Source organism: Natator depressus, chromosome 7, assembly GCF_965152275.1.
Source record: "Natator depressus isolate rNatDep1 chromosome 7, rNatDep2.hap1, whole genome shotgun sequence".
In the NCBI taxonomy this organism is placed as follows: Eukaryota; Metazoa; Chordata; order Testudines; family Cheloniidae; genus Natator; species Natator depressus.
The window spans coordinates 54,801,607-54,873,695 of NC_134240.1; the positions used below are offsets into that span (position 1 = coordinate 54,801,607).

Sequence of the window (72,089 nt, forward strand, 5' to 3'; positions counted from 1 at the left end):
TTTATTGTCCCGTGAGCTCAGCCGCCTGTCCCCCTCCCCTCGTCCCTCCCTCTCCCAGCCCCTCCTGCCTCTCCCCTCCCTCTCTCCTGCTCCCCGGCTCCCCCTCCTTGCTGGAGCCTCCACGCTGCAGCCTTAAAGCAGGATAAATGGATATGGATATCGTACAATAAAACCTTCAGAATGGAGAGTCTTGTGCAAGTGAACGGCAGCCAAGCCTGAGAGACTGAAAATTGGATAAAGGGATTAAAACAGTAGCACATTAACAGGAGATTTAGAGTGTAATAAACTCATTTCATAATAATATGTGCGTTGGGGCTGGTAATAAATCATCGCGGGATCCCTGCCTTTCGCGGTGCTGGAACGAGGCAGTGACCCGAATGCGGGGTAGGATTTCAGCGAGATGTGGATTAATTTCACAGGGTTCTTGGCCAGGAATAGAGCGGCTGCGCCATTGCTGTACAGCTGCTGCCGCTGCCGCCTTTCGCAAAGCACAAAGGCAAACAAATGAAACCAAACAGGAGGATCTGCAGGAACTGTGGGGCCTGGGGCGCCGGTTGTGGGTCAAGCAACGCCCACACCCCACAGAGCCAAGGGGATGGTGTGATGGGGATGTATGATCTTCATTGCGCTCCCAGAAAATGTCGTCCCCCCAGTTGCCCCCAGAAATGCCAAGGAAAGGGGGCCAGAGCAGCAGGAAGCAGCTGGTTGGACACAAATGTTAAACAGGTGACAAGATCTGCAGGATCATGTCCGTGCGGTAACCTTGCTAGACACACTAAGGGAAAAGACTGAAGAACTCAGTAGCCAAAAATGGAGATGATTCATCAGCCCATGGGATGTCATATTCCAGGAGCATAAGAACAGCCCTAGGAGATGACGTGGGAGAGCTGGAAACTGTTACAGGCTGAAATCCCACTAACCTCAGATGTGGAGAGCTTGTGAGAAGTTACAAAGGAGCTGAAGCCTCAGGCTCAGCAGAAATGCTGAGTTGGGACATCTCCAAAAGTAAGAAAACAGATGGCTCAAAGCCAGACGGAGATTAGATGAGGCAAGCACCTTAGAGCAGGAGATAATGAAGGTGTAGAGAAAAGAGGATGGAGACAGGACATCCAGAAAGAAGAGATTACAAAAGGATGAGAGGGTGAAGGGAAGACAACACAGACCTCTGAAGACCAGAAGGTGGAACGCTCCCAAATAAAAAGAAATTTTAAAAATTGGCCTTAGTATCAAGTAGAGACAATGTGGCCTAGTGAATAGGGCACCAGATTTGGTGGCCCTGGGTTTTGTTCCTAGCTCTTCCACTAACCTCTTGTGTGACACTTCACAAGTTACTTCAATCCTCAACAAAGAATAAACATCTCTTTGTCTATGTAATCTATTTAGACTGTAAGTTGTTTGGCAGCAGGACTGTTTCCCAAGGACTGGAGTCAAGACAAAGGTATGCCAAGCCAACTGGACAAAGATAGAAATGGGATGGAGAATGAGAAAACTCTGGGTAAAGAGAAGACATGACTGGGTCAGACCTGAAGGAAGAGAATCTGAAGGTGAACAAGGACTTGATTCATCAGGAAGAAAGAGAGAGTGAGCTAAGGGTGAGGATTAGGGAGTTAGATGGAAGATTGTGAAGAAAGGCAAGGCTCCAGAAATGAGGAGATGGGAAAAGAGTGATCAGCAGAAAGAAATAAACCAGAAGGATGAAGAGGAAGAGCAGAGATGGGAGGGCTGGAAGGAAAGAAGAAAACAGAGGGCTGGAGACATAGATTGAAATCATCAATGTCTTCTTCAGCATGAAACCCACAGGATTAGCCCCACAGCAGCTATTAAACCACTGGCATCAGACCTACCTCTGGGGACTTTGCTGAAAATATTAGCCCCTTCTCCAGGCAGCCCAAATCTAATGGAAGCAAAAACACTACAGTTCACAGCTCAGCCATCTGCCTGTCTGAACAGGCTGAGGACGTTCAAACCAAACAGGGCATGTAACTGCCATTGGGATGGCAGTCCAACTGTCAGAGGCAGCTTTCTGCGTCTGATGCAGAGAATTATGTCCATATGCAGGGCTGGTTTACACACACATGATGGCCTCTCAGAGTCTGTGTGGCAGGCAAGAATCCCTCTTTCGTTCCCAAGAATGACACCTGTGCGGCATCAGACAAACTTCGACGCAGTACAGTGCAGTGCAAAGCACGCTGACTTGCCCGGTGTGAACCGCGGGCCAAAGGCAGAGGCGACGTAAGTGTGCAACAGTCTGTTGATTTTCGAGGAGGTGCTGTGCCTCAGATCCATGCATTCACATTCATTCCCAAAGGATGGGATTTTCCAGTGCACTCAGCATTGGCCTAACCCTGCACCCCTTGAATCTCATGGGAGTTTTACCACTAACATCAACAGGAGCAGACGCAGGCTAATGCCCAGTGCTTTGGAAAGTCCTGAGTATAATAATCTAATCATCATTGCACCCAGGCCCCAGTGATTTGATCCAAAACATTTCATGTATGCAAAAGGAACAAATTAGAAGCAGAACAGTCCACCCATACAAAGACACAGGAGAAAATTAATCCCTGGTGTAACCCCATTGAAGCCAGTGGATTTGTACCAGAGTTAAATTTGGCCCAGGATGGTTGGAGAACAGCCTATCTAGGAAACAACAGCAGTAAAGTTAAACAAAGGAAAAGGTGTATTGTTTCAAGGCTGTCAGCTTGCCCCCCTGTGGAGGGTGGGAGCTGAAAATCCCTCTGTTGTCCCCTAGCCAATACTCTCTTACCACCATATTTAGTGGGTGAGGAGGTCACCATCTCAGGAGACCTCCAGAAGAGAAACGGGGGGAGGGGGGAACTAAGAGAGGATAAAAACAGGTGGAAGACAGAGAGGGAGCGTTGAGAGAGAAGGCACTGAAGGTTAAAAAGAGAGGGAGTAAACCAAATCAGCACACAAAAGGGTGAGATTTTCAAAGCTCCCTAAGAGATTTGGGCACTCAATTCCCATAGAAATGGATGTCCATATCCCCAAGGTAGCTTTGAAAACCTCAGCCAGAATGTCTCAGAGGAGGAGTTGAGAACAGGAAAAGCATTGCCTCTCTCTGGAATAGAGACAGGTCCCAACTGGAACAAATTACCTAAACTATCAAGCTTTCTCCAAGGACACCAGCTGGCTAGAAAACAACAATGCTGATTCACAAAAGAAATTTGTCAGGAAGAACAGATAAGCAAGAGACTCACCCCAGAATAGCCAGGTGGTTAAAGCACTCAATGAAGCTGTGGGAGAGCCAGGTTCAAGTCTCCTCTCCTAAAGTGGCTGGCCAGGGACTCGAGTGCCTTGGCCGCTAGGAAGGGAGGATGTCTCCTTCTTTCTGGTTGTGACCAGCAATTCCATCTTGGACCTGAGAAACTTTCTCAACTAAATGTTCATCAAAACCAACATGTTTCCACAAAACATCCACTTTGACAAAATGGCATTTTTGGATAGAAAAAAAGAGAGTTGTGTTGAAAATTTTCCAGCCAGCTGTGTTGGCCTGGCTACCAGTCCCATGGTGTTCTTGCTGCTCTAGGAGGCAGGAGGCTGGATCCCCCATCAGACTCAACTGATTTTACTTACTGATTTCAAAAGAGGTTCACATGACACCGAAAGATGATACATCTCATCATTCCTAACTCCAGAGGTTCCTGTAGGGCATGGCCCTCTCCTAAGCCTACAGTGTGGAACTGTGGCGATCTAACACAATCTAACCTGTTGCATTTAAGAATTAGAGCTGGTTGACAAATACTGATGATTTTTCATGGGAAATTTTTTCCAATCACAAGAAAATGTCCAATGAAATTTTTAAAGTTTTTCCATGAAAAACTGAAATTGAAAACTAAAAAAAAAAAAAAAAAGTTTCCAGAACAAACAACATCTAACAGATTTTGGCTTTCAGTAAACATTTTCAGTTTTTGAAAAAATGTTCTTGGTCAAAAAAATAGCTTTTTGGTAAAAAGGTCTAGTTTTCGACTACCATTTTTGTTCAAAATGGTCAGAAAAAAAAGATTACGCAAAATTGTTTGGATTTTCATTTCCAATTTTTCAATTAAAAACTGGAAAATTTGGCTGAAAACACTATTAAGAATCCAGAGGCAAGTTAGGAAAAACAATAATCTCTTACTATTTCTAGTGTTCAATGCAGCTAAACTCAATTTAAATTGCATGAGCAGGCTGGAGGGGCAGGATTCCAGAAACTCCTCCATTCACCAAAGCAACTCCACAGGACACCTGGAAGAGGAGGATGCTACTTGCTGAAGATAGACTCCAAAGGCCTTTCACGTGTGTGACATAGGCAGAGCCTCAACTGCTAAGCAAGTTAAACTGCATTATAGGGTCATGGTGGTGACGGCTGTAGCTAGGTAGAGTAAGAGAGCCGCTGTTCCTGTAACCTGGCTTTCAGTCATTACCACAGCTCTCAGCACCCTAGCGAAGAGTAAATTCACTCAGTGACTCATGCCAGCTGTAGCACTACAAAATAATATTCAGAAAGCACTAATAGATTGGGAAGAATTGTATTTGCACGATTTGAACTCTACCTGCCACATCAGCTGTCAATCACTGCCATGAAGGGCCTGCGTGTCTAATCCAAATTGGATCAAAGTGCGCACCTGTCAGCTTCTACATCAATATACCACCAATATGCTGGCAAGCCACCACACAGGAGTGGGCAGCAGCAGTCCAGACAGCTTGTGTAACCTGAGAGAAAATACCGGGCCAGATTTTCTGGTTTGTTCCCGTTACTTTGTGCCACTTTGGTGCAGTAAAGGGGACAGAAAACTGCTAAATCTCCCCAGCATGGGAGAGATCCCAGCTGCAATAGCCAGCTCCTACACCATGCCTGCCTGTGGCCCTGTGTATCTATCTGTCTTGGTTTTTGTACAGTCACCCGTCACCATGATATCTGAGTGCCTTCCATTCGAAGTAAGCACCAACTACTAGAAGCAAGCCTGTGAGGTGGTAGGGGGCGTGGCCAAAACACAGTGTGAGAGCAGCCGTGGCTAGACTGCTAGTGTGTTCTAGCAATCCCTGGCTAAGAAACAATGCCTTGGAGGCCATAGATAGCCTAGATTAGAGCAGCCCAGAGGCTGTACTAATCTATATGGGGACCTCAGAATCAGGGAGCCACAACTGGTTCCTTTGATGCATCCTCTCTGAGCTGTGGCCTAGGTTTTGTTCCTAACTTTAACACTAGCCTGCTGTATGACCTTAGGAAGGTCATTTCATGTCTTTGTGCCCCACCCTTTGTTTTGTCTAAGTCTGCTTAGATTGTCAACTCTTTGGGGCAGGGACTGTCTCTCGCTGTGGGCTTGTACAACACTTTGCATAATGGGGCGCTGATCTCAACTGGGCCCGGAGGTGCTCCCACAGTACTCCTCATAGTACCCATTTCACAGAGAAAGAAACCAAGGCAAAGAGAGGCTGAGCGACCTGTGCAAGACCACACAGCTCATCAGTGGCTGAGCAGGAGTTCCGGGATCCTCATTCCAAATTCATTGCACTAGATTATGCTGCCATCTCAATTAAGACCTTCAAAGTGCTTTGGGATCCTGAGGTTGAAAGGCTCTATAGAAGGGAAAAGAGCAGTGTGTGTTCTTACAGACATTTTATTTTAGTAAGACAAAGATCCACTATTGGTCGTTGGCTGACTGTTTCCTTTCTGGTTAAGATAATAACAAGTTTGTTGATTTTGTGTAAGAGCAATGTTAAAAGCATCCATTGCTTTGAGCTGTGTGCACCTGTTCCTCTTGTGATGTCACACCCCCAGGGCTCTGTGGGTGGAGTTATGCACAGGAGAGGGACCTGCCCACTTGAATGAACAGCATGGTCCTTGTGAAATCCATTCATTTATTGGAATAGTGCCCTCCCTGTTGCTCTGGGGTGACTGCACCTTGAACATTATGCTAATTTCTGGACGCCTCCCTGCCAGAATGATATGGAGCCCAAATCATCACATAAAATCTTTTCTCCCCTCCCCAAATTAATAAGAAATGTGTTCCCTCCCCCACCGCATTTTTAGTTTTACAAATCCAATTACCTGTTTCTCAGTGGGCCAAAATCATCCATTCTGTCTTTCCTCTATTGAGGCTGGAACAAGCTGTATGCACCCCTACAAATAGGGCTTACATAGCATGTGTGTGTAACACTGACAGACCCCAGTTGTCAGCAGGAGGGATCAAACCTGGGATCTCTACAGCTTAGTGCATGAGCCTTTACCGCACGAGCTAAAAGCCAACTGGCTGTTAACTAAGGCTGTAGAGCAGACTCATTTTACCTCTCTCTCTAAGTGATCTCAGTGCCACCAGATGGAACAGAACACTACACCCAGGAGGTATGTGGGTTACATGTGCACAAGGGCGAATTATATTCTCTTGTCTAGATCCTCAGGTAGTGTAAACTGCTGTCAGTGCATTAGCATCAACAAAGCTGCAATGATTTGTACAAGCTCAGGATCTGGACCTTCGAGTCCAACAGCCCTCCATGTTTTTAATGCCTGGACATCGATATCTCCCACTAATATTTCATTCACCCGAACAATCTGTCCAGCCTCTTTTTGTCAAAGCAACAAAACATAATAGACATCATTGAGTCTAATTTCCCTGAAATGTCTCATGCATGTAGATCTTGCCATGAACTAGGGAATACACTTTGTTTGAACTTTGCAGCCTTCATATTCCGTGTATTAGTCATTCTCAATATGTTTCTGTTGCATTAATGGAAAAATATGGGAGCCCTCCGGTGGTAAAAATAATACCTTTAATTTCCCATAGATGATAACCAGAGACTGTAACCTAGCAGATAAAGTGCCTACTTCAGCTTTTGAAGGTACAGCCACGAGTTTAAGATTGTACTTTCATTAAATGCTCTTCACTTTATTTTATTGATGTCAGTTTAGATTAATTAGCTCTCATTTTTCTAAGGTAATAATAATAATAATAATAATAAAAGACAGTGGGCCAAAGTCAGAGGTGATGGAAGGGGGTGTGGGGTACAGACAGGCAAAAGGTGTGAGTGGAACAGAGCACGAACTGCTGGCAGCTGGGGCTCGCCTAAACTAGGGACATATTCATTGATGAAGGTATAGCATTTCACTGGTGCAAAAGTAAATTACTAGGCTAAATTGCAATAGTGCAAGCGCCAACTCACACCACTTCAGTGTGTCTACACTGAGGGTTTGCACTGCTTTTGCTTCACCAGTGAAAAAATACCCCCAAAAACAAAAAAATGCACACCAAACAAGACAACCTCTGATACAGATAGGGTTGGAAAAGGTTGACATGGGCTGGCTAAAGCTGTGATATCATCTGGGTGAGAAAAGGGCTGGTCATTTCATTTAAATCAGAGGTGCCCTAATGCTCCAGAGGCAGCGGTGTCAGATCACAAGGCTGCTCCTACTAAATCCACCAGGGAACTTAACGGTGATCACCATGCTCAGTGCCAGGATCGCTCGATATCTCCTGGCAGCAGCACCCAGAGCTCAGTTCCTGCTGATCTGCAAGTATGTCACTGAGGCAATTCACAACACAGGGCCTATGACACACCATTGAGCCATTTTGATTCCATCCAGCGGGGGGCAGAATCTCAAGCTGGGCAGCATCAAAACAAGCTGGTCAGTGACCACCTTCGAACATTTTCGCCTTAAAAATGCAGTTTTACCCTGAAAAGCGATGGAAGAAGCTGTACTGGGTTCTGTCTGTTCTCTCAGTGACTCTAGATCAAATGCAGCCCATCTGCAAGTAAAAACATGGGTCTTTCTAACTGCTAGCCCTGTAAACTCAGCCTGAGATCTGACAGTCGAGCTGGGTTCTTTCCTGCCTGTGCACCTTTAATAGAGTAAAGGATCTATAGCCCAAATTAGGCCACTCACTGACACTCTGGCTCCCCCTTTGGCTTGCACAGGTGTAACAGATCAGTCAGGTAACTGGAACTCAGTTAATAATTCTCCTGATGATGCATGAGCCAGAGCGAAATGCAGGTCATGCCCTCCTGGCTGTTTTGGCTCTGTAGGAGGGAAGAGTAGCTATGACTCAGAAGGGAGTGGGAATTCACATCTTCTCTGTGGCCCCTTTAAGCAGCCATGCAGCCCCCACTGCCTTAGGAGCACTCTCATCATAGGGCACCTCCCGAACAGGGCCAGAGCCAGGGGAGCAGGTTCACAACCTGCCCTGGAGAACTCCCCCCCACCCCATCCCTGCACATGTGGCACCAAGGGCAGGAGGAGGCATGGCCAGGCTGCTCCTAGCTTTTTTGCATTGGTGCAAACTCTTAGAGAAGCACAAGGCTCCCCCTCCCCAATCCTGAGCCGGGCTCAGCATCACACTGTCGCAAGTCAGAGCTTATAACAGCCCCCGCCTCCTTACAAGGCAGAACTGTGCTTTGACTATCTTGCCTGTTCTTACATGCGTGGGACACTTTGACGCTCGCACTCAAAGATGCCAGCCCCTAAACAGCTCCAGGTGCAGACCTAGTGCTGAGGGGGAAGAGAACTCACCGCCACAGCACCCCCTTACACCAGGATATGGCCTCATAGGGCTTGTTCTCCGCGAGGGCCCCGTCTGGCTGCCAGTCCAGATCTCAGCCCCTTTAGGTCCTTCCCTGCCCTGCTGTAAACTCCCAGGTCACGTTTCCTGGAGTGCCTCTCACTTCCTGAAGTCCTCTGCTCTTCAGCCCTACTCCCAGGTCCTGCAAGGTGCTTCTTTGACTGAGCACGGTCTCTGGTGCTTTCTCCCTCTCCGAACCCATGGGAGTCAGCGAGGCACCTTGGGGCCTAGGTAAGGGCAAGGCATAGTCTGTGTCTCCAATTCAGATTTAGTGAAAATGTTATGGAGCCACATTCTCTCCTTGGTTACAGCTGCTGTAACCCCATTAGTGCATCACTAGCCCCTGTGCTACCAACCGAGTTGGCTAGATCCAACCCCAGTTTCCACCAGCTGAGGATCTGTCCCTATATTTTTAGAGGCTTTTCCATGGTGCTAGAACACATGGAGAACTACTGGATAGAGGTGCAACATGGCTGCATCAGTCTGACAGTTCCCATACTAGAATGTTTGCTGGGGCGCCTTAACTGGAGTGTTATTTGTTTTTTTAAAAAAGTGTTGTGGGAAGAGAAAAGATAGTGCAAGGCCTTCTGGGAAGAGTCATGTGCAAATCAGCTGACACAGGAGCAGAGAGGCGAGGGGAAGGAGCACCGGGATTAGCTGTTATCATTTCACTGCATTACCAAAAGGCAGCCACTCCCAGCCACAGAGAGCAAAACACTCCTCTCAGCTCTGCCCCGGGGATTCTGGACTCCCTCCCAAGCATGCACGGATCTCTCATCAGGTAAGCGGAAAGCACAAGGCAGGATCCACTGTGCAGATCTAAGAGCACAATGTTGTCCCAGTGGCAGGGGCCCTGCGCTGCGTCTGTTCTCCCTGCTTATTAAATAGGCTCAGCTCACCCTGACTATCTTCAGAGCCAGTTGCTTGATGCAAACACCGGAATGTTTTGCATCAAGGTTTTTCTATTGCTCACTGTGCCGGGAAAGAAATTTCCCAGAACCCCAGGGCCATTCTGAGCTGTGTGTCAAGCAAGGGAGGGAGTAGACTGGGAAAGTCTGTACAGATTTTTGGGTTCACATTCCATCGTGCAAGCTCTATGTCCAATGCCTGGCTAATTCATTTTGGGTCCCAGTCTGGCTGATGCTGGGGCTAAAGTGGTTTCACAGGGGAACAAGAGGGAGCTCACACCGGTCCACATTAAAATCCCTGAGTCAGAATGAGGGGGGAAGGAAATACAGTCCTGGTACTCAACCAAGTCCCACCCAGAATCCCCAATTCCACCCATAATCCCAGAAGACCTGGATGTTTCTGCTGAAAGAATCAGCAACTAAATAGTTTAGGTTGAGATTTAAATTGTCCTCTTTCAATTTCATAGTTAACAGGCCATGGAGAGGAATAGGGACAGGTCACTCCTGTGTTATACCCTCCTGGTCTGGATTTTGACACATTTTCCTTCTGCTTTCTGCTATTCTGGGACAATAAAGTAGGAGGAAAGCTGGTTTAACCACCCGCCAGGGAATGCCCTCAGGTGCAGAGGGCTTTGAGCTAGTGAATGACTCCATGCCACTGCTTCTCTTAGCCCATAGTGTAGGGGCAGGATGGAAGTGATGCCAGGGGAGAAGGGAACCTGTCCCGCGCACCATTGTACTCAGGCTAGTCTCAGGGCCATTGCTGCCCATCATCAGTCTGAGCATCCCCTAGGGTCATAGTATGGTCCATTGTAGACAGGACACAGCTGGGAAATTTGGATCCAGATCCAGGTTTGGATTCTGAAACTCCCAAAGTTCAGGGGTGTTTGGATCTGATGTTTCAGATCTGGCCTGTCTCCTCCCCCATGGAAACAGTTCCATGCTGTTTAACAATGTCACAGCTGCACGGTTGGGGAGCACAACCCACCTCAGAATGGGAGGGCCGAGTGGGGTCAGAGGCCTGGGGCCACTCTGGGCATGTTTTTACAAATATTTGCGCTTTCACAACACGCTTTTGAGGCTCCCAGACCATTTCCTTCATCCTTCAAACCATCATTGGCCAAGGGATGCATAACAAAAAGCGTGTATAGAGCCTCAGCGGGCGTAAATTGCCCTCGTCTTGCTCCATTGGAGCTCTGCCCTTTTACACCAGTTGGGGATCTAGAGTGTCAGAGATTGGGTCTTTCTTGGATCATCATAGAAATAATATATTTATAACCGTGCTGTAGCCCAAAGCCAAACGCAGCCCTCAGCTCAGCATTGCCCAGTTCTGTTCTCCATCTACATCCCAACAGATCTATAGTCACCTGTCAACACTGGGCCCAGGGAAATGTCCATTGACACTGGGTGAGCGCGGTGGGCGGGGGGATGTGCATTGCCAATGAACTAGGGCAAGGGAAGAGGCCCATTGACATTGTGTGCACATGGAGGGAGACTTCTGCTGATGCCAGTCTTGATGCCTGGTGAGCATGAAGATCAGAGATACCCCAACACTCGGCAAGAATGGGACACCATGCCCAGAAATATCCTTTTGCCAGGGGAATGAACAACCCCAGATCCCTTCCCGCACCTTCCTAAGAGCTAACCAAGAACCTCAAAGGAAGGCAAGCCTTTCAGGGCCATCTCTTCAGCCTTGAAAGCCAAGGAGATGCAGAAAACAGAGCTCTTCTTTTCCTGAGGCCTCACACATGCTCCTCCATCCACTCCCCACATCAAAGGCATGTTTGCTTAGATTAGTGTGTCTTCAGCCCTTTCGTTCTGCAGGCCACCTCTCTCTCAGCTCATCTTCCTTCCCTACCTGCCAGGTCCCCATGCCTCCCAGGACCTTCTCTGTCCATTCGGGAGGTCTCCACGGACAACACTCTAAGCTAATTGGAGGGAATTCCCCAGCAATTGCCAATTCTCTTCCAAAAGTCCATCATTAGAGCCCCACCCGAGTGGTGGGAGGAGATGTGAATGTGGTTGGGTTTCTCCAGGGATTGAGCTCTATCTTTCTCTAAGGCCCAGCAAGGAGGGTTTCCTACACTTCCCCGGCGCCTGCACCAGCGGGTAGCATGGCAGCCTACACTTGCAATGAAGCAGTATTCCAGCCCGAGATTTATTTTGTTCGCCCATCTCCAAACCCTGTTTCTAAAACAGCATTAACAGCACAGCAGCCGCCGCCGCAGCAGTTCCGTACAAGTCACATCAATCCCATTCCCAGGGGGGCAAACCAATTTCTCTTGTTTTTCCGCCCGTCTCTCTGGCTGAACCTCCAGCAGCCTTCAATCCCATTAATCCAAGCACTGCCGGCGATGACGAAGACTGATTTCACCGGCAAACGATCAATTTGTATCTCTCTCCCTTTTTTTTTTGGTGCGGATGTACAAAATATCATGAAAAAGGTGTTAGTGGTGATAGTTCCACAGCGGTGAAATAATAGAGTAATAAGGCAATCCACTTTTGACCTTGCAGGACAGCTAATTCATCTACCCATCTATCTTAATTATTCCCTGGGTTACAAAAGAGAAACTGTACAATTCATTCATTCCATGGTGACAATTCCATTTTCCACCCCCAGTAAAGCACCATCCTTTCTCAGCATTGATTCTACCATAGGACACATCCCCCAGCCAGTCCACCCACACCAACATACTCATTCGCTTGGGGCCCTATCCAAAGGCAATGGAGATGCTCCCGTTGACCCCATGGGCTTGCTGCAGCAGGTCCTTCCACATTTTCCCAAGCAAACAAGAGAAAACACCTTTATAAGTTGCATCAAAACCTAACCAACAGCAGCTCTGATCCGCATCTCAAACCCACCCCCTGCCCTCCAAAGCTGGATCCTCTCAATCCAACAGCCCTCATCATACTTGACTCCCAGGCAGGGAAGAGAGGGGGGCAGAAAGCACCACTGGGCTTGGAACAGAGAAGAGATGCTTAGGAGCCAGGGGAAGAGTGGGCAGATAGAACCGAAGGTAGAAAGAGGAGGGACACAGAGATCCTTGAGTGTAAAGTGAGACCACATGATGCTCCAGGTACAGAAAGGACATGGCTCAGAGTCCGGAGATGGCACATGAAGCCCTGCGCACAAGAAAGCAGAGAGAGCCTAATTTCAGAGGGAGAGGCCGGGACATACTGAAGAGACACAGCTCAGGCACAGAAAGGGCACACTGAACCAAGATACTGCAAAGGCATTTAGTGCTTGGGCTATTGCTCAAACAGTGTCTGCTTGGCCAGGTCCCCAACCTCCATTCCCCCCTTTCTTTTGGCCCAGTTCTAGGTCCTGCCCTCTCTCTCTCTCTCTGCTGTATTTTAATGTGCCCATCACCTTGATATCTGGGCACCAAATATAACATTTGCAGCTTCAAGGCCATCCTGGCAGGGCTGTGTTCTCTGCTGCCGCCTCCATCGGCTGCCCTTCTTCAGGCTATGAAAAGGAGGAGAGGACTCACTGGCAGAAATGTCACTGCCGCTGTTGAGAACAGGCTGATGTAAACAGATGTGTCTTGCATGGCTCTTGGAAAGAGGCAATGCCCTGTGGCAGAGAAGCCCACAGCTGGGTGACCGTCCTCATAACTGCCTCATTCCCAGCACTGGTGGGGAGCTTCCTCGCAGTGACATCGTGCCAGCTGTTCACAGTATGGGGGCAGAGCAAAGGGAGAGGTGGCACTTAATCTAACTGGGTCCTACCTCATGGAGGGCCTTGAAGGTGAGGATGAAGGCCTTGGATTGGATCTGGTACTGAATGGAAAGCTGTAGTCTCATCCCACATGTCCTGCCTAGGAGATGGGCACCTGCTTTCTGGACTAGCTGCAGCTCCTGTATGGCTCCAGACAGAAGGCATTGCAGGAGCAAAGGTGTGGATCACCGTGCCCCAGTCTGGGTCCAAGAGGAAGGGGCGCCATTTTCATACCAATTGAAGATGGAAATAAGTGGCCACCTGGGCATTCAGGTGTAGAGCTGGGAGTGACTCCCTGGATGTTGCCAGACCCGCTCAGTGCTTCCCCATGCCCTCTTCAGCACCTTCATCCTGCTGGGGCTGAGCCTGAACCAGTGTTTGCTCATCCTGGTGCTGGTATGTGCCCCTCCCAGGGGGCACTGAGTGACTGCTTTGCTGCTGATGGGGAGGAAACCTACAGAGATTTGTGCTGCCAATATATGGCTGGCATCTGAGGCCCCAGCATCTCACAGTGCCCTTGTGAAGAGAAGGGAAAGAACCGAACCCTGTGGGACTCCACAGAAGAGAGCTCTGGGAGGGAGGGACCTGCCTTAGAGGCGTGAATAGAACCACCCAGTATGGACTCCATCAACTGCTGGTAGGTTCTGCCAACGGGCTAAGAATGCCTGTGTACGAAGACAGCTCTGTAGCCTTGCTGGGAGGAGTCCTGGCTACTGGTGGACCCTTGGCAGCCTTGCACACTCCCACTGTTTCAACTACCACTTTTCTGTGGATGATTCTCAAAGTAACATCTCAGCTCCCCAGCCTCTCCCAGCCTCATGGCTCCAGACTCCACTCTGACATCTTCTGACTTAGCTTCCCCCTAGTCCTCTGCCTGTCTCCCTTCTACCACTCCACTCTCCTGCCCCCGAGACCTGCATCTCTGACTCTTCCCTCCAATTCTCTCGCCTTACCTAATCTCTCGCATTAACGCCTATCACTCCTTCCTCTTTAATATCACTGAAACCTGCCCCTTCCCTGCCCTCAGGTCCTCTCTCACCTGGGTCGTTTTTCTTGGTGTCCCTGCCTCTTACCAGCCCCCTCTGGTTTGTGTAGAATGCCCCTGGGAAAGTCACCTTCCACCCTGACCACATTGCCTCTCCCCTCCATTGGCTTCCTGTCTCTGCCTACATCAAGCTCCTCATCCTCACCTACAGTATGGGACACCACCTAATCCCACACCCACCTAGATCTCTGCTTTTACGTCCCCCATACCCACTCCCATCCCTCCTCAATAACCTCTCTTCCTTCATCTCCTTCTCCCACTCCAGCTTCGTGCCTTGCCTCATGCTGCCCCTTATACCTGCAACAGCCCCTCTTCTGGTCTCCCAAGTTCCCTCTCTCCCTTCCCCTTAACTCACTTCTTCCAGGAGTCTTTCTTCCTTCATTCTCCTTGCCAATAATCCCTATACGCTCCCTGTGCACTGGAATCCCATTTCTGCTCCAAAACTCTTTCGGGCAGGGAACATGTCTTCTTACTCAATGTTTGTACAGTGCCTGGTGAACATACAATGCTGTAAGGGATTAGTAGTAGTAGCAATAACCACAAATGATCATCATATTGGCAAATACAGAGAAGGCAATTAATGCGCTTACTGCCAGCGACAGAGTGGGTACATAGAGGATGAAGGATACACAGAGCCTACGGTAGAGAGTTGGGACCTAGAGTCTGGGACACAGAATGAGTCAACACCATTGATCTGAATGACTCACAAATGTACATGAGATGATCTGGGGCCAGGGTGCCCAGATTACAGTGAGTAGTAAGCGGACATAAGCCAAGAGTCTCTGGTGAATACTGGAGTACTTGCTGGAACAGTGGGGCATATAGAGCTCAGTGGATAGGAATCGTGCATGGAAATGAGACACAATAGAAAAATGCATGTTAAAGCTTTGCAAGTTTTGATGGATTCAGGGGGCTGGGATTCTCTTCCCAGCTCTACCGGGCCTGTTTCGGATCTAAAATACACCACTGTTATGCAGGAGTAACTCCCTCTAGCATGGGTTCGAGATCACAGCTAGGCCCAACTTGCCAACCTCTGTAAGTCCTGAGTAACCCCCTGGATTTCAACAGTGTTACTTGGATTTCATACCGGTGGAGCTGAATGCAGAAAATGGCCAAACTCTTTCCTCCTGTGTCTACGTTTCTCTATGGGGTACTGCAATCTGGACTTTGGATTTCCAGGTGCTCTTTTCCATCATGTTAGCCTGCTTTCTGGCATTGGAGATGAAGTGCAGCTAGACAGGTTAAGGCTTGCAAATAGGCTTATCATTTACCACTTGTGTGTAGACAGCATTCCAAGCAATGTCTTTGCTCCATTTCTGCCTCTTGCTCAGTTGAAAGTTAACTTTAGGGTTCCACCCTTGGGCCGTCTCCTCTCACTGATTCTCAATAGCCTTCGAAGCAGCTCCAAACATGTTCTCTCCCAGCAACCCCATCCCCAATCTCCCTTTCGTTCTCTGCACAACTACCAACCCGGACAACAGAAGGGACGGAGAGGGGGATGCAGGAGGAAGAGAGAAATTAAAGGAGGGAGGAGAGAAGGAGGCAAGGGGAATGGGCAGAAGAAAGTACTAGAGAGAATGAAAGTTTAAGAGAGAAGGAAAGAAAGAATGAGAAGGAGGAAGTGAAGGAGAGAAAGAGATGGCGGGAGAGAGCAATAATAAGGTCATTTGTTACAGGAGCTACTTCTAGTCTGTGTGTATGTAACACAATTTGAGCTAATTGTATAGTCCTCACTTTGGGGACACTTCTGTCTGTCTCTGAAGCTTTTTCTAATTTCCCCCCTTAATGTACGATTTCAGAATCTTTCATTCTAATGATTTTAATGCAATCAGCAAAACTATGCATGTAATTGGCTTTGGCACGGCGCTCGGGTGGAGTGGCACTCGGGGAGCGCTCCCTGAACCCAGGACTCCGGCAGGAGAATGCAAAACAGGCCCGTTTTCAATCACCGCGGCAGAAGGCAGCCGGCAACGTCTGCGAAAGGCTGCCGAAAAAAAACATTTGTCGGAAGACAATGACAAAAAAGGGGGTCTCAGCTCGGTGCTATTCAGAGACAATTTGTAAGCACGGCTGTTGAAGTCGATCCAAAGGCTCCTGAACAGCTGGAGCTCTGCAGTGATTGATAAGTGCGCCCAGGAGAACTTCATTTCTGCCTGAATGAAGACAAAAGCCCCACGATGCTGGGCGGATGGGTAATGTCAGTATCATTAAGTAGTGAGAGTGGATATGCCAGACCTTCAGATGGGGACACAGTCAGGGCTACGACGAGAGGTCAGGGCACCCTCCCTCCCCACCCCCCAGTCTCAGCACAAACACACCCTTTGCTAATTGTAATCACGGTGTAATAAAAGGCTCCCCGTCCTCTGAGTCCCACACAACGGGTTTGTCTCCGTGATTACTGGTGAGGCACTTCTTCCTGACTCAGCCAATGGTGATGCAGAGCAAGCTGCCGGGAGCATGACCAATGACTCCTGCAGAGAGATTTGTGCCACCAAGCCTCCAACAACCTATGGCAAAGGGGTGCCTGCCCACGTTTCCACACCAGGAGAAGCCCAACCACACTCTGGAGGGCAGTCATGTTTCATCTATGACTGGATGGATCCCCCATGGCCGCCCCACTCCCACTGCCCCTTAGCACCCAGGCTCCCCCAGCCCTACCCTGACACCCATAGATTTGAAGCCAAGCTAGTAGGGGGGCAGTCAGTCAGAGTGAGACGGGGGCAGGTCCCAAGTGATCAGAAGCTGACCAAGATGGTGCCCAATGGGACCATGTATATATGCTTTCCACAGACCCTCATGAACCCTAGGACCAGTCCTGCTTGAGCCATGCACCATTGCTCACAGTGTCTCTTCTTGAAGCATTGCCAAACCTCTTGCGCAATATTTGGCATTTTCCTAAAGCCCAACTCCTGGAGCCATGTGATTAGGTGAGGATCTCAGACTGCATTTTACCAGTCAGTCCCCTGTCAGCCCTTGTTACAGAGATAAGCCTGAAAATGTGTCCCAAGCATATTCGACAGGTTCAAAAACCAGAATGTAAAATCAAAAGTACCCAACATTTAAAAAAAAACTCTTGATTTAAAAAAACAACAACAAGGAGTCCAGTGGCACCTTAAAGACTAACAGATTTCTTTGGGCATAAGCTTTCGTGGGTAAAAAACGCATGTCTTCAGATGCATGGAGTGAAAATTACAGATACAGGCATAAATATATATTGGCACATGAATATTGGCACATATATATTTATGCCTTTATCTGTAATTTTCACTCCATGCATCTGAAAAAGTGGGTTTTTTACCCACGAAAGCTTATGCCCGAATAAATCTGTTAGTCTTTAAAGTGCCACTGGACTCCTCATTGTTTTTGTGGATACAGACTAACATGGCTACCCCCTGATACTTAATTTTTAAATATCTCATGATTTGGGGGCTAAGCCCCAAAATTCATGATTTTTGAAAGCTTGAGGTTGGAATACTGCTCACTCTATCAAGTCGAATTCATGGATGCTGTCCTGACCTTCAAATTGCTCAGTGATCTGGGCCTAGGGCACTTAAAAGCTCTCTGAAGCTCCACGGTGAGGATGGTATTTGACAACTCCACCCATCAGGGATGATGGAACTGCCCACCACAAGCGTACAGTCTGTGCAGGAGACAGAGCTGTTGAGGAGTCAGTCCCAGAGCGTGGAACGAACTCTCCCAGTATCTAAGAACAGCCTCAAATGTTGCCAACTGCCCACTCCAAGTGCCAGGCCAATGTCCTACACCTGCCTTCTCTAACACACACAAAGCACAGCAGGCAGAAAATAGAGATATTTTTAAAATCCCATCATTTTCCCCATAGAGAGAAAGAAAGGGGACAAATATTAGTCAAATCACTTAATGCATTGCTGGAAGGTGCTCAAGGCGAGATCCTCAAAGGTATTCAGGTACCTAACTCTCTTGGATTCAAGGGGCCAACAAATTTACTCTAATTGTGAGTTTGGCTATAAAAAGTAAGTTCATAAAATGTCACAATATCCTGTAATCACAAATGTTAATGGGAAGAGGAGCAAGGAAATGAGACAGAAAAACTAAATTAGTCGAACCAAACAGCCTTCTAATATAACTAAAGGACTGTGTCAAAGGCATGGTAAACAATACAGTGTGGGCCCACAAATTAACAAACCAAAGCTGGTGCCTCAAATAGTAGGCCGAATTGGTGGACAAAATAATAACAGAGTGGGCTAGTCCACCCATCACTCCTTTCTGGGGCCTTAAAGAAAGAGACTATGGGTGGGGGGGGGGCAGAAAGAAGAACAGATGGAGGCTAATGATGCAAGCTTCACAATCATGGCTCCCACCCTCATGTTCCCCTAGAATAGCGCCGAAATATATCTGGGCCTCAGATATTAGGTGATGATGGGGGGGATAAAACCCCCAAAAGAATGTAGCAGAGGGTGTCTCTGCTAAGATAGCCCATTCAGCCCATCTCCAGTGGTTTCCCTATAGGCGTACTGGTCCAAATTCTCCTCCTGGTTATTTTGGCTCTGATGGTACTGCACAGGGATAACTGAGGGAAGAAACAATGTCCACCCTTGGGGTTCATCATCTTTGCTTCCCTTTACCCCATGTTAGGCTGGCAGTGCAGGAACTAAGAAAGAAGAGAAGCAGCATGACCTGCAGGACAGGGCTATGGCCTAGGAGTTCTGTGAACTGGGCTTATCCCTAACTCCGCCACTGCTCTGCTGTGTGACCTTGAGCAAGTCACGTCCCCTCTCTGCTCCTCCACCTTCCCTCCCACCCTTCTCCTGACTTCTCTGTTAGATGGTAAGCTCTTTGGGGCAGGCCGGATGCCTACCACAGTGGGGCCTTGTAGAAGAGTGGACTCCCCGCGGGGGTATCCCTAGGGGCTGGACATGAGGTAGCAGCTCTTTCTGCTCTAGTGCCCCCTGCTGAGGCCACCCCAGTCCCAGGCAGTCCACCTCAGCCCCCTGGCTGGTTTAGTCCCACCCCTTCAGGGGTAACAGAAAGTCCAACAAAAAAAGTCTAGTGTCCTTACAAAAGGTCTTTGGCCCTGACTCTATGCCGTGTGGCCCTCACACCCCACTCTGGGGCCTCCTGCTGCCCTCCCCAGTGGCTGGTGGGGGGACCCAGGCACTCCCACTGCACCAAGGTCCAGGCCAGGGGCCCTATAACCAGCAGCCAAGGTCTGTTCCATCAGACTCCTTGCTGCTGCCTTCCTGGACTTCTTCCTACTGTAGCCTTCTCCCAGGCCTTCTCCCCACAGGTTGTCCCTTCTTTCAGGACAGGACTTGCAGGGCTCTCCCCTGGAATCCCCAGCAAAATCCCAAACCAACAGTACAAACTTAAACCAACCTCTGCCCTCCTCCTCACCCTGCAGGAGCCTTCCTGGGCTCTCTGCTACCAAGGCACCAACTGCAGAGTTCCTCCATCTCTTCCTGAGACGCCTTCAGCACCAGACCTCCTCTCTTTATAGCATCACCCGGCTCCTCCCCAGCTGGCCTTCATCTCTAGGTAGGCCTGGCCCACTGCCCAGGTACAACCAGGTGTGTAAATTGGTCTCTCCAGCCCACATTAGCCCTTTCACTGCCTGTGCCGGGTAGACACCCCATCACAGGCTCCAATCCAGACTGGGGCCTCTAAGCACTACAGCGATACCATTTAAAAATCACAACAGAGCCTAGTGTAAGTAGGAGCAACCCCAGAGTTGCTCTAACTTGCACCCGCTAGAACCACCATCCTAGGGACTGTTCCAACAGCCCCCAATCGGCAGAGCTCAATGTCTTCCTGCTTTTCCTCACCCGGCGGCGCTCTGGGTCTTCGGAGGCACTTCGGCGGTGGGACCTTCAGTGCCGCCGAAGACACCCGGAGCGAGTGAGGACCTGCTGCCGGAGCGCCGCTGGGTGAGTAAAAGTGCCGCAGCGGGTGGCTCCTTTTTTTTGGATCGCTCCCCCTGTTCCCTCCACCTGGCTACGCGGCTGGCCACACCCCCAGCATGGCAGGAGGGACAAAGCAGGTGGCATAAAGCCCACCAAGGGATTTCCCTGTGCAGTGTGGGGGTCCCTAACTGCCACTTGAGAGCATCACTCCTTCCCCTTCATGCTGCCAGCCTGGCCCAGAGGCAACAGAGCCGGGGTCTGAATCTGAGCTCAGTGATCCTGAACTGCCATGTGTTAGTGGCCTCGCATTGTTTCCCTTTGGCTCAGTACCCACCGTCAATGCACGCCCTTATAGAAGGATCAGCGCTAAGAAGCCACAGGGAGTGAGGGCCCAGATCCACCAAGGTATTTAGGCTCCTAACGTCCATCGATTTCAATGGAAGTTAGAAGCCTAAATACCTTGGTGATCTGGGCCTGAGTCCTTTATGGGTTGGTCTCTAAACACCAGTTATGTCCTGGACTCTAGGCACTAACAGTAGAAGTGGAACCTACCAGAGCATGGAAGTCCTGCTTCTCCACAAGGTTGTTTTATGACTTCCACAGTGGCAGCCCAGTATCATCTCAGATTGTGAGCTCTTTGGGGGAAGGGGCATCCTTCTTGTTCTGTGTTTGTACAGCACCTAGCGCAATGGGATCCCAGGCCATGACTAGGGCTCCTAGTCGCTCTGGGAATTAATAGTCATAATCTCATCAATCCAGTCTGTCCACACAGAATGCTACCTTAGTCAGGTCTTCCTTGCTAGCACAGTCAAATATCCTGCTCCACTTCTTACTGGGGATAAGAGTAAAGACCACTGACTTCTCCACCTCCCATGAGTTGACCTAAAACTCAGGAACCTTCTGCTGCAGAGGCACCATATTTTCAATTTGCCTGAATCCAGACTACATCTGATTCTCTCCATAGGGCATTAGGCCAACGATCAGCAGGAAATCTGGTTTCCATTGGTTTAGTGAGGAGCTTTAGCCCAGCTGTTATTTGTAAACGTCATTTGGAAACTCAGCATCAGCACTTGAGTGTCAGCCAAACCCATCACCAAAGCGTACGCATTGTTCCCTAATCCAGCCGTCCCCAGAGTTGGCACTGGTTTATTGCTCTGACTTCAGGCTCAGTTTGTAAAGCAGCCACGCAGAGCACTGCAGTGTTATTTGCTGTCAGGTGGTTGGACTTCCATATAGAACTGTCCGGGTGTGGTCCCCATCTCTCACTAACATTTGGGGAGCTCAGCGAGAGCTAGTCATCTGTTTGTTTGCAATAGTCATATAGCAATGCCCTCAGCATCTGTGAGGTAAGTATCATTAGATAGGGAAATTTTACAATAGTTTTACGCTAGGGAAATTGAGGCACGGAGCAATGAAGTGACTGTCCAAGGTCACATATTGGTAGATCCAGGGATAGAACCCAGGTGTCCTGATTTCCAGTCCTCTCCTGTAACCATTAGACAATGCTCCCTCCATTTTTGCATCCTTACTTTGTAAAGACTTGGAGAACACCAGGATGAAGTGGGTCGTGGTGTCCTAAGGTAGCGCAATGTCTTTTACTAAGGAATTGGAATGTGTGACTCGCTCACAATAATGATGATATTGGTAGCACTTCATAGCAAGGATTCCATGTCGAGTCACATTTATCTGCCCTTAATTAATTTATCTGAATCTTTAACTAGGGATGAATCACTTCAGACCAAATAGCAAGCAACCGAACCTTCACCCAAAACCCAGACCCAACAGGGCTGAACAGTCACTGAGGTTTCTAAACATGACAATAACCTTTTGCGTGTTACTTTTCATATCTGTGGCTGCCTATGAATTTCTAGGGTCCGGCTCCTACAGGAAGTGCTCTGAATCCCACGGTAAACATGCTTTCAGATTTCCTGCCCAGTGTTGCAGACTTGGGATGATTCGGTGAAGCCATTCAAATTAACAGAAACTGGGTGTCCAGTCTTCTAGGTGGCATTGCAAACCTCAGCCTTAGGTACTGGTTCAAAATGAGCCTCTCTGCATTTTTCTTCTCATCACCATCCTTCCCAGGCTTGACAATAGCTTTACTCCATGCATTAAAAGTAAACGCATGAAGAGCTCAGTATTTTGGAATCATTATATGCCCACATCCTACAACATGTGGCAGAAGTAGTAGCCCAAATTCCAGAGCTGGATTCTGAACCACACCTAAACTGGTACCAGGGATTTAGTTCGGGCCTATCTCTAGTTATAAGAGCATTACCTGTTAATGGCCTAACACTGGTTCCTGGCCATTTGTCCCATATTTTAAGAAGGGCAGTGTCCCTCCTTGGTGCTTCAGTGAGCCAAGAGGACAGCATTTGAACACTCAAGGATGGGTAGGTTTCCAAACTCTTCTCCAGCCTCCCTCAGTCTCCTGTTCATTTTTTAATGTAATAACCAGTGATCACTCCTGACAGAGAGCAGCGAAGTGTCTAGTGCTTTAAGCAGGGTGAGGGCAAGGTGTTCCCCAGGGGCTGTGTTTTATAAGAGATGGTCCCCAACCTGCCTTTCGAGGTGACCCTCCCAAAGGTGATAACACCTTGTGAGTCTCCAAGCCTGACTGGCTCCTAGAGTTAAAACTCAGTGAACCTGACCGGATCAGTGATCATGTCAGAGCTCTGCTGAATTGGTCATTCCCACTCTCTCTGCCTGACCTTTCTCTTGCACGGTTCATGAAATCGGGAAAACTCTCTGACACAGAAACTGGAAGACACTCGATCTGTCTGTAACAATTTCCAGCAGCTTTGTCGGGAGCAGACACGGTGCTGGGAGAATAAAAAACAAATACATTCCTCCCGCATTTGATTCTTCTTGCCTGCCGTCACTCAATCATTTCTCCTTTCGTTTCCACTCTTTTCCACTGCTTTGCAGATGCCTCCTTTCTTTTCCCCTCACCAGGCAGCTGAAGACACATTGGAGGGCTGCAGGAGAGATCTCCACTCAGTTCATGAATCGGACTTGTTATTCACCAGGGATGAACCCACCCCAACACAAGGGGCTGGCTCAAAGCCTGGAGGTGGTGGGACAATCAGTGGAGCAGCTGGGGTAGCAGGGTCATATCCATGCATGCTATTATCCTTATTCTTTGCTTTGCCCTGAGCAGAATTACGTGTTGTTGTGCTAGGTGCTGTACAAACACATGGGAACACACAGTCATGTATGTGTGTACAGCATACGCGCATGATGTCAGCACTGTGTTTGTAACCCCCTGTTCTGCTTGATATCCACCGCCATACTGGCCAAGTATGGGATAGGACTCGTTACAGAGTTAGTGAGAGTTGCTTGTTAATCAGCTGAATGGTGAGCCATTCAGAACAACTTTTCCTTCCTCTCCCCATCCCACTCCAAGGAGATGTTCCTGGTAGAGGGTGAACATCAAAAGATTTATGGTCAGGCCATCAGCTGGTGTGAAATGCCATAGCTCCACTCCATGGCATAGCATCACTGACTATAGTGATGGACCTGTGGCCCTTACAGGCCAGTTTGTGTTCAGAATGGGATGCTTATCCAAACCATTTGAACCTGGGCTGCAAATTCCCCAAGAACAGCCTTTCTCTTGAGAGATACAGCACATCTGCTTCATACCCTGGCTCAAAGACAAGGAGAACATCTGTCCTAGAGGGTTTGGTCACAGCTGATTGCAGTCCTGTCCAGACCTGGGAAGTCTAAAGATGGTGGGGGAGTTTTTTATGTGTCCAAGTATCTCAGAACCCTAAAGAACTTTCTCTTCTAGCAACAGGGGGCAGCTCAGAGGAAGGGTTTGGACCCGCTCCCCCATCCCTGTTCCTGTTTTGTTTCAGAGATGGGTGCCAGGTTTGGTTCCAAATCCAAACGTGCAGGTGGCCAGAGCTGGGATTTTATGCAGACAATTTTAGTGACAGAATTCAGATGGGCAGTGGGACTCCAGCTCCAGACTGTCCCAGTGCCTGGCGGTGCTTGGGTCCAGAGCCCTGTAGCCCATTGATCTGAGCATCACATTATGCAGCGTGAGAGGGAACCCAACAGGTGAAGCTGTAAGAACCTCCCTGCCTGAGGCAGCTGATCTGAGCTGCGCCAAAGGCAGCTGCTGGTTTCCTCCTTGGGAGATAATTACGGCAGCTAGAAAATGCCACTTGCCGTGTTGCTTTTAATTCATGTCAACAGAACTGACAGCTTCAGTTACACTCATTCTAGGGCTTCAGGTAAGAGCCTGGGAGTGCTGGAACCGCTCCAGTGCAGCACGGATTCAAGGGCTGGGAGCCCCTGTCTGGCTCTGCAGGACTTAGCCTCCACCTTAGCCCTGCTCTGCGGTCACTTAGGCAGACTGTTCTGTTTGTTGTGCCCAGGCCATATACCATTCAGCTAGAGTCAGTAGGTTCTCCAGGTGGTGCAGGGAGGCTAGATGGCTTTTCAGTCACGGCACTGCCCTGGATCTAAGAGATCTGGGCTATATTCCCAGCTCTGCCACTGACCCCCTCTGTGACCTTGGACGAGTCATTTATTCTCTCCGTGCCTCGATTTCCCATCTGTAAAATGGAGGGGAACAACACTTCCACGGTCTGCCTTGTCTGTTTAGACTGTAAACTCTTCAGGGCAGCAGCTACCTCTCACTAGGCATTTGTACAGCCCTTGCCACAAGTGAGATCGTGGCCTCTTGCCCCAAATAACAATAATCCCACAGAAAGAAAAGGAGTACTAGTGGCACTTTAGAGACTAACCAATTTATTTGAGCATAATAATCCCACAGGAAACTATTCCCTTTGTCCCCAATCCACAGGGAGCATCCTTCAAACACAATCCACAGGCAGACAGAGCCAGTGACAATTAACTGGGTCAAAGCGATTTCTTTTCATTCATAATCCCCAGTCTCTTACATGGGTGTAAATCAGGAGCTCGGGTAAGAAAGGTGAGAATCAGGCCCTAAGTATTTATATTCTCCATTAACATGGGAACATATAGATGGCATTAGCAAAGCCCATTCTTGAGTCACGCCGATACCCCAGGTTGAACTAGAGAGGGAAAGAGACAGCTTTGTAGCTTGGAAAATAAAGAAATAGTAATAAAATAATGATAATAACAGACCCTTCATAGCAGGCTCTCAGAGCACATTACTTACCTTCATTCATTAAACTTCCCAACCCCCATGTGAGCTGGGTAAGTACCATTATCCCAATTAGAAGGGTTCGGCCCATCCCATACCCAGGACAGGTTGGATTTCCTATACAGGGAATTATAACCCTTCCCATTAGCTGGATAATAACGTTTCCTCCTCACTGGGCAGCACAGTCTACCTCACATCACCACCAGCCATCTAGAACACACCTCCTTTCTGTGCCTGGGCTGCGGTCTGAACCTCTGGATGGGACACAGTTTCCAGGATGAGTCAGTGCTTGGAATACGCTGTGCTGGGAACTAGAAAAAGGGATGCAACTCTGTAAGCCAAGAACCGGCTACCCAGCCCCACTCTTAGAGTAGTCTGCTTCAGAAGTAGCTAGTGTAACTGCATCCTTGGCATAGGCTCACCCATTACTGGGCTGTGTTATTGTCCTCATTCGAGAGAGGGGTGCTTTAGTGTGATTTCGTGGGAGATGGGCAGTATTTGGTGGGATGGGTTGATATCACTCAGGGATATTTGGTATGATACATCAGTGTCATGCAGGGTTTCTTTAGAAAGCTACTCTGAGTTGGACAGAGCTGGGTGGGAAACGTTTTTGTGAAAACACACCAAAAAATGAGATTTCAGGAGTTTTCCCCGTTCTGAATTGGGACGAAAAGTCAAATTTTTTCATAAACCAAAAAGACCAAAAAAATCTTTTGTTTCACATCATTTGAAATCTTTCAGTTCAATAATTTCGAAATATTTTGTTCTGATTTTAACCATGTAAAACAATTTTTAATTACACTTAAATTAGCTTAAATTTCAAGTAATTTCGAACCAGAAAACGGATATTTTTAATTTCAAAAATATCCAAACAAGAGATTTCAACAGATTAGTCATTTTATTTTTCCAAATTTCTTCAAGTTGAGACAGTCATCAGAATTGAACCTTTCCCATGAAAATTTTCAGTTTAGCCAAACCTACATTGTTCTGGAAAAAAACCAAAACCATTTTGTTGAAAAATGCCCAACCGATTCTCGTGCTGGTGTGCTATAGGGGGGACTGCGGGAAGGAGGTTGGCACCAAAGGTCAGGCTCTCTAGTAACGTATATTGGTGTGTACCAGGCTACTAGGGCCTGGTCTACACTGGGTGTGGGGGGGGTTGATCTAAGTTATGCAGCGTTAGCTACATGAATAATTTTGCTGAAGTCGACATACTTAGATCTACTTACCATGGTGTCTTCACTGTGGTACGTCGTCTGCTGACGCTCCCATCGACTCGGCCTACGCTTCTCGCTCCGGTGGAGTACCGGAGTCGACAGGACAGCGCTCGGCGGTCGATTTATCGCGTCTTCACTAGATGCGATAAATCAACCCCTGCTGGATCGATCGCTCCAGAGGTAAGTGTAGACATGCCCTAGATGAGCTATGCTATTATATTGGTGTATTGGGTGAGACATGGCAGTGTTATGCCGGGGTACGTAATGAGACATATTCCATGGGGTGAGCCCTCAGTATCACAAGCAGGTATTAGATGAGATACATGGGGATCTGGTATGGTTTAAATAGCTGTTGTAAGATAAACATTTACAGCCCGATCCTCAGATGGCATAAATCAGCCTAGCTCCACTGAAATGAGTAGAGCTAGGCCCATTTACACCAGCTGTCTTCTCAGCATCCACAAGCTACAGACGGTTCTCGTCACAATTGCCTCCCCTCGCCCCCCACTCCCTAACATTATGGGAAGCAAAGGAGCAGGAGAGAAACTCAATGGGAAATTGTCTTGTTCTTTAGCAGTCCCTGGTTCTTTGTGGGCAGACAGCTCCACTTGACAGCAAATTGAAAAAGAAGCTGTTTTGGGTTTGTTCTGTCTCCCCCCTTCCCTGCTTTTCCTCTCAAAAGTTCTTAAGTGAAATGTATCACAGATTCGTGTCCATAAAAATGGGCCTGGTTTGATTTTAATTTTGAGAACAATTTCAGTGCCCCTTCTGAGGAAGAGGAGGAGGAGGTGGGATGGGGTCATCCATCGTGCATGGCAGACAGAATTCCAGCTGCCAAGCTCTGAAATGAGAGACTAAATGTTGATGAAGTTGGAAGAGGAAGGAGCTCCACGGCGCTGCTGCGAGTGCGTTTTCGGCAGTTCTCCCGAGACAACGGGGAAAGAAGCAGGTCGGTGTCTCAGGGGAACCCACACCTCCCTCAATATTCAGAATAGTGAATATGAAACGCAGGCGGAGTTATCAATCTTACTTTGACGGCACAAGGAGCTTCATTTGTTAGTGCGGGACGTGAAGGGGGCCGCTCAGATGCATTCGCTGATTCTTCAAAACACATTTAAACAGGGTGGCTTTGCTACCGCTCATTTCACCGCAATATCAACTCAGCAAGAAGGGAAAGAGACACGTGTCCACACCGCAGAAAGAGAGCAGGAGAGAGGCCTGGGTGGGCGGAAGCATGAAATATACTATTAGAGTGGTGTACACTTGGTGTACACAATTGCAAGCATACTGTACTGATCAGCAATACTTAGGGCCAGATCCTAGCTGGGGTAATGCAGAGTAAGCATCTCTGAAGCCAGTGGAGCTAGGGCAACTTACACCAAATGACCAGCTAACTCTTAGCATTCAACACAGTGAGCCAGAGCCTCATCTATTCTCTATAGATTCTTAAACTGCGCTCACCACTGTAGTATCTGAGGCCCTGGAGCAGCTCATTTCCTCCTACAAATGGGCAGAGCTTTGCTGAAACCAGTGGAGCGGCACCGTTTATACCAGCAGAGGCTCTGGCCTATTTTTGGTTTGGTTTGGGGGGTTTTATTATCATCAGCTAATTAATCCTCACCACACCCCCATGAGGCTGATCACTACTACCATTCTTCCTATTTTACACATGGGGAAACTGAGGCATGGAACGGTAACCAGCCTGTTTTTGCAATAGGCTGTACCCCCACAGCTCTAACTGCAGCCACTGTCACCACAGGGGCTCGGCTCTTCTGAAAATCAGGCTCAAGGTGACTCAGCCAAGGCTGCACAGCAAGTTGGTGGCACAGCTGGGATTTCCTCTTTAAACCAATGGAAAATAAAGATCCTGATCCAGGAACACAGAAGTCACTGGGGTCACCACCTAAAACCATATCATTGCTACAAATGATACTTGTAACACAGTCAAAGCAACAAGGAAGTTGGACAGAATGGCTGCTCTGTCAAGGTCTTCCTCCCCTTCCCAACCGGTGGTTAAATATAACAATGTTTCATGCTGGGGTCAGCCTTACAGCCTCTGGATTTGTCTTTATTCCATAGCACACAACCCACAATTGAGGAGTTGTGCCATTTATCCCTAATTCCACATCATAAACTGCACAAGCATTAGCCCCAGAGTTTGGAGAAAGATCTCAGCTAGTCCCAAAGTCAGGCATGTCCAGATGGGAGGTTTAGATTCAAGCCCTTCTCTAAGATGTGCATTGGGTTGATAGCTGTTTTTTGCTGAACACCACCACCAAACTAAACAGCATAGGGCCTGGCATGCCGGCAGCTCCTTTAACGTCAGTGAGGGTACTTCCAGTTCACACTGGCTAAGTGAGAGGAGGATCAGAGCCCTTGTTTCAAACATTTGAATGATACAGTAGTTTATGTGCGATATACTGGCCAGAGAGTACAAGAGCTAGTAGTCATGGGACAAAGATCATGAGGAAGACCTCGAGTTTGAGCTGCTGAAGGAAGACAAGACAAAGGGTGGTGTCAGCTTGAAAGATGCACTTGACAAGAACAGTTGGCAATGAAGAACAAGAGCTATTGACCCCAACTGATGGAATAGGACAAAGAGAGAAGAAATAAGATACAGTGGTTTGTAACAGATCACACTCCCTGGCCAATGTGATAGCTCAAGAGTTCCAAAGCTGGGTGCTGAAGGTTGGGCTCCAAAATCCACGCATTGGCACCTAAATAACAGTGGCCTGATCTCCAGAAGTTCTCTGAATCCAGCTCTCCCGCTGAAGTCAATGGGAGCTAGCAGATGTCAGCACCTTTGGAAACCAGGCCAATTTTATTTCAGTGCCTACATATTAATTTAACATCCTCAGCTGGTGTAAATCAGCATAACACCACTGAATTCGATGGATCAATGCTGTTTTACATCAGCTCAGGGTCTGCTCCAAAAAGATCCTAATTTTACTCAGCCAGGTTTGAAAATATTGTCCCTAACGACGAAGTTTCCCACTGACCTAGAACAGTGAAATTTGGTGTCCTCATTTAGGGTGGGCTGATGTCTACAGAAAATATCTCAGGTCTGTAACTTGACCTTTCAGAACTCACTGAAAAGTCATCAACGATTTCCTCTGACATCAACCAGTCAGGTGTCTTTACGTATGTATTAGGAGTAACAATTTACCAGTTATATTAATTTGTTAGTGCAAGCCAGTCATGCCAGGCACAAGACCTCCATTTCAGTCTGAGCTCATGAACTGGATTTATCAGTTTTTAGTCCAGAGCATTTTCAGTTTGTTGGATCAGTGATTATCAGAATTACATTAATTCCAGTGTTATATGCTGGTGTCCAGGGACAATGAGTCAGATCCTCAATTGTTCCTCAACTGGAGTAAATCAGCATGGGTCCACTGAAATCATAGAATCATAGAATATCAGGGTTGGAAGGGACCCCAAGAGGTCATCTAGTCCAACCCCCTGCTCAAAGCAGGACTGATTCCCGACTAAATCATCCCAGCCAGGGCTTTGTCAAGCCTGACCTTAAAAACTTCTAGGGAAGGAGATTCCACCACCTCCCTAGGTAACGCATTCCAGTGTTTCACCACCCTCCTAGTGAAAAAGTTTTTCCTAATATCCAACCTAAATCTCCCCCACTGCAACTTGAGACCCTGTCAGTCTGCTGATTTACACCTGCTGAGGATCTGACCCAGTGTTTACTCTTGGACCTGTTTGGCCCTGGGTTGATATTGGCATGTCAGTGGCAAATGGAGCTGATTGAATAATACAAAAGTAATTGGTGAATATTCTCATTTGGAGGCTGTGACCCAGGGAGCCCCTCCATTTCAGCTGGCAGGAGACCCCCCCATACTGTAGCTCACATCAGGCCTGACACACTCAGTACCCTCAACACAATGTTGTCAGAATATGTATCTCAGAGGTGTCATGTAAGCTATTGTATGTAAACTGGTGACAAGCTGGTCCAGAAAATTTTTGTGTGATGTATGTACGGGTATGTACAAGGAGATCTGTATGTGTGCTGGAAGTATGCTCTTAAAATGTGTTTGGGAGGCAGTGTACATACCAAGTCTTCCCTAGACAAAGGAATGTGGGTTACATGTCTGACCAGCTTGGTTACAGACAGAGAACAATGAAAGTGCATTTACATATAAGATAAAGCCAACAAGCAGCAGAGGAGACAACCTTGCAAGCGTGCCAGGGGATGGAGTCTGCACCCCAGCAAGACTTCCTGGCTTTTGAGGCAGAGACTATGGACTTTGGGAAATATAAGCAGAGCAACAGACATTTTAGTTATCCATCACTTTAGGGACAAGAGAGACCAGCGCTCTTGGAACATGTGGAAGGTGGATCCTTCACCCACATGGGTTGAAGATGCTGAGAACTTGATGTAAGAGAGAAAACTGCTTAGGCAAAGGTTGTGTCTGCAAGGGACGGGGGCACAGGCAGTCTGACCTAGCAATCAGACCTGGGCTGGGGACTGCCCACCAGGGACAGTAATCACCAGGCAGGAGTTGGAGGAATCACAAGAGCCAGGTTCTATAACCAAGAGTCAGAGTCAGGCTGGGATCAGAGACTGGTGATAGTACCAGGTTAGAATTGAGAGGCAGGAATCAGGGTCAGAGTCAGGCTGGAGTTGGAGACTGGAGATCAAGCAAAGCCTGGCATGGCAGCAGACTAAAGTCCATAGGCAGAGCCATCCCTTTGGTACAGCAAATCTGGGCGACCGCTCCGGGCCCCGCGCTTTGCGGGGCCCCAAGCGCCAGTGACATTGGCCGGCGTGGTTAGTCCTGGAAGTGACGGATTCGTCACTTCCACACCAGGCCCTGCACCCCCCTAAGGATGGCCCTGTCCATAGGTTTGCCCAGACAACTTCCTGGGGCAACTCCTGGGGTTAAAGAGGGCACCTGGCCAATCAGAGGGCTCCAGGGTACTGTCACTCTGGGGCTCTTGGGCAGTACTTCCTACAGCGTGCTCCTTGGCCAGGGGTGCTGGAACAATGTGTATAGTGAGGGTGCTGAGAGCCATTGAACAAGACTGTAAATACTGTATAATGGAGTTCACTTCAAGCCATGGGTGTGGTAGCACCCCCAGCACCCTAGTTCCAGCACCTATGTCCCTAGTTGCATAGTTATATAGTGGAATCATGGAGCTATCAGCTGTCCCAGGCTCTTCTGACCTGGGTTCTAGTCACTGGGTCCTTGTATCAGCTTGCTAAAATTAAGTTTTAGTCACTAGAAAGCATGTTTTATTTGTAACTAGCCCTGCTTCTTTTTATTTTGCTTAGTGTCACTTAAACCTCTGTTCTTTATTAATAAACTCATTCTTAGCTTTACTGTAAACCATTTCCATGCTGTGATGATGAAATTGAGTATGAGTCCTCAAGTAAACTAACAGACTGGTGCGTGCTCTGTCTCTTTGGAAGCAGATTTCGAGTGCCCTGTGAGAGGGACTGGACATGGCAGGAAGACATCTCTGGGGATCCTGGAAACTGGAGTTCACTGTATGTTACCTGCAACGCAAGGTTTAGACCGGCAAAGACTCCAGGAGTTTGCTAGTGAAGCAGATAGACTGGGTGGCAGGGACCTGACACACAGTCTAGTCTCCACCAAAGCTCTCACTTGCTGACAGAGGGATAACACGATCGCTTACAGTACTGGGTGTCCTGAACAGAACGTCACAGGGGCCAGTACTGTCCATCACTATGTACATGTACAGTGCCTAGCACAATGAGGTCCTGGTCTCAGCTGGGGCCTCTGCACTCTATTGTAATAATCATAAATGAATGTGATATGTATGTTATGATACTACAATAACCTGCCCAGTGGGTTTTACAGAATAGTAAGGGATGCTGAATTTACCCCATTCTATTTCCAGCATACATCTGAAGAATCGTAAGCAGTGTTAGCAGGAGGATGCTCACGCCATTCTAGCTCTCTTAGGCTGGATAAAAGGGCTAGGGGTCATAAAGCGGCCTCCGAGGAGCATTCCCCCGGAGCAGGCTCTGCGAGAGACAACCGTACGGCTGCCTCCTGAAGACCCCCTGGCAAGCCCCGAGGTAGGATGCATGCAGGTGATGGTGCTAATGGCAGGAGGGGCATATTGGTAGGTTCCAGGTAGCGCTTCAGCCAATAGCATGGCCCAGGGAGGCTGCCATAACAGACAGGCCCCCAGGGGGCCCCTCCAGGCCCTGGAGCTGCCCACTATTGCTAGGGTACAAAGGTGGTTTAAAGCCACCACAGCTTTCCCTCCTGCTGGGCTATGAGTTCTGTGCTGTGCCTCCTAGAGCCAGCAGTGCTTCCACCCCATGTGCCCTCATGAATAAGGGTGAATGATCCAGGCAAAAGCTGCCTTTTAGCAATCACCATCTCTTCTCTTTGATTAAAATGATAAAATTAAATAATAGCATGGTGCCGGTGAGGCCAAGGTGAGCGAGTAGGACCCAGGCTTCGATAGCCACATCTAACCACAGGATGGTCCACTATCAGCTAGTACATAGCTCCCAAGTCATGGTCACATGGCCAAGGTGCACCTCGATCGATGGTGTGTTATTCATTTTCCTCCTCTCCCTCCGTGTACTTCAATGTGTCCATTTGTTTCCTGACAAAGAAAAATGGCATGTTCAGATCTGAATAATAAAGAAATAAAATGAATGTGTATGTAATTCTCACTCATGTTCAGACACAGTGGAAACTACAGTTGGACGTTCCTCATCAGTTTCAGCTCACAGAGATCTCAACAACATCCTTACCTACGTCTTGTTTCATGTGGTTCCTACAGGGTTTAGGGTCCATTCAGGCCTGATTTGGTGCAGGTTGGCGTGCCAATGCAGCAAACTCAGTAATGTTGCACTCAGTGCATGATTACAAGTTCATTAGGCTTCACTCGGTTTCATTTGAAACCAGAAGTGGGCATAACCTCTCTTTTGAGCTGCTCTTGAGCAAAAGAGTTTTGGTTTTTTCCCTTCAACTATGAGACCAAGAAGTTTCGTTTTTAAAAAAATAATTAAAGTCAAGGTTTTCGCAAAGCAACATGACTCCAGGAGCTGGGACTTTAAGAAAAACACTAACAATCACGAGACTTGCAATAAAATCATGACAGCAGGCCAGCCTTTATACCCAGAGTCTACCTGGTCTGGGTCTGTCTTGTCTATTCAGATTGTCAACTCTCTGGGGGCAGAGATTGTCTCTTATTCCATGTCTGTACAGTGCAGAGCACAATGGATCCCTGATCTTACTTGCGGTCTCTAGGCACAATTGTTATACAAATAAATAAGTTACAGTAAATAATAATAATACGAAATAACCGATTCACAGCATATGTCCTCAGCACAGGCCTGATTCTCATCTTACACCAGTGTGACTCCGTCAAAGTCAGTAGAACTATGCTGATTTACACGAGCAGAGGAGCTAGCCCACTGACTTCATTGGGATTCCTCCTGATTTACCCCAGTGGACATGAGATCAGAATCAGTCCCTACCTATGCTCAGTGTCCCTGCTCAGCGTATCTCTCACAGGCCCACCTGCAGGGGATTTGCACACTGTACTTTAGCAGATTATCATTAGACTCTCTAGTGACTCTTGGAGAGCAAAGTAAATGGCAACTATGCAAATACAGCATGCCTGCAATATGGCAAAGCCTGGGTGAGGCAGACTGCAGAAGTAGCTGTATTATTTTTATGAAATTATTATTTACTATCTCAAGCAGGAATGATGCTGCTTCCAGCAAGGTGCTGTACAAAGACACACAAAGATGTCATCCCCTGTGGCTTTGGCCACAGAGTAAATGACCTCTTCTCTGGTCACTCGTTGCCTTCTCCCAGCTCCTTCCTGGTTAACAGAAAAGCAGAAGGAAAGTTAAAGAGCAGCAACAGCTGCTCCGGTATCTTCCCAGATGTTCAGCTACTTCCAGCCCATTAATGGTTTGAGAAATCATTCTTCAGCGCAGACTTCGCCCCCTCGCCAGCTTCGCTCAGAGCGAACATGATGCCAACAACAGAAGCGAATGGCCCTGCCACACTTAGCACCTAGAACCCTCCTGTAATTCCCTAGCCCCAAATGCAGTTAAGGTAAAAAAAAATATATATATATATATATATATATATATATATATATATATATATATATATATTCCACACTGTGAAATATAAACCTGCAAGGGCCTGGACATTCCCAGCGAGGGGGGGCAGGTGTATTAATGAGAACTTTTCTACCTTATTTGCATATTTAATAAATATGAAACATTAACTCAGTCCTTCTGGGTTTCATCTTCTAGCATATTGTAGTCCTGCCAGTATGACATTCTTCTGTGGATTATAACTCAGTTACCGTTATGCTCCTCAGTTGACTGCCAGGGTCAGTAATAGGGAGAATTACAACAGCTTAGTGCCAATGTCAAGATCAGTGGTATGGCTAATATTAGGGCCAAGCAGAGTGCCACTGCTCAAAGCTACAGCAGGGCAAATGGTGGTAGCTAAAGGCCAGTTAAAATAGGTCAACATTAGGACTTCTTAATAACAGCCAGTATGGAGGAGCTAGAACTAAACCAATTACAGGAGTTAATTGCAGGAGGCTATAGCCAGAAACAATTGCAAGTACTAAGAGCCAATTAAAATCACAGGGGCCAGTAAGAGGGCCAATATTAAGATTGATAATGGGTCAGTATCAGGGACAATTTACATCAGCTGGCCCAGCAACTTTATTGTGTCCATGAAATGGCTCTCTTAGGGGGTGGCTTTGATGTGCTGGGGATGCAGGGAATGGGACCTGGGGTGCAAGGAAGGTTTGGTTACTCTTCATGGTGGTGTTAACAGCCCTGTGTTTGTAAATGCCTGTGTGGGGTGGGGTGGGAGGAGGGTCTGCATGCTATACTTACAAAGGAGTCACTTCACATGTGAAATCTGGCCTTCCGCCTCCTTGCCTTTGGGGAGGATGATACTGGAGAGCCTAGCAGCCCTGGTTCTGATCCCTTTCCACGGTTAATTACTTGTCGATACAGCGGCACATTATGAAGAGTGTGTGAAAGGCCTTATCAGCTTGCTGAATAACCTCAGGGTTTTCACTCCATCTCTACAGCTCACACATTGTTCTTAGCACCTCGCCCCCGTTCCCAGCTAACCTGTGCGATTGCATCAGCTAGACAGACATCCGTCCCTCCCCAGCCAGGCCGCTTCCCGCACAGCAAGGTGGGCAGTGAGAGCCATCAGAGGAGGGGAAATGCTACCCCCATGAAAGCATGGAAAGCATGCCTCTGCCACACTTTGCCCTCTAAGCCAATTCAGAGGAGCATGTGGATGAGGAAGAGAGATTAGAGTACCAGACAATGCCACATGTGACCACAGATGGAGATTTCTCAATGGGGCAAACCTTGATTCTGTTACAGTCAACATCAAAAATTCCATTGGCTTCAATGGGCCTGGGATTAGGACCCAAATTGTTAAACTGCTCTGGATCATTTTATAGGAAGCCTGTTGGAAGGTGTAGGGGAGTGGTATATGCTCCATTCTCTATCTGTTTTGCTCACTCTTTGGATAGCTCGTTAGTGCCCTAGGTTAGACTCTGGAAAGTCTGGCACCCTACCTCTCAGAAAATAACTATTACCCATTGGCATCACATACGTTTCAGCCAGCAGGATGTTGGGCAGACTGACCATACTGTATTCACAACCAGATCTGGGGTGAAGCACATGGCAGCTTGTAACAGCACTAATCAACGTGAAATATACATCTAATGCAACTGCAGCTCTTGGAGAGAGCGGACTTACCCAGAAGAGAGCATAGCTAGGACTCCAGGCTAACGGTCATACATTGTCTACAATGCCATTGAGCCAGCCATTAGCATCACCCTGCACTTGAAAGGCAGCACAGTACCCCTAGCAGGGTGCTGTGGGAGGGGATCAATACCTCCTGGCACACCAATTCATCAGCACCACCTGCTTTTCTCTTGAAGATTTCCCCTCCAAGTTCTGGCCCATGGTAGCACCACTTAGCTAGGAGAGGCATACGGCGCAGGTTTGTATGGCCTTAGGTCCATAAATTACCCTCCCCTTTGCTGGCTCTAAGACATTCCCCCGAATCCAAACTGCAAGTCCATCTCCATGATGAAGCAGCCAGTCGAAATTCTGCCGGCTTTCCAGCACACCTCAAAGAGGCTGATGCAAATCCAAAGAGACACTGGCTTACCTGCCACAGAGCTACCTCCATGACTGCCAGCACGGCACAGGGACTGGTGAAAAATGCTGTAAATTAATTAACATCAGACCTCTTGTAGCTGTTCATTTCTGTAAACAAACATTTTAATATGCAGTAATTAATTATATCTGCCATGCTGTCCCCCTCCTCCCATTGATCTTTCTTCAGTTTTCTTCAGCGTTGCCTCATCTCTTTTCGCTTGGTAAAACAGATCACACAAGAGACACTGCGCTCCCATTAGCCTGCCAATTATGGCCTGCTTCAAAGGAGGTTGTTTTACTCTTCTTAATCAAACATTGCCTTAGTGCTTTCTGTGGCTGGCCTGGGTCCCCCATCCTTCTATCCATCCCATCCCCACTCCTTATCCCTCCATTTCTCTCTCTGCCTAATTCCCCTCCTAGCACCTGTGCAGGAGGGGAGGTCTGACCCAAAGGTTCAGTGAGGGTGGCATGTCACCCTCTTGCGTGCAAGGCCGGTGGAAAAGGAGCATGGCAGTGGGCATGAGATCTACAGGAAACCCAAATCCCAGAGCTCCATGGCCTCCCCATGCATAGCGCCTAGCCCCCGTAAGCTGCACAGGACCCCGCGCTCCCTTCTGTGGCCATGCAGCTCCCCTCCCAGCCATGGCTCCACCCTCTCCAACGGGGTTTGTGTGGCTCGGGGGGATGGCAGCTGCCACGTGGCGCTCCGGTAACCTACACTACAAACTGCAGCTCAGGCACTGGGGCTTCGGGGGAGTTGGCTGTAGTGGCACAATCCCTGCTTCCGCATCCCTCACCACGAGCAGGCCAGGCCCGGTGCAGGCGATTACACACTGAGGGGGAGAACATACCCACTTACCGACTTGTCTCCCCTGCACGGATCCCAGACTGCACATTATTGTTGATTACTCTTGTTTTAGTATACACATATGCCTTAAATCTCCGAGCTGCTTTACAGAACACAGAGAACACCTGCTTTCTGCACACCGGCCTTCTGCACAGTGTAGGGGAGTGGAATATGCTCCATTCTCTATCTGTTTTGCTCACTCTCTTTGGATAGCTAGCTAGATATAATTTTAGTCTCTCTCTTTTTTTTTTTTGGTGTCATTGTGCATCTCCTGTCTGTCCGTCCATCCACCTCCTCTGTATCACAGCACCATAGAAAGGGCTGATTTGTCTCTTAGGGTCACAGTGATATAGCCGCAGAATGGCCTCTTGCTTTTTAAAATTCAGATCCTTTCCACAGAACAGTTTATCCCCTGCTCTCCTGCTCTGCCCTCTCCACTCTCTGAGCCCCTTACCCCCACTCTGCTCCCCATAACCGCTTCTCCTTGTTACACCTTCCTTTATTTGCCTATGTTTCTCTGTGCTCTGTTGTGAAACAAGGAGCCGCTGAGGCGAACCCACTGCCGTGCCTAACTGTGCAGGAGGAGATCCAGGGAAAGCCGCCTTCCTGCCCGTCAAGAAGGTCTTGGGAGATGTTCTTTTGGCCCCCACGGCTGTATGTCTGACATGTTTCCATGGGGCCGACCAGTCAGCTGGTCTCAGTGCCTTTCCCAGGAAGAGTTTGATTTAGCAGCAGCAGAGGGCCAGGCAGCTTGTCACTGCATGTCACTCTGACAAGCCCAACAGCTACCACCTACGGTCCCATCTTCTCCTCTCCAGCCCTGCTGGGCCAGCTCGGCTCCTGCCAGCTGGAGAGCACAAATACGGCAGAAGTGCTCCACAGGAAACCTGAGGCCAGGTATCTGACAGCACTTTTAATAGGAGGATGCAAATTTTAGAGCAATGGCCCTGTCTCTGAGCACCCCCCCCATTCACCTCAAGGGCCCCCCTTCCTCGTAAATGGGGTTCCAAGCAATGCTCAAGCAGGGGCAGCCATTGGTAGCCCCTAGTGGAATGTGCCACTGTCCCAGCCAGTCTCCAGCATTGCAAGAAATGGCTACAAAAAGCTTCTGTGGAACTGGATCTTCCTATGGCAACAGAGTTAATGCACCAGGAGAGGAAAGGGCTCAAGATAATATGGATGATCTTTCTGCCAGGGAGATCCCAGCTCACACACGTGTGTGTGCTCACACCAACACACTCACACTTGCACAAACACACACATACATGAATGATTACCCAGGAATTCACACACCCACACAAATACCTACACTCCAACTCCCAAATAGGGATTGGCTCATACACAAACACACACTCACGCACACCACACCATTAGCATAGGTAATCACACACGTACATTTGCACACACATGCCCTATTACCCCAACACACACACAGAAACATTCACCAACAACCTTTCACACACAACACACAAACATTTACAGATACACTCAGAGTCACCCATACTGTAGCACCCACAACACACAGTCACAAATAACCAAATATACATCATCTGCAAATACACCTGTTTGTGTCCACACAAACATTCACACACACACACCACACGCACACGTGCACACACGCACACAGAGCTTTTCACAGATCCTCCCATATTCTCTCTCCCACACACAGACTCACACATCCACACACACATTGTTAATTAGCAGCAGCCAAACATAGCAGGGCCTTTGATCTGTGTGTGAAGGGTTAAAAAGGAGAAGCAGGTTGTGGCAGGAGTGTCCCCATATGGAAAAAACCATGGACCAATGGTGCTCTTAGGATGTAACTATTAATTATAGAGGTGGAAAGGGCATCAGAAGAGCAGCACTGGAGCGGAAGGGGTGAACACGGAAAAATGAGACCCTCTCTTTCTGGTAACCTCCCATAATCTCTCTCCACTGCCAGCCCCAGTCAGTGTCACCCACTGAACCCACAGCCAGCCCAAGTGACAATGTAACAGAGGACAGGATTCCCCAGTGGTGCGCAGCCCAAGGCCCCCATGGAGGAGCCAGCTCCCCAGTCATGCCACCCGCTCGGTTCTGAGCGACACTGATGCTTTTCAGGTGCTTATCCCAGTGGAGCCTTTCGCAGGGGGCTCATGACAGATGAGTGCCACTCCAGGCCATCGGGCAGCAGATGGGAAACAAATAGGCTGGGGATCTCAGGAGACCTGAGCGGCTCTGCAGAGGGGATGACCAATAAAGAGCTAAACAGTATTCGGGGGGGGGGGGGGTTACTTTAGCTCACTGGAGCTTGGCAGTAGGGCTGGGATTCCCTCCCCCCGCCCACCCTCAAATTACTCCAGCCACCTCTGAGCCTGGCCAGAACACACAACATCAGCAGCCTCGGGTTCGCCTCCTGAGCAGGCACCACAGGCCAAGGACAGATCCCCGTTGACTTCAGTGGACTTCCGATCAGGCCCCTTTCACTCACAAGGAGCGGTGCGGGGCCGGCGGAGTTGTAGGAAAGAGATCTCTAATGAGCAGGCCGAGAGGCCGGGGTTACATGCTGAAGCTCTAGTCTGTGTGGTAGCAGCCTAGCCCCAGTGTCCATCCTTGTGCCCTCGGTATCATCCTGAACTAGGTCCCCCCAGCAATCTGGCCCTCTTCCTCCACTTCAGCTTGTCACGCGGCAGCCGCAAGAGCCATTCTCATTGCTGCTCCTTCACGCTGACCTGAACATTCAGGCTTGGATTTTAATGGGGTCAAAAGGAGTTAGGACACTGGCAGCTGGGTGCCCCACTCCCTTTGGCTCATTTGTAACATGAGCCTGGGTTGCTTTCTAAGCAGACTCGGGTGGTAAAGGTGAATGGGCCAGAGGCTGCTCTAAGTTACACCCCCGCAGCCCACTGGACATCCAAGTGCGACAGTCAGAGAATGTCACCTGCTGCATCTGGTGAGCCCAAAGGCAATCTCAGGGTGCTCCAGGGATACCTTCTCTTGCCAGTGTCACAGTGACCAGATGCCCGGGTATAGCACAGGTTCCATGCAGCGTGCGCAGTGGCTGATTGTTATTCATCCAAGATGGAGTGGGGGCGGGGGGAGGGGGGGAAAGAGGGCTGTATAGGGTGTGGGATGGGGATTCATGTCTCCCCTAATGGGTTTTAATGTCAATAAGACTTTGCATTTCCATGGCACCTTCTATCCAAGGGCACTTTATAAACACTGGACTAAGTTCTACTCTCTGTGTCAGCCCGGCGCACCTGTTAGTTTTGGTGGAGCGGGTTCAGTCTGAGCAGCAAGTAGTATTAATATCCACATTTACACCTGGGCAAATTGAGGCATGGAGCGCTTTGCCTTCTTAGCCACAATCACCCAGTGAGTTAGTGGGGGCCAGGCAGAGACCCCAGGAATCCTGACTCCTAGTTCCCTTCTCTTACAGCTTGATAACAGTCTCATAGCCTCCTAAAGGATAGATTATCCTTATAACTAATGGATCCACTGCCAATATCTACCCTGTGCTAGAAAGAAGGCAAGGCTTATTTTATTACTCTGGGGCACTCTCCTATGGCTGACAAGCCGCTGGGGAGTGAGTATTGCTGCCCACCTTTGACAGGTGCTAGGGATGCTCTGGACCTTTCAAACTATGGGCCTGATCCTGAGTGGTGTCACCACTCAAGTCAATGGGAATTGTGGACACAGCGCACCTCTCAGGATTGGGTCCCACATTTGCAGTTTTATTATCCATTTTTCTTTTAATGTCCTGCACACTTGAGAAACTCTCTACAAGAGCGAGGGAACAAGAGAGAAGGAGAAAGAGAGGGAGAGGGAGCTCATCACACCCATAAAAGGGATGGATTCTGATTAGCTGAAGTTATAAAAATGATTTATACCTGCAAACATTATTTCTACTTGTATTGTTTGCCTGCGAGCGTTTGCATCATGTCACGGACACTGTAGCCAGCCTTGGCTGTCCCTGGAGACAGGACAGATGGCTAACATCCCATTTGGATCAAAGAAACCCCAAATGCAGAGTCGGGGTGACCAGAAGAAAGCCTGTCAGCAGCTTGGAGCCTCATAGCAAGGTTCAGCCCAGAACAGCTAGAGCAGAGACCTGGGCATCAGAAAAGGGATTCTGATGTCAATTTCTTTTCCTCTTGCAGTGCCAGGCTTTGCATTTTCTGATCATGGGAAGCATGCTGAGTCCTGCCCATATTGTGTGCTTTCCCCGCCTCCCCGCCAGCCCAGATCTGGGTTTATTTCCTCATCCGTGATTATTGTAAAGAGGAGCAGAATGAAATGCAGATGCAAAACATGCTCGTAAGAATTTCCTCGCTCTCTCCCCCATCTGCCAGAGAATAGATTTTAATCTTTAATCCATGAGCAATCAGCGAACACTAGCGAATTGCAAATTACAGATGTTTTACTGTCTTTGGCATTTTTAGCTTCCCCACTGCCACTCAGTGTCTCTCTCACATCCTCCCCTCTTCTGCATTCATCGGATGCCACGCGCCATCACCAAAACCATATGACACTGTCATCATTTGGTAATTAAACCTTTACTCACTTTAAATACGCAAAGCTGGCTAGGGGAGCGGTACTTAACCCTTTCTTGACGAGCTCTGCCTGCCTATTGGCATCGGGGAGTGGGGCGGGAACGGGGAGGTTGAAGTCACAGCCATGTTTAGATTTGTTTCATTGAAAGCACTGGGACACCTGGAGACGCAAAAATAGGTGCTGATGGTCACTGTTCGCCTGTCAGGACTGGGGACGTGGGCAGTCAGGCCTAGCAGTCAGAGCTGGTGTCAGCGGCCAGGAACCGTGTTGAGGGTCAGAACCCAGAGTCAGGAACTCAGCAGGGCTGGGAACAAGGAGCGATGACAGAGGCAGGCAGAAGCATTGAGCAGCCAGCAACCTGCTGGCGCTGCTGGGCTCAAGAGCAGGCTGGCTGGCTCCCTGCAACCAATCAGGCAGTTCTGCTGTAGCCCATCTGGGCTCCGAAGTAGGCCTGGCGACTGAACTAGCTAGTCCCAGGTCCAGCCGCAGGCCCTCATTCCTGGCTGTCCCGGCCCGCTCACCTCCACTTGTTTCTCAGGCTTCACGCATGTGTAGCACCTCTGCCCACTACAGGCGCCTCAGACAACAGCCGAAGTGGCTGCTGGGAGACGTGGGAAGGCCCAGACGAAGGTCTCCAGGAAGGTGCAGGATTAATGTAGCCTGCTGGTTCGTGTGTCTTATGCAGCTGCTCGGTGGCAGCTCCACAGAGGCTGTGGGATTGATACAGCCCCCACCCCCTAGCAGCTCTCTCTTCAGCTCAAGCTCTTATGATGCCTGCTGTCAGCTGTAGAGGTCCCCGGTTCAATCCCCAGTATCAGCCAATATGGCAGGCTGTCATTACCAGAGATGCTGCAAATGGATGTGCTTCTTCTGTTCATCTGCCCGGAATGGTGTTCCTAACTCCCCTTGGCAGACAGGGCATCTTCCAGCCATTAACACTTGAGGGGGGCAAGCTTACAGGTGTTACAAGCTGCCCTGCTGCCACCTCCAGCTGTGACCTGATCTGCTTTTCTGGGCTAAAATGGATCAGCATTATGGCTGCATAGACGGGAGAGTTCCAAGGAAAACCCAAGTGCTGCAGGAACAGGGATGGGCCATCTTATGGCAGCTCTGCAGGCAGAGAACAGTGGCTTTGCCCTTGGCAGCCCCAGGATCAGGGCAGTTGAGACGGTGGCTTAGGGCCACCCCCAGCTGCACCACACATGAGCTGAGCACAGCTGAGATCCTGGCACATATTCTAGTCCTTGCCTCCCCTGGCAACTGTCATTCTAAGCATGTAACAGGAGCCCGGGCTATGGAGAACTTCATAACTACTCCAACCCCCATCCCTTCGGTAGGAGCTGAGCGATGGTTTCGGAGGCAATGGCTCTGACGAGCAGAACATTACTCCAGCAGAAGTCACTGTAGCACACTGTGAAGGAGCGTTATGGGCTCTGAGCTCCTTGACTCTACCAGCAGGAGTTGCTGCAGGGAAGCGTGTAGGAGCTCTGGCTGTGTCGGGGGACCTCACAGCCACTCCAGTCCCGGCCTTCCCATGCTACGGGACGATGACACAGGAGGAGGCCACATCTCGGGGAGGCTCACTGCTCTGCCAACCCCTGCCTGTTCTAGTGGAAATCCCAGGGCGATGGGGAATACGTGATGGGTGTTTGCATTATCGCCCCGCTCTTGATGAATCCGGTCTTTTCCCAGCAGTGTTTGGCTTAGAGAGGGTTACATGTGGCGCGAGAGAGGGGACAGTAACCATTTTGCAGAGGATCGGTGGGCCTGTTTCCCTGTACGAAGGCTGCGACATTTGGGGAAAACATAAACAACAGCTGACAAGAGACGGCACTGCAGAGACAATAATTGTTTCACCTCCCTCCACTCCCCTCCCAAGAAACTACCTTTTCGATTTTAGCTGAGGGGCATCAGCGCAGGCCCCCTCCAGCCTGCAAATAGCTAGAGCCTTAATCATTTTCTACAAGTTTGTCAATGTAACAAGTGTTTGCCCAAGGGGCACCTGCCTCCTTCCTTCCTTCCTGCCTTCCTTCCTTCCTTTGTTTGTTTGTTTGTTAGATGGAAGGTGCATTCCAGCCACACCCACCCACCTTCCCCTCCTATCAGTAGGCCGGGAGACGTGATTCCAGTTCCGGATAAGCAGAGATGCAAACAGGATGCAGGTGTGGGGCATAGCTATGGCTGCCAGCATGTGGCTGATCAGAGCTCCGTGTTTGTGCCCTTCGTAGGTTAGGAAGTGGTGCTCTGTACTCCTCTCTCTGTCCTCTCCCTCCTTTCATCCCCCTCTTGTTCATACATGCATCAGCCGCTGCAGCACCATGCTGCAGCCCTAGGGGAGCGTAAGCCTGAGGCCACAAAGTGACAATTCTTCTCCTTCCTACTTACTCCACTCAGCTTGTGCCATGTAGAGAGGATGGAGCAGAAGGCCCTGGTTGTGCTGGAGTGAGCTGGTCACAGCCAGGACACAAAATCTGCTGCATTCTCCCTGCAAGGTCATAAAATGACTCCCAAGGACCTACAGAAAGTGTCAGGGACTCCAGGAGAGTGGTAGAAAAATTTTTAACAGAAAAATGCTTTTTTGTTGAAATCTAAATGTTCCAAACAGATATGTCAATTTCATAAGAACATAAGAACAGCCATACTGGGTCAGACCAAAGGTCCATGTAGCCCAGTATCCTGTCTTCCGACAGTGGCCAATGCCAGATACCCCAGAGGGAATGAACAGAACAGGTTATCATCAAGTGATCCATCCCCTGTCACCCATTCCCAACTTCTGGCAAACAGAGGCTAGGGACACCATCCCACAACATTTTTGACTGAAAAGTGTCAAAACCAATCATATTGACAGCCTCCTTTCGGTTTGATAATGTCGAAATGCTTCATTTTGATACGATAAAAATGTTTCAGTTCGACAGTCTGGTTTTATTTCAACTTTGACGTGACACTCTAACATTAGTATTGCCTAGAGTATATGTTATATTTAAGACATTATATTACAATGTATCATGACCAAAATTAAACATTTTTATGTTTTTAGGTCAACATCTTTCAGAATTTCCAGGCCACAAAAAAATTCAAAATATCACCTCTCTGTTCTAGTTTGGAAAGAAAACAAATTTCCAGATGTCCAGATTTCCCTTCGGATGGAAGTTCTGCTTTCCAGCAAGCTCTGATCTGGATTCTGCTGCAGGCCAATGAGCAGCTCTGTCACTCCTGGAACCCTGCACTGGGATACAGTTACAACCTCGGCAGTTCCATGGGCTGTTGCAGTTATTTGGGCCCCAATCCTGCTATGTGCTGAGCACTGTTTAGAGACACTGAGTGCCCTCAATTCCCATTGACTTTAACAGGAGATGTGAGTGCTCAGCACCTGGCAGGCTTAGGCCCTGTATGGGCCTGATCTCCATGTTCAGAGCCATCAGCAGTGGGAGCTGCCAGTGCCCATCACCTCTGGGTGCCAGGACCAAATGTCTCCTGGAACAAAACCTGAATGCAATAGATTGTCTAAGCGCAGGGCTGTCTAGCTGACATCCTCTCCCCCACAGTTATGCTGGGAATTCTTCACAGAGGGGGAGCCTGGAGTAAGAATTAGCAACCCACAAGTTTAATAACTGTCTGTACAACAAGGAAAGATGGAGAATTGAGGGATCCTGGTCAAGGTTCCCCCACAATTTGAAGCATTTGATGAAATCAGAGGGAGAACGTAGAGGATCCAGCAGTGTTACTGTTAGCCAGTGAAGACACACTGACATCAGCTGGAGAACATGGGGACCTCAGAGCTCTGAGAGCTTCCCAGTAAATTCAGACCTTTCTACCACCAGCAGCATTGTTTGTCCTTGTTTATCCCAAGGATAAACAGCCCTGGAGGTTTCTACTCAGGTGAGTCCTAGACAAAGCTGACATGGAAAGGGCAGGAGAAACTTCCGCTTTGCATCAGAGGGTCCATGTTCTTTTCCCTGCACAAACTTTGGGTTTTGCAATGGAAATAGGCCAGCGGTGAAGTTGGAACCTATTCAGCCGAATGAACAGTCAAAGCCAATGGAAATACACCTCTACCCCGATATAACGCGACCCGATATAACACAAATTTGGATATAACGCGGTAAAGCAGCGCTTGGGGTGGGGGTGGGCTGCGTGCTCCGGTGGATCAAAGCAAGTTCAATGTAACGCAGTTTCACCTATAACGCGGTAAGATTTTTTGGCTCCCGAGGACAACATTATATCAGGGTAGAGGTGTATTAGAGTAATCCTCTTCACAATATTTACCCAGTCCTCATCCCCATAGTAACTGAGCAACTCATAATCACTAATGAATTGATCCTCAGAGCACCCTGGGGGTAGAGAAGAATTATCCCATTTTACAGATGGGCAGCAGCAAAAGAAGGTAGATTAAATGATTTGGCCAAGAAAGTCTGTAGCCAAGCCAGGAATTGAATCTGGGTCTCGGCACAGTTCCCTGACCATTGCATCTCGCTCTCATTACACACCACGCTTCTATCTGCGTGCGCCCTATGGGCCTTTTCAGTACTAGGGCCCTCACAGCTCACATCCTGACCATGTGCAATCCCATCCACAAATCAGGACTTCATCTCAAGGGACCGGCCAAAATGGGTTGCCGACGGCAGAACTGATTTTCAATTAAAGGTGAAACCAACGTGGACTTGTATCCTGGATAGATACGTAAGGAGGCTATTCAAAATGGGGAGAGGGTGGGTGTGATCTCCTGGAGGTGCAGCTTTTACTGCACAGAGAAGTTGCACAGTGAGCACAGGGCTGAGGTCCACATGGTGGCCTGGCCTTATGGCCCCTGCCATCTACCGGGCAGCACAACTCCCGGATGCAATGCTCCCTCTTGGCTGCAGCCCCTGGCGTGAAGAGGAGGCAGCGGGGGTAAACAGACTGCACTGCAGGGACTGTCATAGGCTCCAGCTTGGTCACAGCCAGCCACGGGTGTTAATAAAGGCTGAGAACGTGCTGAGCATAACCCGAAATGTGGCTCCATTTCAGTATCGCCCTTCTCTCAGCAGGGCCGGTAAAGGTTCCTGCTCTTCCGTTTCCCGCTATCAGTCGAAATCTCCACGAGTTCCCCAGGCACCACAGCACTAGCTGCAGCTCAGCCAGATTGTAAATGACCCCGGTGAGCTGCTATTCACCAAGGGGAGAGACGCTCTTGATAACGTTGGCAGGTGTGGAATGCCCCAGTGAGCCTGCTTTGGCCCTGTCCATCTCCGTGTCAGATTGTAAACACACTGAGAGCTCGTCTGCTTCCATCTGAGTAGCTCTGGGCTCAGCTCCAGGGCCTTGTTTACAGTATGGGAAGTGGACTTTCCAGTTTTGCTGCTGCATCAGGATGTGTGAGACAGAGCGTCCACTCCTGTCCTCCCTCCCCCCGTCAGCCCTAACGGTGATTAATAAGGACACATCTTTCTAGGGGTTTGCACCCATTTTTCTTAAAATACTGCCTGACAGTGGGAAGGAAGCAGAGACAACAAACCACCGCTTACATGCCGAAGGGCCCTGGGGCAGCAGGTCTTGGAAACGCTGTGATGCTGTTCCATACACAGACAGGGCACTGGGCTACTTCCAATGACAAATTCTGCTGTCAGCCTCGGATTTCCTCATGCAGTCGAAGGAAGGCACTGGAACGACTCCAGAAGCTCCTTGTGTCGTGGAACCATTGTTATTCACATGTGATAACTTCTAGGAGATGACAATCCGAGCAGCAGCTTCCACGGTCTTCTGGCATTCCCAAGAAACCCCTGAAGCTTCCAGCAGAGGGTCAAGAGGTGGCACAGGGAGGATTCCCTGGAAGATCTCTGGGGCAGGAATCCCATTTGTTTCTCAGGGGGCAGCCAAAACTATCCCAAGGGCAGCGCTATCTAGGGATACCTCTGCCAGTGCACCCTGAAGAGATATCCTGTCCCCGGGGCCCTTTCCCAGGGACTTCATTGGCAGAGGGGTCCACCTGTCCCAGTAGTAACACTACCTAGTAATAACCTTATACTTACATTGTGCCTTTTGTGCCAAGGGATGCCAAGGATATGTGCATAGTAATTTTTGTTTGTTTCCCTTAAATAAATGAAGGAGGAGGCTCTGGCACAGAGGATTGTCAAAGCAGGTGGCTGGATATGCACAGTCACAAGCAATGGACTGCATCATGGGTGTGTGGCCCTGGAGCAGAGGCAAAGCATGGGAGGGAATGCGGGGTCATGTGCCGCCTGCCGCCCTCCCCCCCCAGCCCCCAGATTTGCTGCTTGGCTTGTACTGAGCATGCTCAGTAACATCTGCTGAAGTTACTGCCCTCCCACTATGGGCAGGTACAAGTCGCCTCTGCCCTGGGGACAGGCACTCACATCCTCTTTTCAGCATTCCATGGTGATCTCTGTCCAAGGGCTGACTCACCATCACAGATTCCTGGATTTCAAGGCCAGAAGGAACCACTGTGGTCATCTAGTCTAACCTCCTCTATGACACAAGCCAGGGAACTGCCCCAGAATAATTCCTAGGGCGGATCTTTTAGAAACACATCCATCTTGATTAGAAATTTTTTCAGTGATGAAGAATCCACCATGACCCTGGGTAAATTGTTTTAATGGTTAATTACTCTCACTATTAAAAATATATGACTTATTTCCAGTCTGAATTTGTCTAGCTCCGACTTCCAGCCATTGGATCGTGTTCGATCTTTCTCTGGTCAATTGAAGAGCCCATCGTTAAATATTTGTTCCCAGTGTAGATGTTTATAGACTGTAATTAAGTCACCCCTTAACCTCAGAGATGCTGGAACTAGGGGCGCTGGGGGTGCTGTCGCACTCCCTGGCTTGAAGTGGTTTTCATCATATCCAGGGTTTACAGTTTGGTTCAGTGGCCCCACCATACAAATTGTTCCAGCACCCCTGCTTAACCTTCTCTTTGTTAAGCTAAATAGATTGATCTCCTTGAGTCTATCACTGCAGTCTATCACCTCTCTGCCTGGTAGGTGCTTGACACCCCGACCCCCACCCCTGTACCACCTCTGGCCCCGCCCCTGCCCCACCCCCATTCCCCCCCTTCCCCAAAGTCCCCGCCCCACCCTGACTTTTCCCACCCCAGCCCGGCCCCCTTCCCGCCCCCATTCCACCTCCTTCCCCCAAGCCTCCGCCCCTGCCCTGCCTCTTCTCCACCTCCTCCCCATCCCTCCCGGAAAGTCCTAAGCACCACCAAACAGCTGTTAGGCGGCGGGCAGGAAGCACTGGGAGGGAGTGGGAGGAGCAAGGACGTGGTGCACTGCAGGGGGAGAGAAGGAGGTAAGGAGGGGGGAGCTTGACTGCCGGTGAGTGCAGAGCACCCGCTAATTTTTCCCCGTGAGGGCTCCAGTCCTGGAGCACCCACGGTGTCGGCGCCTATGACTAGAAGGCATGTTTTCCAATCCTTTAATCATTCTTTTAGCTCTTCTCTGAACCCTCTCCAATTTATCAACATCTTTCTTGAATTGTGGACACCAGAACTGGACATGGGATTCCAGCAGTGGTCACATCAGTGCCAAATACAGAGCTAACATAACCTCTCAGCTCCTACTCGAGATTCCTCTGATCTTGCATCCCGGGATCACATTAGGCTCTTTTGGCCACTGGGAGCTCATGTTCAGCTGATTCTCCACCATGACCCCCAAATCTCTCACAGAGTCACTGCTTCCCAGGATAGAGTCCCCCATCCTGGAAGTATGGCCTACATTCTTTGTTCCTAGATGTATACATTTACATGTAACTGTATTAGAACACATAGTGTTTGCTTGTGCCCCCTGTACCAAGCTATCCAGATCGCTCTGTGTCCGTCTGTTTCATTATTTACCACCCCCCGCAGGTTTTGTGTCCTCTTCCTCTCCACTAACCCTTTCACCACCTGTGTGAGGTAGACACCCCACCAGGGTCTCTCAGGCCATGCAAATTACTCAGAGGCCAGAAGGTATGAGCCAGGATTGACGGGGCAAGTAGTTTCCCATCACCCCTCTGCTGGTTACCCGGCCATCCAAAGAGGCAGCTATGGGGGCACAATGGCATAAGTTCCTCGCTTGCAGATGTTTTCTCTGGTTGCTCACCAGTATGGTGTCCTGACCTCTGGCCCCCTGGATGCACAGGCCTGCTGCTGCTCCCCTGAGCCTCACCTAGATGACACCATTCTCCAGCTGCCCTTCACACGGAGGTCCTTCCTTTTCTTCACAGTCTCTTCCACCACCCTTCTGTGGCCCCCGCTTTGATCCCAGGGGCAATTACCTGCCACGTCCTTGCATAAGGACATAGAACTGGAAGGGACCTCCTGGGTCATCGAGTCCAGTCCCCTGCCAGGGCAGGCAGCTGACTCCTATAATCCCATTCCCAAACAAGCCATGCTTTCCTTCTGAGCCGCATTCATCCCGGTAGGGATTGGGGGAGGCAAGAGCACAGATTCCTGCACCCGCATTCCCACCTCTGGCTCTCTACCCCACTTCCCTGCATGGATCTCTGAACAGCTGGATGTGCCTTAACCCACCCTGCTGCTTGGCCTGCCGGTAGGAAACTGCTCTTTCCTCCTTTTCTTTCTTTGGATTACAGGTGGGGCTCCAGCTTTGCAGCTCTAGCTCCTTTGAGGGCTGGGGAGCATCCTGCTCTAGAGAAGAACCCAGCAGGCTAGTGCTTGGAAGCATCTGATCCAGTTGGCCAGCAGCAAGTGATTGGGGTTGATGATTCCCAGCTCGGAGATACAAAGGAGGCCCCAGCCTAGGGCCAGGAGAGGCTGGCCATGCACTCAGGTGTGGCTGCAATGGATGGTTGTGAGAGATCAAGCAGGCCCGTAGACTGGGGCAGAACTGGACCAGTCAGCTCCTCGGGGCCAGAAGGCCCCACAATCCTGGTTGGGAACAGGACTGTTACTTGATGTAATAACATCTATGTTTCTTTTTCTTTGTGTTGAAGAATAAGCATGGCCCAGCAGCATGGGCAGCAGATTAAGCTGGGTGTAGGTCCCCCAGCCCTACATTCCTGTTCCGGGGGGCGCTGGCTCCAAAGTAAGCTAGGATCCTAGAGCAGAGAGACAGGGTGGGACAAGTGGGCCTAGGCACCCAGAAGACTTTCATCCAGACCTGAGTGAAAGCTTAATCGCAGGAGTCCTTCCCAAACTAGCCTGGCCAGAGCATGGGGGATGCGGAACATACTGCAAGCGATGAGCCAAAGGGGGGCTGGCAAGATGGGACTTCCAGGGAATTTCCAGCTCATATATTGGTGTCTATAAGTGTCCAACTTTAGCAGTCTTTGCTTCATCTCTGACTGGCCTCCTTCCCCGCTATGGAGGCCACAGGACAGGTCCTCACCACACTTTGCCTGAGGTCTGGCATTTCCATTCAAGTCCATTTGTGAACCATGCAGCTGGGGTGTGGGCGCCACCCGGAAAGGCAGAGCACCCTCCCAGCCTGCACTGCTCTCTGACATGCCCTCCCTTACAGCACAGATCCTTTGGGAACGGCAGGCAGGGAGCCAGCAGGGGAGAAAGGGCTGGGCCTTGAACTCCCTCAGGAGCACTGAAAAAACATATGGCATGGGAGGGCTGATAGGGCTTAACAAGCAGAGAGATGCCAGGGGGTTAAGTGCTGGGGAGCCCTGGATCTCCAGCCACCTCCTTCCCTTTCACTGTCATGTGCAACCCACTCACTTGTCAACTTCAGTTACTCCCCTAGGGTCTGATCCAGCACCCAGCCCAATCACTGAAAAGACACTCTCCTATGGGTTCCAATGAGCTCTGGGCCAGGGCCTTACAGACAGTGTTTGCCAGGCACATTTCCATTGTGGAGAAGTGCCGGGGTGGGGGGGCGGGGGCGCAGAGTGGGAGATCAGGGGGAGGTGGCTGAACTTAATTATTTTAAGCAAGGCAGTGAGCTAGGGCAAGGGAGTGGAAAAGATGGGGGGGCACAGAACTATGTAACCTCAAACCCTGTTCTGGGATGGGTAATGGAGCAGGAGGAGAGGTGAAGAGCATAGTAACAATTAACAGATAGCCATTAATAATACAGATACTTAGTCCTGCCTTGAGTGCAGGGGACTGGACTAGATGACCTCTCGAGGTCCCTTCCAGTTCTATGATTCTATGATTAACAAGTCAGTAGGTGCCACCAATTACTCCTGTGTGGTAGCTGAGACATCTGCTTCCTCCTCCACTCCACCAGACATTGGCTGGGGTTTCTCAGGTGGTACTACAAGGTAACTGTGCACAGTTCAATGGCAATTGCTGTACTTTGATGGGCACTTTTCATCGGCCAGGCACTTAGCAAATTGATATACCATTGCACGTAAGGGTAGTTTCATCAGCCACTGAGATGCAGCCAGCTCTAGGGCAGTTAAAAGCACCCTGCATGGCAATGCTACAGGGTGGTTTGAAACAAGAACTGCTGTAATCTCAGAACCAAGCAACTGTGCAATGAGATGGTGCTGGAATAGCTGTTCACAGAAGACTGGGATAGCCCAGCTTGGGGAGCAAAGGATAGTCCTCTTTGGGGTGGTGCACAGCCTTCCTCAAGGCCATTGGGCCAGCATCTGACATAGACGTCTCTCCCAGACATCCACATACCATGTCCATTCAGTGCTCACCATAGGCTGCAAGATGAACCTCTATGTGCCCAACCCTGTAATCTTTATTAACAACATTTGCAAGGCAGAAAGGACAAGGTGGAGGAAACACCGTTCAGGTGGAATGCACCGTGACCTCAAAACACTCGAAGGAGAGCATGTAGCTTGTCTCGCCATGTGCTTGGGAAATGGCGCCTGCCAAGCAGTCTAATGGTGACTCATCCCAAAGTCCTGAGAAGACCCCATCATTTCACGCTTCGCTTTGCCAGCTGCTCCTTCCCCTGGGATGCAAGGTTGGGACCTTCGCACCACTTCGCTTCAGCCCCTCACCTCTATTTCAGGTCAGTTCATTCAGATTTCTCTCTTTCAGACTCCAGGGTCAGATCCTCCCCAGTATAAGGTAGCAGAGCATCACTGAGGTCAATAGATGGCACCAGTTTATAGCAGCCGGTGATCTGGTCCCCATGCCCCAGGGGCCTGCTTCTCCACTTCCTTATGGAGCCACATAAACCAGTGAAGGGTGGATGTCAAATACTATTAAGTCAGAATAGTGACACTTTTCACCTGCTTTGCCTTAATATAAAAAACTTTACGCATGCCAAGGAGTGGGGAATCCGATCTATGCACTGAAATGTGCTCAGCTCTCGTATCAAGTCTCAATTAATTTTAAAAAGAAAGGAGAAACATAAGTTGCAAAGACCTATTGCATCACAATTTCCCTCGGGGTACGGGGACAGCCATCTCCAGAGAGGAGGAACCCACTTCCAGGCAGAGCTGACAGATCTTTCCTTCCTCCTGCAGAGCTGACAGATCTTACTTTCTTCCCCCACTGACATTCGGTTTGTTCAGTACCCCTCCCCACTTGGCATGCTCCTGGGATCTGTGCTCCACGTGCCCCGCTGCTCGCACCTCCAAGCTTCAGGTTGAGTGCCATTGGTCCAGACAACCAGGGAACAATGGGGTCCTTGTTGCTGCAGATGTTGGTTTAAAAACAGAAGAGGAAGGGGAGACTTGGAAATATTAAACATAGCAGTGGGTGCAGGTGGCTCCCATCTGGTGTGCTCCAGCAACTGATGTGACCGTGGGCAACTCCCTTCTCCATTCTGTCCTCCTGTTTGCACTCCCAGCCTTTGCCTGTCTTATCCATTTAGATTGTAAGTTCTTCATGGCAGGGGCTGTCTCCTGGTATGTGTATGTACAGCGCCTAGCACTTCGGGCCCTTATATTGGTTGGGCTCTCTAGGACTACTGTAATGCTAATAACAAATAACACCAGTAACCACTGCATGTCACTTGGGCGGAAAGTCATGGAGAACTGGAGAAACACTGGGACAGGCATGATCTTCAACAACCAGCAGAGAGACCAAATGTTCCTGTAGCTTTGTAGCGGCCCTTGGAAAAGCGTCTGGCAAAATCCCACTAGAAAAACAATGTCAGAGCAACTTGGGTAGAAGCAGGATCATGTGGACTGAAAACAGGCTGCTGGACCAGAAAGCAAGGGTCTGGTAATACAGTGGTGCACCGAGCTGAGGGAGACGCCCATTCGGGAACTTTAGGGTTTGGTATTCAAATATTGAGAGGGAGTGGGAAAGGGAGTGAAAAGTGAAATGAATGAATGGGTGGATGATACTAAGAGGGGACAAGTTGCAAAAGCCAGAGAGGACAGATAAATAATGGGCTTGAAGACAATGGGAGCCCTACCATTGACTCCAGTAGGCTCAGTAACCCAAAGCAGCCAGGAGGTTAGAAGCATGATCAAGAGATGGTCAGATGAGGTTAGAAACCTGTTCATGAAGAGTCTGCCAAGTGAGACAGTGGTTGTCAGTTTGGCCTGTTCGTATCCCTGTTATTTGCTGTTCATGGACCTTCGGGTAACCAGATACGGGCCAGCAGCTCCCAGAAAGTGGGTGTCAGGTGAGTCACCCAGATTCATGTGATCAACAAACTAAATGAGCTGGGCTGCAGAGCTGGGATAGACACGGGGCAGTTACGAAGCAGGAAGGGAATGGGCCTTCCCTAGCAGAGTGAACAAGAGTAACAAATAATGCCGGAGAGTCTTATAGGATCAGTTCAGGAGGGCAAGTTACAAGAACTAAGGGGGCCCGATCCTGAGCTAGTGCAAACCAGCATAGTTTGGGTGACTTGTCGGCTGGCCAAGGGGGTATCAGGGAGGAAAGAGTCTCTGCAGGGCATCCAGCACAGTGAGGAGCCAGATGAGTTATTTAGGGTCTTCCACGGGGGTGACGCTAAGAGTGATGGGGCGGAAAGGAGCAAAGGGAAATTTGAGCTAAATATCAGGAGAAACTTCCTGGCAAAAAGTGAGATCTCTGCGGCTGTGGAACAGCCTCCCCATGGAAGCGGAGGAAGCCTCGGGGTTTGAGTCATTTACAACTCGACTGGACAAAGCACTGGAGCATATACTGAAAAGCGCAACCCAGCGGTGGCCCATGGGGAAGGGGGTGATAAAACGACCTACCAGGTCTTTTCCATCCCCTTGGCAGATTAGGAGATAACAAGGTACAACTTACAAGGCGTGCGGCTCTACCACAGAGGGGAGCATTGCAGCGCATCCAAGCGAAAGCCAAACTAGTGATTAGGACGCCTGTCAGGACCCCCAGTCCTCGCCGAGAAGTTTGGCTCATCAGCCCACGATGTGAGTTCCTTCCTTTGCCCAAGCAGCCTGCTGATTAACTAGGAATTAAGCTGGCATGAGACAAGAGCTTGTTGATGTCTCTATAATGCTTCGGTTGATAGACAAAAATAACTTTTGTGACATCTATTCTGCTTCATCTTCTGCAAACATGTCCCACGCTGCTGGGCTGTCAGCCAAGGTCCTCCTGACAGTGCAGCATTATACTCGTACTGCAACAGGAAGAGATGTGTACGCTCACTCGCACATCCAGCCCTGCGTACTCACGCAGATAACGCACAAACATGTCCCCCTCCCACACCAAACATATATGCACACATTCACATGCAAAGACTGAGGCACCCACACATTTGTATGCAAATGCAGACTTACACACTACATGTGTGTGCGTCATTGTATGTCTGTGAATGTGCATGCTTGTGTACAGGGGTGTGGATTTGAATGTGTAGGTCCCTGTGGATTTGTATGTTCTGTGTGTGTTGGCCTGTGGATCTTTGCACACTCTAGCACCCACACATCGATGCACAAGTACATAGATAAACACACACACATACATATGTGCAAAGATGCACAAACTTAAAGCTACACATTCCCACTCACACACACACTGGCATATAAACATGTCTATGGATGCACACTAACACCACACATACTAAAGACATACAAACACATATATACCTGCAAAGATGCATAAGTATCTACACACAAACACACTCACATATGAACATATTTACCTACACGCACATGCAGGGACACACACACTACATACATATTCAGACATGCCTGCACAGGCTCACAGAGTGCATGCAAACCCCTAGAGAGACTCTGGCATTTTCAGAAGCACACTTACATTCATGTACATGTCCGAATGAGGATGCACTGGGAAATGAAGTGATTCCAGTCCCATGAGAGAGGGAACAGAACTTCCCTTGCTAGGAATCTGCTCCTTGCTGCATACCCCTTCAGAGCCAGATTATTGTGGCAGGAAGCTGGAGTAATTTTTTAATTGAAGGTTTTTGTCACCATATTAAGCAGCAAAGAATTTAATATGAGTGTGTCTAAAAGTGTTTTCCCTCCCACAAACCAACCTCTGGAAAAAGACAGAAATGCCACCCTGTTCCTGGTACATGCTCCCTCTCCCACTGCTTCTCGCCTGCACCTCTGTGCGCAGTGCAGCATGACACCTTTCTCCCCTGGACCTGGCACAGCACGCCACCCTGCACTTCTGGGCCTGACACTGCATGAGAGTAAATGACTGGTGTAAGCCCTATTTTGCACCGGTGCAATAAGTCTGTTTGCACTGGTATAACTATGAATATAGTTCCCTCATCTAGACAAAAGCATAAGGCTGCCAGGCCTAAAGGCCCAAGATTGCAAGTTCAAGTTCTTTTGCTGACAAATACCTAATTTTCTCTGTCACACAGCCTGTTCTCCATGGTTGGCTCAGTGACACAAATCCAGCCATCCTCTACAGATTCCATTTCCCCTCCACCGACTCCCTATTGCACACTGGGTTCTCTGCAAACTCTCTGATGCACACTCAGTTCGCCACAGATGTTCCTATGCATGTTTACTTCGCCACTGCGGTACCTGCTGCATATCTAGTTTTTCAGTCGCTGATGCAAACGCTGTTCCTCTCCAAAGTGGCTGCTTCATAACCACTTCATTCACATTAAAAGCTTTAATAACTTTTGAGTTGGAAAACAATTTCCTTCAAAAGTAGCCAATGCACCGGCTAGTAGGAAAATCTAAGAGCATGAAAAGTTTGAATTTATTAAACCCATCTGTGTTGGAATCAGGACACCCCAAAAATATGTGAGATGCTGAGCAGAAGTCAAAAACAGGCTTCATTTTCACGAAACACAGGTGGGCACAACTGCTTCCCAATAGCCACAGGGATCATTCTCGGGCTTGGCACTAAGCCCCAGCCCTTTCAGGACAGGAGCAGTGGGTTTGGGAAGAAAAAGCAGAGTATAGAATGGAACAGTTCTTACCACTTTCATTGTGGTTTGACTGTTCAATGAAAACCGAGGCTATCCCTAGAGATTGCATCCTAGTGAAGTATAGCCCAGGCTTTTAGGGTTTCCCCTTCAGCTGACCCCATTGTCCATGGCTTCTACCTTCACTTGGTACCCAACAGCAGCCAGCCAACTTCTTATTTTCTTTGAAACAGCTGAAAAAGCAGGTTGGCTGGTTCTTGTGGTAACTAGGAAACTAGTAACGGGACATAGAGTCTTGCATGATTTCATCACCACCACTCTGAGTACAACCCAGATCTACAGAACGTGAAAACTGTTACCATCTCGTGTCTGCATTTCACTGGTCTCTGTGAAAATGTCTCCCTCCAGGCTGGACAGGTGTCCTCATCACACAAACCAGCACCACTGATGGGCTTCCTCTTCCACGATCTCTACAGCAAGGCCAAGGACTGCATGGGCCACCCTTACAGTTGGTCCTGCCAGGCCAGACTTCAGGACATGGATAGGGACAGCACAGGGAATTTTGCACAGTTTCTGCCTGTGGATAAATGAAAAGCATGTGCCTGCCTCATCACTGTGTTACTCCTGTTTTATGCCAATAGACGGTTATTATTTATTTGTGTTATTATTAATAATATCATAAGCAGCCAGCAGGCAAACTCTGAATATCAGCTCTGTGCCCCAAACAAACCCCACATAGAACTAGAACCCATGTTAGGTTCTGAGTTCAGTGCACTGGTTATTCGAGTCCGAGTTCAATGCTCCAAAGCCCATTGAAATGGGTGGAGAGATTCCCATTGACTACAATGGACTGTTCCTGAATATATCAGCGATCCCTTCCTGCATCATGTCCACCTTCCCCTCTTTCCTCCTCGAGGTGACCCTGGACCGAGTCCCTTTCTGAGATAACAGGAGTTGTTGGGGATCATATTCCTGCACACTCTCCTCCTCACCTTCTTCTTTCTCCAGCATCACCGTAATCTCTGCCAGTCTTGCCCCTTCCAGTGGTGCTTCCTGCAGCTGTCTGTCAATAGATCTATTCATTTGCTCGGTCTTCGGCTCACACGGTCACATCCCTTCATGCAGCAGAAGTCTTCTTTGTCTTCATAGCAGAACAGGATCCCAGTGCATCCTCTGCACTGGCCTGCCCTCATTCTGTTGCCCACTAGTCTGTCCTGGTATTGCTCAGCTTCGCCTTGTGGCTATGCTCCCTTTTATTTCTCCATGCCTTCCAGGAGTAATTGGGGCAGGAACTGTCTTTTTGTTCTGTATTTGTATAGCACCTGGCACAACGGGCTCCTGGGCCATGACCGGGGCTCCTAGGTTCTACCACAAAACAAATAATAAATGACACTCATAATGCGGCAACAGATACTTCTGCTCTTCTCTGTAAGGCCAGGGCACCCACCGGGGACAACCTGCAGGACTGGGGCCTTAATATGAACCTTTCACTGTAACTGAATTAGCAGCATCCCCTTTATGGCAACTAAGCCCTCTTGCCACCTTCTACTTTGCCCTCCTACTTTGTAACTCCAGGTTAACTATATCCCTATGTCCCTTGCTAAACCCTCAGCCTTGTACTCTAAATACATATATTCACTGGGCTTGAGGGCAATAGCAATCAATTATTGGCCAGAGTTTAATTTAGCTTTGGTTGGGCTTTATTTATTTCACTTAAGAACATAAGAGCTCCTATATTGGGTCAGACCATGGCCCATCTTGCCCAGTATCCTGTCTCTGACAGTGGCCTGTACAGAGCTTCAGGGGGAGTGTACAGAGCAGGGCAATTATCAAGTGGTCCACCCCATCTTCCACTCCCAGCTTCTGGTAGGTAGAGGTTTAAGGTTGCCCTGAGCGTGGTTGTGTCCCTGACCATCTTGACTAATAGCCATTGATGGACCTACCCTTCATGAACTTATCCAGTTCTTTTTTGGCTTGCTAGTAACAATAACTACAAGCCATTAGCCAAGAGACAGTCATTAGCCATTGGAACAGCTTAGCAGGGCTGCCAGCCATTCTCTATCACTGCCCATTTGTAAATCAAGATTGGATTGTTTCTAAAAGCGACGTTCGAGTTCAAACAGGAATTATTGTGGGGGAGGTTTCTAGCCTGTGTTGTGCAGGTGTCAGACTTGATGGTCACAGTGATCCCTTGTGGTCTCAGAATACGTGAATCAATATTTAAATCACATTCGGACAAGGCGGGCTCAGCACCCTCCATTCAGGTTGCAAAACCACCAAACCACCAAGCAGCAAATCCAACTCTAACCCCAGCAATACCCCTATAACTTCATTCAGGATCACAGCTGCTATTTTCCACTTAGCTCTAAAACTAGAGGTAAAATCCACTGTGTTAATAGGCTGGGCTATGGGCTCTACTGCACTAAAAGTGTGATAATATACAGCCTCGCACCAGAGCCCTGAGATTTGGCCATCAGCACAGAACCAGCTCTAGGCACCAGCAGAGCAAGCCCATGCTTGGGGCGGCACAATTCCAGGGGCGGCGTTCCGGCCTCCCCCCCCCCCCCTTTTTTTTTTTTTTTGCTTGGGCAGTTGCGCTCTCGGAGCTTGGGGTGGCAAATTTTTCGCTTGGGGCAGCAAATTTTTCACTTGGGGCGGCAAAAAACCTAGAGCCGGCCCTGCATTGCCTCTTCCGAAGATTGTAACTCCTTGGACTACCATTCTGGGGTGAGGAGATCTCTGACCTGTAACGCTGGGAATGTGAACCCTGGCACCAGATGCTGGTGTGGGGATCCTTCTGCACCCTCAAACTTGGCATTCTGGAAAGGCTCTTTCCTCTCCCCCCCCTTCCCCTGCCATGTGTGTGTGTGAACATCATGTTGAATTAGCACAGTAAGATCCACACTTGCTTAATTCTGAGGAGTGACTTTATTATTTGTATTGTTGCAAAGCCTAGCAGACCAGGATGCCCAGGTGCCAGGCACTGGACAAACAGAACAAAAAGACAGTCCCTGCCCCAAAGAGCTGACAATCTCAGTGTGATGTTGTCACAGGCTGGCTGGCCCTTTACAGCAAGCTGGGCTCAGTCTTGCCTCTGACCTACCAGCCAGCCCCCAGCTGATGGTGATATGGCAACTGAATGATAATTTGTGACCCCACCTGTGAAAAAGCAGGGAAAAGACTATACAAACCCAGTGGAGAACTTGCTAGGAGGAGACCCAGGAGAGAGGAACTTGGTGGGTTCCCTGTTTAGGAAATGCCTGAGCACATCAGGCTGGAAGAGACCCATGGACAGTAGGTTCGGGTCCTGTAGGGGCAGGAAGACCCTGGAGGTGAAGTGCTGGAGTCCCCTGGGGAAGGGAGGCAGTGGGGGAATCCTGCTGGGGAAGAAGCAGTCTAGGAGGCATTCTGCAGGGCCAAAGGGTAGGGGCAAAGCAGTAGGCTTTAGAGCAGCCTGAGAGGGGCAGGAGAAATTATTAGCTTAGAGATTGATTTGAACTAACAGTGGGACCTTTGTTACTCGCCAGGGGATTGAACTTGTAAGTGACCTAGCCAGAGGCCCAGGCCACAGAAGACCCATCAGAAACAGGCAAGGGTAGGGCCAAGGAAGTGGCCACCAAGGGCCATTAAAGACAAGGATCCCCTGCAACATCTTGCCATGCTCTGCAAGGACCCAGACATAGCAAATGTATTCCTGACTAAAGTGCTTACAGGTGGTCTGAAATGGGAAGGGGGAAAAAATGTCTTGAGCCCTTTTGTTTTCTCTAGGATGGATAAAGATGGCCTGGAAGGCTTTTGACCACAAATAAATAAATCATCTTGGGGCTTGGCTTGTTTTTCAATTCATTACTAAAGCAGGTCTCCAATACCCTGGGAGAGTCTATGGCTTCTACATAATTAGTGAGACAATGACATCACAGGAAACTAAAAGCTGAGAGGGAGAAGGATTTTTCCTCAGACTATGTACAGTTCTTGGGTTTTGTGAACACCTATTGAACTCTGATGGCTATTGAACATGTGCGAGAAAGGACATCTTTGTTAAACATTCTACACTCCCTGTGTCTCCAAGTCAAGCTGCGAGAGGTCACCAAAACACTGGTGAGATCCCAAATAGTCCTCCAGCAGAACCAGACTTCCCCACCTTCAGGCCTTCTTTGTGCAGTATAAATCATCAAAAACTGGGGGACGGGAGCCCTTCTGCATCAAATGTGCCCCTCGGCAGGCAGCAATTCTGTGCCTCTGGCAATCAATCCTATAGACGTGGAGGGGCTTTGTCAAAAAGGGGCAAAGCCAACCCAATACCCAATTCCTGCATAGCTTTCTGTGCAGAAGGGCACACCACATCGTGCATGCTAGTTTGGGCACCTCTCGAGGCAGAGTAGACAGGGCTCACACAAGCCCTTCTCTAATGTGGAGCTGGCAGGAGCCAACTGCCAGTGTGTGTTTGTGCAAAGGCATTAGCTGCTGCAAAAAGCCTGATGCAAACTAGTGCATCCAGCAAACATGTTCTTGAGCTTCTTCTTTGTTTTATTTATTAACTCGTGAACAGACTTTAAGGCCAAAAGGGACCATCATGATCATCTAGTCTGACTTCCTGCACATTGCAGGCCACAGAACCTCACCCACCCACTCCTGCAACAGCCCCATCATCACCTCTGGCTGAGTCACTGACGTCCTTAAATCTCCCCTCCTGATGCAATGGAAAAGTGGCCTGACTTTGTCCAGGGCAATTCCCAGGCAATTAAGACATTTCATTTCATAATCCCTTATAAAATAGTAGGGCAAAAATAATGAAATCCAGCATGAGCACCTGACTAAGAAACCAGAGAGGGGTTTGATCCAAAGACCATTTAAGTCAAAGAGAGCCATTCCACTGCTATGACTAGGCCCTTAGAAAGGAAGGATGGCCTTGTGACTTAGGCACTTGTCCACCCGGACTCAGGAGAGCTGAGCTAATTCCCAGCTCTGCCACTGACTTCCTATGTGACCTTGGGCAAATCACTTGACATCTTCTTTATGTTTCTGCTCCTCAGCAATAAAAAGGGGATAATACTCCCTTTTTATGCCTTCTCTGTTTAGACCCTGATTCAGGAAAGCCCTTAAGCACATGCTTAGCTTTAAGCATGTGCTAAGTCCTGTTGACTTCAATGGTGCTTAAAGTTAAGTAAAGCAAAACAAATGGTCTTAAAATTAATCACGTGCTTTCCTGCATGGGGATGTTTTCCTCAGTAAGGGTCTTGGACTGCAAGCTCTGCACAGAAAGGGATGTCTGTTATTAGGTGTTTGTGTGGTACCTAGAGCAACAGGGCCTTAATCTTAGATCGAGGTGCTACTGTAATACAAATAAATAATAATAATAATAATAATAATTTGGTTCCACTAAAAGATTATAAACCCTCTTGCTTTTTTAAAGAGAAATTTGCAGCTGTGCAACTCATTTGCTTTAAATTAAGAGCATGAAATAAATAACAAACACCTACACTGTTACAATTGGACTTGGAAAGATTAGATTTTTATCGGTAAATGTCGATTTTACTGCACACATACAAACCAACAAAAAAATACTTCCATTGATAATAGCAGAAATTTACAGATAGAGAAAGTAAGAACAATGCTGCTTGAGAACTTAGTAGGGTTTAATTTAAATGTATCTACTCTCGACATTTTAACACATCATGTTGCCATGTTGCCAACGGCATTAAAGCTTTAACTTTTTGAAATCAACGTCGACTGTCTTTAAATATTTATTGTCTGATGCCTCCAATAATTTCCCCAACTGTGAAAATTTAAATTGATAAATAAATGTTTAAAAATAGACATCAGTATTATCTCTCAAAATTATAATAAAACCAAAATCTGCCAAACATAGTTATAATAAAAATAACAAAAATTAAAATGAGAAATCAGGAAAATTGTATATATAATTAAACTGCTTTTGCTTGTTTTGTTTTCATTTTCAGGTTATTCTTTAGACTCTGAACTTAAAACAAATTATGCATATGCATCAACTAATAGCATTCTAAATTAGGGAAATGATCTTTGCCATTCAGATGACTGAAATGACCTGTTTGTATTTGCAAAGAAGGTAGAAGCTGTCTTAATAACTCTATCGCAATATGGCCAACCCCAAGCATTCAGAAATCACACGTCAGGCCCCTGAAAAATCATGAAATTTGCTTATTGATTATGAAATGTTAAAAGAATAATAATAAAATTTGGATTCTTTTTATTTACCTTCTGGTTTTTGAGATTTTAGGTTCCATTTTGGGTTCCATTTTCAAGCTTTTTTCCTTTAACTAAAATGACAAGCAACACACTTTTTAATATACAGGAGAGCTGGGATTCTCGCATAACCACTTGACACCAAGAGCTTTAAGAAAAACACCAAATATTGTGAGATTTGCAAGTTAGCTGCTCTAGGGGACCGCAGCCTGAGATATAGCCCTAGCTAGTAGCTGACTCCTATTTATGCCGCTGTCATGAATATGCAAGCAATGCCTATATTGCACTCTCAGCCACAGTCTAGGCTGAGTATCAGAACAAAGTTCTGAAAGGCTAACAACCAAGGGAAATACAAACCATCTCATCAAGTTAGAAATACATTCAGAATTCCCCATTCACCAGGAGTGGGGGCATTCAGTCTGTTATTGGGATAGGATTCTTTTTCCTGTTGGGTGGTCATTTTCCATTGCAAGTCTAATTCATCATCATGGCACCGACAGCTTTTTGTCTGGGTGGGGTTTTATTCCTATTTAAATCTAAGGAAATATGGGGGGGCAGTTAATATAATAGGTTTCGCACATTATTAACTGAAAATTCACCTCTGCTAGGCTGGTATGGTTCTAGATCCTGTACCATCCAGCTCTACTGGTGTCTAGGGCTTGGGGTCCTCTGGGGGGCTCCCCAAAGGTAATTACACACCTAAGTCCTGTTTTTAGGCACCACTGTGACCCACAAAACTCTCACTTAGCTGCCACCTACCCTGCAGGTGCCTAAACGTGCTCGTTGCCTAAACATTAGGAGTAAAAGGTCCCCCGGTGCCTGCGTTTCTGCCTCATTCTAGGTGTCCAGACACCTTTCTCTCACCTGTACTTCACAGCAAGTCACAAACCAGGGAAGATGAGCGTTCAGCCACCTAACTCATGTGCAGAGCCAGGTCTGTTAGGCATGCCCAGAGGCCACCTATCAATCAGCCCCCGCATACAAGGTCACACAATACAGCTCTGAGGAAGAAGGGGCAGGAGGTGCTCGCTCCCTCATAACCATTAGCCTGGGGTCAGGGAACTGAACCAGATGTAGGAGGCTCCTAGTTCAAGTCTCCCCTCTGCCTGATGAGGACAAGGAATCTTCCACGTCTCCAGTGAGTGCCCTAACCACTGGGTTACAGAGTCCTCCTAATGCTTTCTCTGGTGCAATGACCAGTTAATTATTTAAATAAAACAGAACAACTTCCATGGGAGATGCATATCAGAATAGCCCCCAGCCATGTGCAAAATGGCCCTACCCCAAAAAAATCCTGGAAGAGGCTCTATTGAGACCTGCCAACTTATGACACTCAGCAGTGCAGGAGGATTAGCTGCTCGGTCCCTTTCCCCAGCAAATCAGGGTCAGGTGAACTGGATAGAGCTTGGCTAGGGAAGGAAATGGGACTCCTTATTTCACACCCCATCATGTGGGGGAATAAACCAGATCTAACAGAGGCAGCACAAGAGACTGGGAGAATGGAGACTTCTGAATACACCCCCCCCCCCTTCTCCCTTCGAAGGGATGCTGAAATAAAAGGCAGAGGGAGCCTTGTGTGTGTTTTTATTATTATTATTTCTGATTAAAGAGGAATTCATTTCATCTCTGCCTCCTGCCAGGGGCTGAGGTGCCACCATTGAGGTTAACGGTGCGGAAGAATACAAAAAAATTTCATTGAGGAGGATTATAAAAGTTACTAGCTGGAACATTAACAGAAGAGTAACTTGTAAAAAATGCAATATTACAATATTCACAAGGACGGTAGAGCGTGGTAAAGCCATAAAATTCAACATTAAAATCTTCTACAGCCTAGCTAACCTAGTTAACAAACATTGTATTGGAACTACTTTTCTGCAGGGCTGAGGGATACGCTTGGCCCAGGCTGGAGTGCTGGGGCCAGCCGGGAGAGGAGGCAGCTGGTGGGGTGGGTGCTGGGGCTGGGTGGCCAGTGGGGTCCTGGGAGGGACGCTGTGGGGTGGGGTCGGTGTTTCTAACAGTGCATGGGGAAGGCGAGGGGGTGGGAAATGGCCTGATCTATGGATCCCACTTGGGCCAGGGCTCCAGCCCCACGGCATGACGTCTAAGGCGTGGCATGCAGCCGGGTGCTCGGTGGGGGGCAGAGGGGCACTAAGGATGCCCCAATTGAACATCAGAGGGACCCATTCCCCAGTCCCTCCAGGGGGCTCCTTACCCCGCCGCGCAGCGCCTTCGGTCGCACCGTCTGCCTCCCCCCTCCCCCCCCCCCGGTCTCTTTAAAGCCATTCCCCGGAGCTAATTGCACTTGTAGGGTTTGCCTAGCTCGTCCAATTTACCCCCGCCCCTCCCAAAGGTTACCCCGTGGTCCAAAGAAAACGTCCAGGCGGCCAGTTCGCTTCTGGTTGCGGGGATTGGGGGGCCGGTCGGGGTTGGGGTGGGTGTCTCCGGTCCCTTTGCAATGGGTTTTTCCCCTATCGAGGGTCCCTTTCCTCGGGGGATGATGCCCCCACCCAGGAGAAGGCTGGGGGGCAGCGGCTCAAGGGACGGGGAACCCCACTGTCCCCCCCGCCCCCCGCGGCTCCCGGCCTGCCCTGCTTCGCCAGGGCCATGCCCCAGGCCCCTCGGGGTGCGCGGATCTCCGGGCAGGGAGAACAAGGCACAGCTGTTGCAGGGGGGCGCGTGCCCGAGGAGGGTCGGGAGCCAGGTCTCGGCTGGAAAGGGTCATGGGAAGGGGGAAGAGGAGACGGAGATGCGGAAGAGTAGGGGTCCGGGTGGGGCAGAGAAGGGGAGGAAACCAAGCGTGCCAGGGGGTAGGAAGGTGAGGGTGGGATCTCTGCAGTGGGTCACCGCACGACCCATATGTCACCCTCCTCCCTGGAAATGGGACTGCAGCGATTACAAAGCCAGTGTCCACTACACACGTGGAGTCGGGAACCATGGGGCTTGAGCCCCAGAGCCACACGGCTCCAAGGTCTGGCAGGCAGGGCGGGCGAGCATCTGGGGACCCGGAAGTGGCACCAGGCCTGGCTATGCTCAGCCTTGAGTTATTTTGCTGGTGGCCACAGAGGGAATTATTATCTGAATGTGCTGGAAAGTGACTTTAAACCGTGAGGCCAGTTGTCTCCGCCCTAGTTGAATAGTTAGATCCACAAAAAAGTGGGATCTAGCCATTATAAAATGGATAGCCAAAGAAAGAAAGAAAGAAAAAGACAATGCAAATTGTATAGCGAAGGAAGAAATAGGAGGGGGAAGGATAGCTCAGTGGTTTGAGCATTGGCCTGCTAAACCCACTTTCCACAGTATGCATCCGATGAAGTGAGCTGTAGCTCACGAAAGCTTATGCTCAAATAAATTGGTTAGTCTCTAAGGTGCCACAAGTACTCCTGTTCTTTTTGCGAAATACAGACTAACACGGCTGTTACTCTGAAACCCAGGGTTGCGAGTTCAATCCTTGAGGGGGCCATTTGGGATCTGGGGCAGAAATTGGGGATTGGTCCTGCTTTGAGGGTTGGACTAGATGGCCTCCTGAGATCCCTTCCGAGCCTGGTATTCTATGAAAAGCAGTAATGCTGGAGTGGTTAGCCCACCTGTGCATTGTCTGATCAGCAAGGCGTATTAATGCCCTGGGTCACCCCGGTCCAATCTGCGCCTCTGGGTCATTTGGTTTCCCTCTTTGCGAGGAATATGGTGTTTACACAACAATTCCTCGGGGGTTCAGTGGGGGCCCTGCACTGATGCGGAGCCGATGAACTTCTTGTCATTCGCGCGGCTTGGGCAGTGATTTGTCCGATCCAGAGCAGCAAACCCAAAGCATCGATTCGTTTGATTTGTCGCCAGCCCGATGTGCCCAGATAAACGGCAGCCAATATATTTTGCAGCGCCGATTGAATTTTTCACGCCAAAGCAGTCGCGGTGTTTTAAAGGTTGCACGGAGGAAAATCAGGTTATTCTATTATTGTGTTATTCTATTACTGACTTTATTAAGCGTTATAATAATAATAATAATTAATTGAGAATTAATCGGGACAGTTCTGTTGTAAATACACCCAATTAAAGGGAAAGTACTCCGGCTGCTTCCAAAACTGTTACTGACAGTTGTGAACTGTTACGGCATGAGGCGAAACTTACTTCTCTTGCAATGGGGGGGGGGGGGGGCTTTCCCTGTTGTCTGTCGTTTTAATGTTGCTTGTGGCTGCATCTCTCTCTCTTCTCCGCTCTCTCTCCATTCTCAAGGCTGTTGAGATGCAAGAAGCAGGGAGTGTGAAAGGGCCAGAAGAAAGACAGAGGAAGAAGGGGGGCGGAGGGGGGGGGAGGAGGGAGAGAGAGAATTGCCATGAGCCGCTATGGAGTGAAATTCAGTTCCCTGGGGAGTTAGCAGACAGTTTGTGGAGATGTTACTCCAGAGTTTCAGACTATGATAAATATGATAATTTGTATAAAATTTGAATGGGTTCTTGTTTTCAGGGAGAATGCCTCTGATGATGAATGTTCATGATTTTCAGATAGATGGCTGATAAAAAGTGTATTGAATTGTTGAAAGCGATTTTAATTTTAATTCTCTACCTGCAGATGTCTGCTAATAATAATGTCTCCTACTAAAATAGGAAGGTGTCAGTTTAAGCAGCAGTATCTCGCTTCACTTCATCCTTCCTATCCCCAGACTGTGGCAACATTAACCTCTTCTTATAAAAAGGCACATAAAATTATTATAATTACAGAGTTATTAATTTTAAAAAGAGGGTTAGCAGGGTTTTTTATTATTATTAATAGAGCTCACACACTACCCCTCGAAGTAAATCCCTCTGTGAAATGATGGAACCGATTGCTAATTCTATTATTAGATATTGCCAAGGAATTGCCTTTCGGGTTTTTAATTAGAGCCATTGAAACCCAAAGAGGGTGGGGCTAATTATTTTTAACCCCCCCCCCCCGTTTGTTGTTATTTAAAAGCCACTGATAATTCTCCTGCACTCAGATTTCCACCAAAGGGGAAATACGGTATGAAGATCGCTGCGTTTGTAGGTTTTTCTCCCAACCAGCGTGTGGATTGCGTTAATTGGGTTCTGTGGGATCGCCTAGACAGGGGTAGTTGGGCCAGGGATGCCGCTTTGCACCCGCCTCCAAGGGCCTCTGATCTGGGCTGAAATTTCACGTCTAAAAGCCAACCAAACAAACAGGAAAAAAAAAACCCCCACCACAGCTCTGGTAACATGAAATCAATGACCTGGCAGTTACACTCCAATTAGCGCCTCCTGCGAAGCAGCCCTGAGCCAGTGCAAGAAAATCAAACACAACACAGAACTGACACTCTTCAAAGGGTCCAGCCCCCTGTCTGGGCAGCCCAGACACAGCCAGAAACTCTTTGGGTTCCTTACAAATAAGTTTGCGGGCAAAAAAAAAATGTATTTGCACACACATAAACACACAGAGAGACAGTATTCAGCGCTATCATATTTGGGGCTGTGGATTGAAAATGAATCCGTTTAAACCAACAAAGCAAGAATCAAGCCCACTCCGATCCCTGCGAGGTAGCCATCAAATAGACCACGATTGTAGTGTCCTTTGCAGGGCTATTCCCCCCACCCCCGCCGAAATGCACAGACAAATGTTACATTCATCAGAGGCTGAAATGTGGCGCTTGTGGTTCATTCAAAGTCGGATGATACAGGACAAGAGCTGGAGAAATTATTCAATATTGTGTGTTAGTATTTAGGGTGACAAACCCCTGAAACAGGAGTTTCTTTGAGAAATAGGAGTGTTGTTTTAGCAACAACAAAATCATCTTGCGAAAGAGTAAAGAATTGTGCAGATCGTCAATTCTTTATACGACGACATCAGGTTAATATTTTATATACACATGCCCAGAGAAAGCGATATCCATATAAACACACGGAGCTATATACACTTATGTCTATATACTTGTGTACCTTTCTGTATGTGTATGTGTGAAATATTAACGTGGTGTCTTAAAAATAATTGGTTATCTCCAATAATACATTTACATATTAAATGTTTTATATTTTATAGAGAATTGGTTACTTATATATTTCACTGGACACATATATACAGGTCTATCCAGAGAATCAGAGAACTGGTTAATACAACGAGTTAGAATTGATAATATAAAGAACAGTCATAGATAGTCATATACAAAGAATTGGTTATATATATATATATATATATATATATATATATATATTCTCAATTCTTTATATGACTAAAATAATATCCACAGCGATGAACATATGTATATGTTTGTATGCCGGTATGATATATAAACACACGTATATAGAAACATATGTCTTTATATAGATTCTCGAGTCTTTATATGACTATGTCGAACTATGTAGACAGGTTTCCACTCGGAATTAGAGCAGTTGTAGGTTTCTGACCACTGCCCCATCGAGGCAATTACCAGCAGGGTTCAGTTGTCTGGTCACCCTCAGCTCTGTATTCAGGGCAATTAGAGAGCAGGTACCGCTTCAGAAAAATGGGTATAGTAAGGGGGAAAGGAGTTCAAATTATTGTAAAAAAAAAAATGCACATAAACGATCCCAACAAAGTAGGGAAGCAGAAGCAGCTTGGCGTGCAAGGTTTCATACTGGAGCTGCTTCTGCTTTAGACCTCGGGATTAATCAAAGAAATCGGTGCATTTGATGAGGAGTTATTCCGCAGCTGAGCTCTGGAAAACTGCATCCCTGCTTTCTTTATACATTTTATTATTTTCAATTGGGTTGAAAAATTAGGAGTGTTTAGAAAAAAGAAATACACATTTCTTCTTCCAGCGGGCTGGAAAGCTTTTATTTATATTCCCCCTCTTCTTGCCTTTCCTTCCTTTTCTATTCCCCCACCTCCCCCTTCTTCCCTGTTTGGGAGGTGGGGGTGAGGGGGGGAGATGCATTTGAGAATGCCACAGAGTGGACTGGATGTTCATGTCCTAACTGATACTTGTTCCTGATTCTAGCCTCCCGCTCCAGCATTTGTTGTGCTGGTTTCGATTTAGAAGCCCAACTCTCTGCTTGGCCCCTCCGTGCCAATGGGTGCCAGAGAGATGAAGGTGGTACACTTCTGGCTAAGCATGTCAGCTTCCTTTTAAGTTTCCTTAAACTTCTCTCTCTCTCTCTCTAAAGGCTCGGGCAATGTCTCTGTGTCGGGGTGGGTGGGGAATCCCTCCAAGACTCTGCAAAACTTTAGTCTCAGGGCTTGCCAGCAGATTGAACTCCTGGCCTGGCGACAAATTATCCCTGCAGCCAGAGGTGCCCATCACACACCGCCCTTAGCAACTTTCTCTGCTGAAATGTGCTTCCACGGCTGGCAGCCGTTGGGCGGGTTGCTTTCTTTTGCTAATGCAGCTGGTTGTTTGTGCGGGACCGCGCTCAGAAGCTGCCCCAGTCACTTGGCTATGCTGGGGGTGCAGCAAAAGAGATCTTGGAAAGGGACACATGCCCAAGAGGCGAGTCCTGTCGCGCAGTTGCTAAATCCTGTCCTTGCTTGCACAGGGATCTCTTCGGAAACAAGGGAACTTTCCTATTGATTGGCTGGAGAAAAGCAAGGATTTTTTCCCTTCCTGCTGCATGGGAGTGGGTGGAGATCTTGAGCCAATTTGTCAGTTATTAAAGGACCCTGCCTGGACCTGGAGAGCTCAGGGGCATTTCTCATCTCAGCTCCAAATAGGAGAGAAAAAAATGGCAGTCAGCTATCTGTGATCATTGACTCGAGGGCACATTTCACATCATCTCTCAAATCTGCATTTTGTATGAAGTGGCCAAAACGTGTGCTGGGTGCCTAATTTTCTCTCCCTTATAGACGTTAAGGAGACTAATGAGAAATCGGCTTGAAATTAGCTTGTTCCCACCCCTGCAGCCTTTTCCCTCCCTGGGGGAGATTGGAACCCCCCCTTTATAGCAACTGGTTGAGAGCCGGCCGTAACAGGGTTAGGAGACAGACCTGAAACTTTCCTTTTCTCTGCAGCTCCCAGATCATAGCAGAGACACAAGGTGCTGGTCCTGGGATAAGGTGGCAGGCCCAGGAGTTAAATCCCCCCCCCCCCCCGCCTCTTACAGTCTCTAGTGATGTTCTTAGCCTCCCCCTAAACACAAAAATCTTTGTGGCTCTCCGAATATGCAGAGAGAGGCTTCACACAGCAGAGCTCAGCCAGTCCGGAGCGACGAGTGGGGGTATTATTACAATTATTTCTACTTATAATCATTTGTTTTCCTAGAGCATATCTAATCCTCCTCCATTCAAAGCAGACTGTCAGGGGAGGGTACACTGTATTTGGAACTTCTACAGTTCTCCACACCTCCAAACCTCCAAATCTTCTTTTCCCCGCTGGGAGGGGAGAATGGATTCCAGGCTATTGAACCTGCACGTGTGGTCACATAAACCACCGAGGGTGCAATCCCGGCTCCATTCAAACCAGCAGCGGGCCCGGATTTCATCCCTGCTCTTTTAGAAATCAGTTCCCTGTGGAAGCTGGCTGTTTATTCAGCTCTCTATTGGTTTTCAAACTGCTACCGCTACCAAGCTTATTTTTCCTCCTTGGGTGTGAGTCCCCTTGGGCAATGAACTTGTAGTAGAAACGGTATCAGATGCGGGGATCTCTGTGTTAGCCACCCAGTTCTGGCTCCGGAGAGAGGAGGCAAGCCACTGAGAAATACCAGACTGTGCCCCGCAATGTCCTCTGGGGGTTATATT

The 72,089-nt window shown here is 48.5% G+C and overlaps 1 long non-coding RNA gene across 3 annotated transcripts in view; it reads right to left on the reverse strand.

Moving 5' to 3' along the window:
• Window positions 1-71,520: 71,520 nt before the first annotated feature.
• LOC141990822 (uncharacterized) overlaps window positions 71,521-72,089 on the reverse strand; it is a 14,954-nt gene continuing 14,385 nt past the window's right edge. For all 3 annotated transcript variants that reach the window (XR_012640271.1, XR_012640272.1, XR_012640270.1), the window contains exon 4: window positions 71,521-72,089. This exon is cut by the window's right edge and continues 1,321 nt beyond it. This is a non-coding gene — a long non-coding RNA (uncharacterized LOC141990822).